Genomic DNA, 72,089 nt, shown 5'->3' with positions numbered 1-72,089 from the left:
ATCATCTTCATAAATCAAATCATATGGTACTTTCCTAGGTTAGCATAATATCTAGATAATTAAGATATTGACATCAATGATAATATAACACCTGATATGACTCTTTTGCATACATTCATAGCCTCATCACTTAAAAAATGCTTCATTGTCTATTATAATATCAATTGGGGCTAACAATACCCCCCATTTGCATTGATGACAACACATAACATAAGATTTTACGTTACAAAATATTACATAAGATTATCAATTGTATGCATTGACAATAATACAACATTGTAATTCTTGTTCTTCAAACTTGTTATCCACTTTTTTGACTTAATTATTAAAACTTCTCTTGCTCCTAAAAATTGCCTTGAACTTAAACTTGAGGTAATAGTTTCAATGTTCAAAAGGTTCAAGTTGACTTCTCCTGATGTTAGAATTCTTGGGTTATATATAGTCAATTGTCAAACCTAAAATTTGAACTTGAACATTTAATCATTTGGTTCAAAGGTCCACCCTTTCCATTTACCTAAGCATGATATGGTCTATTATATTTGTAATACCCCTGAATTGACACACTGGTATTCTGAACCAATTTTGGTTTATTAGTCTTACTTAAGTCCTATTGTACGAGGAATTTATGATTTTGATCATCTCTACTTGACCTAAGTGTCAAATGTAGAAATCATTAATCTATATTAATCACTTACTTTATTTAATTTCTAAATATTTATTGAATTAGCTAAATTAATCTATTACTTAAATTAATTTAATTATAAGTCCTAAGTACTTTAATTAAATTAAATCTACCCCTTTAGCTAATATAGCTAAATGAGGAATTAAAATACATTGATTTAATTAAATATATATCATAAGTGTTAAAGCTAATTATTTATTTAATTAGGGTATTCTATTATGATGACATGTTTTAATGGATCAATATCCTTTCCTATTTCATCTCACATGAAAAAGGTATTAACAATATTGATTAATTCAATTATGCTACTCTCAATTGTTGAAACTAATTATTTAATTAATTAAAAAATAAGTATGAGCACATATTTGAATGGATCAATGTTATCTCCTATTTCCTCTCATTCAAACTAGATTAAAAATGGAGGACTCAATCTCATCTTCAATCGGGACCATCCATGTGGTTTGATCTTGACCATTGATTGGTTCCAAGGTTCTATAAAAGAAACCTTTAATCTCTCATTTTGGAGGATGTACATGAAAAGTATTGAACTAAATCTAATTTGATTACTCAAGTGCCTTGTATTCTAATTTCTCTTTCTTTCATATGCTCGTCATCTAGAATAAAATGGATTCATTTATTTATTACTTTCCATTGTTCTTAGATTAATTTCAATTTCATTTAGATTAATCTAATACCTTTACATTTGAAAAACATAAAAAACATAGACTAGATTGCATTTTCATTCTTTCAAATCCTTCATACTAGTTTGGTCTAGTTACTGATCTCTAAATCCTAAGAGTAAATAGTAAAACCCCATCTAGTTAAAAAGCAACAGATTGCCTTGTGCGAACATACTGAATGGACAATCATATGTTCATTTTGGGATGTTTCTAACATGTAATGATCATGTTGAAGTGTGTTTTGATTTAGAGGCCCATAATTAGCACTCACATTTATGGCACCTATTGTGGGGCTCAAAAAACTTAATTTTTCTAGCATCATTTTCTTCATTTTAAGATTTTTGTGTTTTCTACTCGCACAAAATAGTGAAATACACATGGTAAGAAGTTTTCTCACATAAGAAAACTAGAAGTTCACATCACACTTTTCATTTCCTTGTGCAAAATTTCATATGATCACATGAAGAAAGTAATTTATCATTTGACATGAGGTGAATCCTTGCATGAAACCCTACAAAATCACATGCAAAACTTGACACTAGTAAAGGAAAAATTATATTTTTGAACTTTGTTTTTCATAATGTCATTGATATAACACTTATTTTTGAAACATCTATTTTTTTGATCTTTGATTTTTGAAGTAGCTTAATAGTGGTTAATAGATTGATTGTTGAAGATACCTTATCATGAACATAAAAAAAGTGCTAACAGTTTGATTACAAAATGTTTTTTCAAAGATATGTTTGTCAAAGAAAAAATTCAAACCTACTAAAAAATGTGTCTATTTTAATGCTTTCTTATTCACATAGTTTAACTAGGCTTGTGAACTTTTTAGGGCTCTAGATAAAGGAATAGGGAAGTATTCTCTTTGCTACTTAGAAGTAATGCCCAAGAGTAAAATAAAAAACCTAGATACATTTGGAAAATGGTTCCCAATGGAGGAAAGAAAAGTAGTGGTTCTCTCAAGAATTTTTTTTATGTAGAAATGATGCTCTTTTCCTTTTAGGAAAATCGAAATCTTGGAAAGAGATAAGTTGGGATTGATCAGCTAGCTCAATTGTAAACATATTCTATGTGTTTGGGTTAGGTGACAAGGTTAAAGGAGTATGCTCTTTTCCCTTTGGGAAAATTAGAAACTTGGAACCTTGATTTCGAGCTATAGTCTAAGTCAACCTTTAGAGGTCCTGCCAGAGTGATCCAACCATTGGGACTAATCCAATTGAGGAGGCACCTAATGCTAGTGATTCCAACTCAATCTAATATAGAATATTTGTAGAGTGAAAGACTCCAAAGTCATGTTAATTTCTTCTTCTTGTTTCTGATATTGCATATCAAGAAGAGGATTTGTCTATTGAACTTGGTGGTGCCACCCCTAGTCTTGCTAATCAAGTGTGTGCACTTTTAGATGTCAGTGTGGGTTGTTGGCCTTAACTTCATTCATGAAGCCACTAGGGGTTAATATAAATAGAATCCTATTAAAAACTTTCTAATTAGTTACTACCTTGTTCATCTCTAAAAGGGGGCATAATCTTTGTCCAAGGAGGGGGAAGAATCTCTCTTGTAGATCCTCACCATAGGCATGTACCTAGACACTAGAAGGTGGTATACACTCTTAACCCCTACCATAAGGGTTCTCATTGAGTGTATATGTTATTGAGTCCTTGGAATACATAAAAATCATGGGTATCCTCTAGTGAGGTGACATAGTTGTGTGAGGTGAACACATGCACACAAGTTGTGAGACAAAGATTTTGTTGCCTCTACCATTTCTAGTTATAGGAATAAAAAATTATATTTTTTGAGGCTACAAATTATCCAAATCATCTAAACAACAAAAGGGTCAAGACTCCCCCTCCCTCCAAGTTGCTTTGTCCTCAATTAGATTGTTTATGACTACTATTGCATCCCTTGTCTAATAAAACAATTGTCTACTTGCAAACCAACATGATATCTAAAGTCTAAAAATGATGTCCATGTCTAACCAAAAATTACAAACATTGTCAAGACTTTGTTCAAAAACTACCAAAATCATTAGAATCTCTTCAAGTACAATCCAAACCTATCTTTTTTGGGCCTTTTCTCACTTGTATTTTTGCTAAATTTTGTGCAAAAAAACACCTTTAGGACTGTTAGTTACTTGTTCCTCATGCAGTCCTCTATACTTCATCACATGGGAAGCTTAGAATGATTGCATGAGCATTTACCCAAGTACTACAACTTGGTTCAAAATTTTTCAAAAAACTTGTCATAATTGCTGGTCTGTCACTTCCTCACATGGTTCTATCTAAACCTTTATGTGAGAAAACACATTGCAAATTCCTATTTTGAAATCTCTCATAGTTTTCTATACTTCCTCATGTATTTCTATCTAATTCCTCATGTGAGATTTGGTCATTAAATTATTAAATTTGGTCTATCAAAGATGTTCCCTTGCCTAGTTATCTATAGTTACTCACAGTGGAGTCATTTCCTCATGCAAGTCTATCTAAAAATGTACAAAAATAGTGAGCTATTCTGAGATCCCTTATCAAAACTCGATCCAAATCTAATATCTATCTAAAAAAATTTAGTCATTCCTCTATCTACAATAGTTAAAAGCTCATATATCTTGCTTAGTTGATCAGTTGATCTACACATGAACCAATCTCCTTACTTGGTTGTCCCATTTTATATATATATTTTTTCCTATCTTATATCATGATACTCAAAACTCTTACCTATTCAAGTAATTTCTCTAACTAATCACACCTAGATATACAACATGTTTACTTACTTTGAGACAATTTTCTAATGTGATTCTTGTTTAAACTTTCTCTTAAGTCATTATCTATGACTGTTGCAACTAGGAGTGGAAATGTGTTTCCTCCCCATAGACAAGGACAAGGTAGAGATAGAGGTAGAAATAATGATAGAGGATGGTCCCATTTTTACATATAGTATGAATTTAGTAAAGGGTCCTCACGATCTCTTTCACCTACTAGTCCACCTAGTACTCAAAGAATATTTTCCATAAACTTGCAAAAAACTAGAAATATATTATATCAATACCATCTAGATATTGACAAGACACATATGTCTTTAATGGAATAGCTATACTTTTTTTCAAAACACTAATATAGCTGAAACATATTGAAACATTATACACTCCTAGAATGGCTGATCAAGATCAAGAAATAGGAGAAAACAATAGGTGATGGGACACAACCCAAGAACAAAATGGACACAACAGAAAGGGAAAATTATATTAACTGAGAAAATAAGCTAGTACAATAGTACAGAGAAAATAAACTTCAAAACATGCCCTAAGGGCTTACAATAGCATAAATCTAGAGATAATTTCTCCTTACAGTACCTCCTCTCAAACCCCACTTTGAACTGCCTTTTACAATGCCAGAAATCTCCTTAAATAGACCTCGAAGGGTTAAGGACTAGGAGTACATTCTAAAAAGTTCTAGTAGGCATCCACCAACCAAATAGAAGGTTCTAGAAGCTGCGGTAGAAGTTGGCACAAATCTAGAAGAATCTAGAAACGGTAATCAAACTTTCGGGAGGCATAACTTTTGAACTGTAGCTCTGATTGTCAAATTTTTTACATTTTCAGAAAGCTCTCAAAGCGCTCTATAGCCCTATGGACAAGCTTCACTCATCCCCCATTTTTTGGCCCTTTTCAAGGTCATTTAATGCTTACAATAGCATAAATCTAGAGATAATTTCTCCTTATAGTACCTCCTCTCAAACCCCACTCCGAACTGCCTTTTACAATGCTAGAAATCTCCTTAAATAGACCCTGAAGGGTTAAGGACTAGGAGTAAATTATAGAAAGTTCTAGTAGGCATCCACCAAACAAATAGAAGGTTTTGGAAGCTGTGGTAGAAGTTGGCACAAATCTAGAAGAATCTAGAAACGGTAACCGAACTTTCGGGAGGCATAACTTTTGAACCGTAGCTCCGATTGATGAACTGTTTACATTTTTGGAAAGCTCTCGAAGCACTCTACAGCCCTATGGACCAAATTCACTTGTCCCTCATTTTTGGGCCCTTTTCAAGGTCATTTAATGCCCCTAACTGGACTTTGAAGCATTCTTAGGAGGTCTCCAAAACTCGAAAAACTGCAATAACTTTCAAACCATGGGGCCTTTTGACCTGATTCTTTTTTTGGAATGCTCTAAATCATAATTACATTCATCTGGCCAGTTCACACCTTCTAGGTCACCAAAATGATGGCCAAATTGCATGCTCCTATTTTTTCAAGATTTTTTAGCACACTGATAGTTGAACTGTGAGAGTTGGAACCTTTATTTGACCCAAATGGGTATCCAAAAATGAAAAGACATGAAACAGAAACCAAGTCTAAGTACATTTTTTTTTTGGGTGACACAGGATTGTCCTTATATCTCTGGATGCTCCTGCATTAGACACCCAAGGTAGATTGGAAAGTGACCCTGTCACTTTATGGATGGTAGAGGAAATCCCAAATGGGAAACCTCAACTGCTGAAATCCAAGTTGAGTCCTCTATCGGTCGTCCTTTCCATTTGACCGAATACTCTTCATACTGCCTATTTTTGGTACTCCTACCCACACGATGATCTAGAATGTCTTCTATCTCCTCCTTCTTAGAAGTAGGAATTGGACATGGCTCTAACACTAACTCATCATCTACACCATCATCATGATACTCTGTTAAATCTGCAATGTTGAAAATGGGAGAAATGTGAATACCATCTGGAAGCTCCACTTCATATGCATTTCCTGAGTCATGTTTCTTCAAAATTTTGCAGGGGCCAAATTTCTTCATTTTCAGCTTGTTGTAACTACTGGTTGGAAATCTTTCTTTTTGTAAGTGCACCATGACTAGATCCCCTACTTGGAATTCCTTATGTCTTCTCCTTTGATCAGCCCTAGCTTTATACTCTTGATTCATCTTGGTTATGTTTGCCTGAACCTCCTCATGTAGACACTTGATATGTTTAGCAAATTCCTCAGCTTCAACACTCGTCCTCTCCCCTTGTTCTATCTTCCTCAGCTCTGGTGCAGTCCTTGGGCTACTCCCATATACAATTTGGAATGGTGATTTTCTAGTACTCCTATTTATAGAGTTATTATAAGAAAACTATGCCTGTGGTAGAATCAAATCCCATCCCTTGGGCTTATCCCCAACTAAACATCTCAGAAAATTGCCCAAACTTCTATTTACCACTTCTATTTGGCCGTCTATTTGTGGGTGATGCGTGAAACTAAATTTCAAGTCTGTTCTCAACTTTTTCCACAATGTCCTCCAGAAATACCCCACAAATTTAGTATCTTTGTCAGAAACTATACTCCTTGGAAGACCATTTAGTCTTACCACCTCTTTGAAAAACAAGTCTTCAATATGGACTGCATCATGACTTTTGTGGCATGGAATGAAATGTGCCATTTCGGAGAACCTATCAACCACCACGAATACTAAGTCATTACCCCTTTGTGTCCTTGGCAATCCAAGAACAAAATCCATACTTATGTCCTCCCATGGCCTTGATGGAACAGGAAATGGCTGATATATGCCAGTATTGTGACTAAACCCCTTGGCAACTTGACAAACCTGGCAACTCTGTACAAACTTCTTCACATCCTGTGAAATTTGAGGGCAAAAATAATGTTCTCTAAGAATGGAAATGGTCTTATCTCAACCAAAATGTCCTACCATCCCTCCACTATGTTTCTCCTTAATTAGATTGATGGTGATCCTATTTATAGCTCAAGAATTTGTACACATCCTCAACTCTCCATCCTTCTTTGGTGTGAGTACTGTAGGTACTGCACATGGACTCAGGCTCTCTCGAATCAAGCCCTTCCTCAACAACTCCTGAACCTATCTATTTAGCTCCTTTGTTTCAGTAGGAGTCATCCTGTGGGCAGCCTTGTTAAGAAAACTAGCTCCTGGAATCAGATCTATCTGATGACTGATTTGCCTTACTGGTGGCAATCCATCTGGAACATTATCAGAGATAATATCTCCAAATTCCCCTGGTAAATTTGAAACTTCAAATGGTATTTCACTACTACCTTCTTTATCTTTCATAGGAATCAAAGCATAGCACATATGCTGATGTTTCATGCCATCTAAAAACTTCCTTCCATCAACAAGACAAATCCTAGCACTGCTACATACCTTTTCATCTTCCTTTTTCATGGGCTTCAATTTATGGCGAACTCCATCCTTTGTGAGAGAGTATGTGTTTGCATGTCCATCATGCACTGCATGTCTATCAAACTGCCATGGTCTACCCAACAATAGATGGCAAACATCCATCGAAATAACATCACAGAGAACTTCATCATGGTAACTCCCAATTTTGAATTTTACTAAACATTGTTCACTTACTAGGACCTTATGATCATCTTTTACCCAAGCAATCCGATAGGGCTGTGGATGTTTCTCCCTCTTGAGCTTCAGCTTAGAGACCATCTCTTCTGATACCAAGTTATCAGTGCTACCACCATCAATGATCACGTCACAACATTTATCCTCACACTTGCATCTGCTACGGAACAAACTCCTCCATTGTCCTGGTTCAATCTCACCACTTAGTAGGACTCTTTCATTTACCAAGGTCTCTCCTCTTTTTGCATCCTCTGATTGTGATGATTGTGCATCCTCATCCACATGAGCAACCCTAGCTTGGCCCTCATCTCTCCTATCTGTCCTTCCTTGTCATTGAGGGCATTCAAAGGCACGATGACCTTCTTCATTGCAATGGAAATAGGTACCACGAAAGCCTCCTCTTCCTTGTCCATGTCCTCTACCTCTTCCTCTTTGATTTCAAAAGTCTTGATCATGGGAGCGATTGAAACCCTCATTCCTCTGGTTCTTGCTAGTACCCACATCTTCATTTTTCTTTTGGGTTTCATTGTGGCCTCTAGATGATCTACCGCTTCCCCTTCCTCCTTGACCGCACCCTCTTTGTTTTCCTTCAAACCTTTTATTCAACTTCTCTTCAACTCATAGGGAAAACTGGTATGCCTCTTCAACGCTGGTCATTCTTACCAGACTTAATTCCTCCTAGATGCTAGGTCGCAACCCACTGATATAACAAGCAACCTTCTCCTTATTTGCTTCTGCATGCCCCACTCTAATCAAGAGTCAGTAAAACTCCTCTGTATATTCTTGGACTGATCTTCTTGCTTGCTTTAACCCATGCATCTTCTTAAACAGATCAAGCTCGTAGTCCATAGGAATGAATTGCTTCTTCAATTTGTCCACCATGCGATCCCATCTTGTGATCTTCTCCTTTCCTCTTCTATTTCTTTCCAATTGAACCTCTTGCCACCAAATTTTGGCATGGCCTTTGCAAACTTAACCCTATCTGGGTCCCTGATATCCTCATACTCAAAGTATTCTTCCAGTTCATTGATCCAATCGATCAACTCATCTGGTTTCAGATTTCTTGAAAATACACCCACTTCAATTTTAGGTCTTTTCCCAAACTTAGTAATGGCCCTAAAAAGCCTTTCCTCTACAGGATTCAAAACTTCCCCGTCAAGTTCCCCTTCTGGTCCCATTTCTTCTTCTTCATTGTCATCCTCATTGTCGTCACCTGTGGCAACATTTGCTCCTCTATGGAGCTCCTCTTGCAATGCCTGTACCTGCCTTTGGAGGGCTCTAACCTCCTTAGGATTAATAGCTCTAGCCCTTCCACCACACTCTCTTCGTGGAGACTCAAACCCACAACCACACAGTCCTGGTGCAAACTACCTCACAGTTGGCATTCTATCTACACACTCAGGAAAACCAGCTCTGATACCACTGATGAAGGGCCAAACCACCCGTACCAACTCACAACCAAAAATGCAACAATATGGAGATAGAGAGATGAAAAAAATGCTTCATTAAGCATCCATTAATACTTGAAATTCATTAGAAGAGATTACATTTGAAGAGCTTACAATTCAAGAACTTCTATTTCTCGAACTTGATTACAAATGATAATAAGCCTTGCTTAAATAGGCACTTCTAACCCAAGACATTAAAAACACAACCAATGTGGGATAAAAGGTAAATACAACTACCTTTAAATAAATATTAAATTCCCACCCAAATACAACTAAGCACCCAACAAATATTAAATACATGATTTATCCAAAACTTTCTAGAATTTCCACGTACACACCTCAATTAATGGAATAACAACTATTTTTATTATTTTTCTATTTATGCCACCTATGCACCTTGAAAATAGAAATTCCTCTTTTCTCCTTTTTCCCTTATTTTATTTTGAAATTATTTTTCCTTCTATTTTTGTCACTTTCTCTCTCCTCCACAATTTTTTTTTTTTTTTTTTTTTATGAATAAATAATTTTCCCATGCAAGATGCTCCTGCATCAATAGGAGACAATACCAACAAGACTACCAAAGAAATAAAATTATGAAATAACCTTACACCTACATGAATGAGTAGGGCGAGAATGAAGAGATACCCCTAGAAGACATGGAGAAATTTTGTAAGGATAAAAATATTTCAAAAACGATGGAAATCTTGCTCCATGATGAGAAAGAAAAATATTTCCACAAACTCGCTCAAGAGGGAACAAAACTACCTCAATATTTTAATGTTGAAACAATTGTCACACAAGAAGAGGAAACTAAAACCTCCAAGTTACAAAAACAACTTCAGGCCATGCAAGAGAAATTGGCACAAATGATAAGAGACAAAGATAAAATTGTTAAACAATACTTGTTAGACACTATTTGTCCATTTCCTTTCGACAAGGATTTTTATATGCCTCCTTTTCCTAGAGGAGTTAAGTTACTCAAATACAAAAAATACTTTAGAACATCTGATCTCCAAGATCAATTGAGAAAGTTTGGTGCTTTGTCTATGGAATTCATGCACAATCAAACATATCTCATATATTTGTTCCCACGAAGTCTAGGTGGTGAAGCCAGGAAATAGTTTTCAAGATTACCTATTGGTATTAAAACATTTGATGAGATCACTAATATGTTTATTCAGAAGTACTCACATAATATATAACATGTAGTCAACATATGAGATTTTTGTAATCTTAAACAAAATATTGGAGAACTGTTCCTAACATTTCTCCAAAGATGGTGATGATGGTATACCAAATACTCAAAAAAAATCCCTAAAATAGAAAAACTTGATATCTTCATGGATAAACTTTTACCTAATTTTGGGTATAGAATAGAACTTCAAGATCCACACACCTTTGGGGATATTCTTGCACAAGATAATTGAATAGAGGAGTTCATGGGCAAGAAGGGTGAAATAACCCTTCAAAAAGACATCAAGAAAGGTTCTACCTCTAGCAAAGATAAATCCAAGTATATTAACAAGAAATGAGAGCTAGTACATGATGGAGTGGTAGATAATAGCACTCACAAACCATCTAAGACAACTTTCAATTTCACAGACAATATCAATGCATCTAGAACTACTAACAAATCTACTCTAGATAACAAGACATTTGGAAACAAAAAAAAAGAACTTGTCTTGGGTTACTCAACCTAAATGTGAATACATACTTCTTGGTGAACCTCTAGATGTGGTCTATAAGACCTTGCTTCAAAATTAGATCATTACTCCACTAGATAATTCTTGTCCTTATGATCCATAACCATGACCCACATGGTCAAACAAGAATGCATATTGTAAATACCATCATAACAAGGCTCACAAGGAAAATAATTATACCAATCTATGTCATGAAGTTTAGGACCTAATTGATAATGGTGAGATAGTTGTGGGTGGACATAACAAGAATTCAGACCATAAATCTTTTAAGGAACAATTTCTACATTATGACAAGGGAGAAAGCTCTAAACAAAAAACTAATAACAAGGTCAACTATACATATACCAATTATGATAATGTGATCAACATGGTTGAACCCTTTGGACATTGATAATGGTGATGTTATCAAATTAAAGGAAAACATGATAATATGAAACCTAAGACTCCATTTGTTAAGAGGTGCTACATCTTTTACATTTGATCAAGAAAAATCACAATCTTGTGCCAATGTTGTTATGCATTCTCATACCAAGATAGTACTCAAAGGTCCTATGCCTTCTACTCCAAAGGTAGATCAACACAAAGACAAACCTATTGCTGGTCCATCTAGCAAAAATACAAAAAAATGCAACATCCTCCACAATTATGAACTATATCATCCTTGACTAATTGTGGCAAACAAAAACACAAATAACAATCTTTGAATTACTTGAAATCTTTCCTACTCATAGGAAAATTCCCAAAGATCTCTCAATGAGGCAAGTGTACCTCAAGATCTTGATCTTGAGAGTTTTAAATCTATGGTGGGTCACTTGATGTCACCTTATTATTTTTCCATTTCAAAAATGGACAATAATTCATTGAGTCATCCCCATAATCAACCATTGCATATTAAATTCACGATACATCAAAAACATGTTTGTTGCATACTCATAGATGTTATACTTGGTCTAAATATATGTTCTACTACTTTTATCAAATAATTGGGTTATTATGAAGAACCTATTGATCCTTATTTCAAAACAACCATTAAGGCATATGATAAAGTCAAACATAAATATATAAGTCTTGTTGTGTTGCCTATTTGAGTTGGTCTAGCAAAAAGGGATGTTACTTGTCATGTCCTTGAAATTCCATTAGCATACAACATATTGTTAGGTAGGCCATGGATTCATGAAATGCAAGCAGTGCCTTCAACATACCATCAATACATCAAGTTTCCATTCCAAAGATCTAAAGTTACTATACCTACTAATACTAGTTACACTTGTAACATGTTCTAGTCTTTTAATAACTTTGTCCTTACTAATAGATAGTCCAAAGATAATCATATCAACAAGACAAAAGAAATGGAGAAGACACTCTAGTTAACATTATAACACCCCAAAATTGGTTCATTGCCATGATCACCAATTCCAGTCTATTATGATCAATCTTAGGACCTATTCTAATAGGCAATTCTTATTCTGCTACTCGCTACTTGACTTAATTGTCAGATGTAGAAAACCCTAATCTACATTCATCATACTCATAATCTAATCCTTATAGTACACACTCATATTAGCCACATTGAAACCTATTGATTAATATTTAATTTAATTATTAAGTATTTAGACTTTAATTAAATTAAAGTATACCTTAAGGCTAATGTACTAAGGAATTAAATTTATTTAATTTGATAAATATGCTTATTTTGATTAATTAAATAAAGTTATTTAATTAAATAGGAAGTCACCCCTAATTAATTAAATGAAATTATTTAATTAAATGAAAAAGGCATTTATGAGCTCATATCTCACTTATTAAATTAAATAATCTCTTCAAAATTCTCTCTTCAGTTCTAAATGGAAACTCTGAGTGAACTCTCTCTCAAATTGGAAACAATCTACTTAACTTGCTCTCACACTTATGACAAGTTTAGTTAACTACTCATCACACTCAGATCAGAAATAGTTCACTTCACCTGCACAAGGAAGTTTCCATCTTAATTGAATCTTTGCTTCAATCTTGACCATCGATCCAAGTTGATCTCACCCATTAATGGATTCCAAGAATTCTATTTAAGGAACTTCTAATTCCTCATTATAGAGGTTGAATTTTTACGCTATCGAATCTCTGCTGAACTACTCACTCAGTTTGTTCAAGCTTTCATTGCATTCTAGCTTTCTTTAATATCATCTAGATTAATACTATCCATACATGTAGATTAAATGTTATTTTCTAATTTATAGATTAAACTGCATATTCATATAGATTAAACTACATTTCATCTTAATTGCATTTAAATCCTTCATTCTTATAGGGTCTAGTTGCCTACACCTCAAATCTAAGGACATTAATTAGGAAAAATCCTTCTAGATAGAAGGTGACAGGTCACTCTATTTGACCTCTTGGATAAACAACTCAATGTTTATTCTAGGATGATTCTATAGGCAAAGAGTATGTCGAAGTGTTTGTGAGGTTCAAAGGCCCACAATTCATAGGTACAAACATAAACCAAAATGGGAAAATATCACATTGAATAATTTTTTTCTTTGACATCTCTTCCTAAATCTCCTCATTATTATGGGAGACCATCTAAAGTGAAGAGACCTTTTGTGATATCATCTTAGAATAAATCAATGGTGCCTTTATGAAGACCATTGTACCTCTAGTGGACAAAGATGAAAACAAAGCTATAGCTACATGGTTACACAAATAAGTTCTAGCTGATCTCAAAGACCAATCTCATGAGATAACTCCTGAACATGGACTAGGTCTCAAACTAATCAAACACCTTGGCTACAAAGGAAATGGTCCTATTGGATGTAACAACAATGGTCTAGTTGATCCGATCAAAGAAACATCTACAAGGCCTTGTGACAAAATAGGCCTAGGCTTCAAGAAGGTTCCCTTTCATCTAGGGATTGATAAATTCATACTAGAGTTTAAAAGTTCATTTGAACATGAGTCACAAACTAAGTCAGGTAATCAATTAGTTTTCTCTAATTATGAGGATACTTTTCCTTATCCAATTCCTTTAGATCTTGCTAAGTTCTTCACAAAACTAGATGACTTTCTACCATGTGTTAGTATTGTTGATGATGACATTGACTCTTCTAAAAACACTACTAATATTCCTTGTATTCAATAGGAACAAGGTGAGTCTAGTCATTCTATAGTTGTCAAAAAACTTTGTAAAAATCAAGATAATAATGAAAGTGGAGAATGGGTTCCCATAACTATTGGGGAATTCTACAATCTAACTCCATGTAGCATAGATTATCAAGAGTACGAATTTGATTCTATCTAAGAGGCAACTTCAAACAAGTATGTAGATCAAGTTCATACATATGAAAATAAGCTTGAAATAAGTGAACAATCTAGGGTTTCCTTAGATGATTCTCATCCTACTAGTGTTGACGAGTCTTCAATTAATGTTGGTAGAACTTAAAGGAATTCAAATATATCTTTGAACAAAATCACTTTAGGTCTCAAATAAATTGTCCAAGAATTTTATGACTATACCATGAACACCATCAAATCCACCACTTCTCTCTCACTCACTTATCCTAAGTTAATAGACTCAAATTCCAATACTACATCTAGTGAAGTCCCTATATTATAGAATGATTATTGCCTGCTATCTACATGTTGTTGAACTAGTAATCCTCCACCTATAAATAGAGTATCAATATGACTAAAGTTGATATCAAATATCTCATTTTTAAAAATCTCTACAATAGAGTTGTCTCTCAATATCTTTCTAGTTCAAGAAGACAATGAGAACAAGGAACAATCTATTTACTATCTCAGTCACACATTGATTTCTTATGAAATGAACTATATCTCTATTGAAAAAGCTTTCTTGGAAGTCATTTTTGCTTCCCAAAAGTTGAGACACTACATGCTTTCTCACACTATATGCTTGGTTACAAAAATCATCCATTGAAGTATTTACTTATCAAAGCAACCCTGACAGGAAGATTAGCTAAATGGGTCATGATATTGAGTGAGTTTGATATTGTATATGTCAAATGAAAGGCTATCAAAGGATAGACAATTATTGATCGATTAGCAGAAGAACCAATGCAAAGTCTTCTACCACTAAATATTGGATTTCCTAATGAATATATTTTAATGCTAACACATCAAATGTGGGTGATGTTCTTTGACAATTCCTTTAGACAACAAGGATCTAGTGATGGACTCTTATTTATAACACCACATAAATATTCATTACCTAAGGTGTACAAGATTCTATTTCCTTGTACAAATAATATTGTAGTTCATATAAAGCCTTAATTAATGGCATAAAGATTGCAATTGAATGGAGAGTAGATAAATTGAATATCTTTGGTCATTCACAACTAGTAACCAATCAAGTCAATGATTTTTATTAGACAAAGGATGAGAAGTTGACACCTTACAAAAGAATGGTTGACAATTTTAAAAAATAATTTTCACATGCCACTTTTCAACAAGTTCCTTGAGTAGGTAACAAGGTGACCAATGAAATGACTACTCTCGCTTCCCTATTACATATTCTTGAAAATGATTTTTGACCCAAATTCCTGGTGGAGATGTTACCCTACTTTGCTTATAATTCACCTAAATCCTAGATGATTTGTTCTATCAGAGGACATGATTAATCCTACTATCATCATATCTATTCTTATCTACATGACCAAATAGTTTCAAACAATCTAATCTAGAACAAAAAAATGTCACCTGATCCATAGTGCATCATGGTATGTCATCATTATTGATGACTTGTTTAGGAGAGGTCTTGATGCTACACTTCTTAGGTGTCTAGAACCTGATGAGTTGAAATGTATATTAATCAATGTACATGAAGGAATTTGTGGATCTCACTCTAATGGCTTGACACTAGCTCATATAAACTTATTATAGTTGGGTACTATTGCCCAAATATAGAGAAAGAGGCAACTAAATATGCAAAATCATGCAAAAAGTGCCAACCCCATGGATATCTGATGCATCCATTAACTAGGGAGCTAATTCCATTTATCATGCTTTGACCATTTCAAGAATGGGCCTTTGATCTAGTAGATCTAATTCATCTATCTTCTTCAAATGGACACAAGTTCATTATCATAGCTACAACTTACTTCACAAAATGGGTGGAAGCAATACCTCTTTTTGAGGCTAATGGAAAAATTGTAGCTCTATTTATTCTTAATTACATCATATGTAGGTATGGTGTACCATCCTCCATCATTACTAATAATGGGAGATAGTTTTAAAATAAGGATCTCAAAGAGTTGTGCTCAAAGTTTTAAATCAAGAAGTATTGGTCTTTTATTTATTACTCCCAAGGTAATGGACAAGTGGAAGCATCCAAAAAGGCTATCCTTAAGATCTTACATCATACAGTTAACAAATATAGAAGAGACTAACACCTTTAGATCAATCTAGCTTTATGGGCTTATAGAACAAGCATCAAAAATCCAACGAGAACAACACCCTTTGCTTTGGCATATGGAGGAGATGTTGTGATTCCTATTGAGGTCAAGATTCCTACTTTGAGAATCTCTTTGCAAGGCCTCATTAATGATGATGAGTATAGAATATCTCAGCTTCAAGAGCTATAATTTATAGATGAATGTCAGCAAGTGGCATATGATCATCTCCAAGCTTATCAAAAGTGAATGCCTAAAAGCTTTGACAAGAAAGTCAAACCACGTGACTTCCAAGTGGGTAACCTCATCCAGAGAGAAAACCCTAAGAATCAACAACAATAGATACATAAAAGGAAGTTTGAACCTAATTGAATTTCTCCATACATAGTTATTGCAATGTTTGGATCTAGTGCTTATCAACTTTCAACAATTAAAGGAGAATCGCTTAAAGAGTCGATCAACACCTTTCATCTAAAGCAATTCTACAACTAACATACTTTCACATCTCTTTGTACATACTTAAATGTCATGAAAAAATCTATTATCTTAGTGAAAACCTAGAAATAGGAACATTGGTAATACCAAAAAAGATTTGAAAATATAAAAAATTCAATAAAATTATGAAATAGTCAAAAACTCAAAAAAAGTTAAAAAGTCAAAAATTTAAAAAGACAAGAAAAGTGCCATTGATGAAAACATGGCAAACATATAATCTTTGCCAAGAACATGAAAACCTAATAGATAGGCACCTCTTATTTCAAATGATACATCTTGTGACACATATTTTGGCTCTTGTATAGTTGCTTTCTTGCTTTAGTTTGCATCTTTTGCTCTCATAGAAGATCTCTTTCATGCTAGTCACTAGTTGTTCTAACTGGGTCTGTCTATTGTTGCTTACTTTATTATTGAGATTTCTCTCAAAGAAGATTTCTTTTGCATCAGTCACCAGTTGTTCTAGTTGTGTCTGTCTATTGTCACTTTGTCTCCTTTTGAGATTATTCTCAATGATGATTTCTCTCTAACATCAATAACTAGTTGTCCTAACTGAGTCTATCTACTATCATCCTCAAACTAAAAAGATTTCTTACACATGTTTTGAACATCAACAATTGACATCAATCCTATAACACTAACACTAAAATGGAAATATTGACACTATTTGAGTTACGTTGAGCCCTTGTTTGTTTTTCTTTTACTTTATCATTTCCCTTTGAACAACTCAAGGATGTCTCTTTTGACTAGAGAAGTGAGGAATAGGGGGAATGATATTTTCTTTGCATTATGCTTGTTGGTTTGGTTCCAATGATCTAAAGCATACATATAAAAGGAGTGTTCATTATAAGAGCCTCCATCTCATATTGGATGGTCGTGTGTACATTGACTCATTTTATATGTATACTTTAGTGAGGTTGGATCTTCTCCTTGATAGTTTGAGTAAATTCTCTATGCTATAGTATAATACTAATACTCATCTTGCTAAGTGAATATATGGGTCACTATGAGTATGATTTGTGTATTTCTGTCTCAGGTTACAAATACAAGGTCATTGTGGATAAAATATTTATTAAATACTTAGCATAAGAAGGATCTCTCATGTATCTGGTGTATTTTCATGCAAGAAATATTTTGGTCATCCTAACGTTTATGCTCTGATGCTTATGTTCACTTGCTACATTAAAAGGGACAAATGTTCTAGTCATTCTAGCTTCTTGTTCCTTATGCTTACATTTAATCCTGACAAAACTAAGACACATGCCATAATCATATTCTTATGATTGTAATGCCAGTGTGAGTTATATGACATTAATGGGTCTAACTAAACACTCGGTGATGATAACTTTATGAGTTCAATAACCAGACCTAGGAATAGATCTAACATAGGGTTGCATTTGATACTCCACTTGCATAAGAGTACATTTTGATTACTTTTTTATTTATATCTTTCGACATGAGAAATCATTGGTTTCTTTAAAGTATCATGTTTTTTCTAAACTGCACAAGCATTTTGATCTTTAAATAGTAAAGAGTAAATTGAAAACTCATTAAAAAATATGCAAAAAATATCAAAATGCATAAAACTTAAAATTTCAATGAGGTTAATTAACTACTCACCAGATGTCCATAGTTTGTTGACTGGCTATGTTGCCTAGAAAACTCAAATCGATGATTGTGCATTGGGACCACCATTTTTCCTCAGAGCTCTTTTCTTCACAAAAGACAAATGCACAAATGATTTGAAAATGACTTGTTGGGCCCTTATATAGGTTTTGATCTAATTTCTCAAAGTGCTTTGATTGGTGTAAAAATTACCCCCATAGCTAGTTTGGCTGCTCTAAACCAAATTTTGGGATCAAATTTAAAATTTGGCCCACTAAAACAACTAAACATCACATTTTAAAATTTTGGGACTGATGCGATTGAATGCTTATGTAGTTCCTCTTACTAATACTTTGTGAATCTGAGAATATCTTCAATTCACACATTACTTCAACTTTTTAAAAAATTAGAAAAGTCAACTCTAGTCAAATCTAACCACTTTTGGTCAACCATGGTCAGCTAGACCTTTAAATTAATTTGAATCACCTTAGTTTTAATGTGTCATCTTCCAACTTTTCTCCCAAGGGGGGCAAGATCATGAATTGAATCTTTTAAATATGTCTTCAAATTAGAATGTATTGTCCTATTTTCTAGGGGAATATCTCCACTCGAGGCATATTTGTTCCCCTTATTTGGCATCATATGTTACCTAAGTGATCAATCTTATAGCAATCCTTGTCATAGTTTGATGGAAAGGTATTTGAGTTTTCTACTTAGATTCTTGAGGATTAAGCCTCATTTTAGGGATAATTCTAGGACTCATCATTAGGTCTTGTTAGCCTTTTTATGGACTAGTATTTAGGTGATCTATCTAGACTTTGGAGGATTAAGCTTCATTCTAGAGATAATTCTAAACTCTTTCTTTCAATCACTATTTAATGGAAAAGTATTGTGGTAATCTAACCTTGACTTTTGAGGATTATGATTCATTATAGGGATAATCCTATGAATCATGATTAATCTTGTCATCTTCTAACAGATAGGTATCAAGGCATTCTAACTCTGGCTCCTAAGAATCGAATCTCATTTTGAGAACAATTTTGTGAATTTTGTCAATTGTTCATTCATATTGGTATCTAGGTGTTCTATCTGGATTCCCTAAGGCCAAGCTTTGTTCTAGAGATAGCCTTAAATATCTCATCAATTGGTCTCTTTGTCATCAATCTTGGAATTGATCTTAGATCTTGACCTATATTTTTAGACTTCTAATTTCTATGAATCAACGTGTTGTTCGCACATTCATTCAAAGAGGGGAAAATGTAATACACCTAAATTGGCACATTGGTATTTTGAACCAATTTTAGTTTATGAGTTTTACTTGAGTCTTATTGTACTAAGTGTTTTGGATTTTGATCATCTCTACTTGACCTAAGTGTCAAATGTAGAAAATCATTAATCTGAATTAATCACTTACTTTATTTAATTTCTAAATATTAATTAAATTAGCTAAACTAATCTATTGATTTAATTAATTTAATTATTAGTCCTAAGTACTTCAATTAAATTAAATCTACCACTTTAGCTAATACACATAAAGAAGGGATTAAAATGTATTTATTTAATTTTATATATATATATATATATATATATATATATATATATATATATATATATATATATATATATATATATATATATATATATATATATATATATATATATATATATATATATATATATATATATATATATATATATATATATATATGTCATAAGTGTTGAAACTAATGATTTATTTAATTAAGATATTCTATTATGATGACATGTTTGAGTGGATCAATATCCTTTCCTATTTCATCTCACATGAAAAAGAAATTAATAATATTGATTCATTCAAATATGCTCCTCATAAGTGTTGAAACTAATTATTTAATTAATTAGAAAAATAATCTATGAGCACATATTTAAATGGATTAATGCTATTCCCTATTTCATCTCATTCAGCCTCATTAAAAATGGAAGGCTAAATCTCATCTTCAATTAGAACCGTCCATGCAGTTTGATCTTGACCATTGATTAGGTCCAAGTTTGTATAAAAGAAACCTTCAATCTCTCATTTTGGAGGATGCACATGAAAAGTATCAAATTAATGCTAATTTAATTACTCAATTACTATGCATTCAAATTTATCTCACTTTCATATGTTCACCATTTAGACTAAAATGCATTCATTTAGTTATTACTTTCCATTGTTCTTAGATTAATTTTCATTTTCATTTAGATTAATATAATATTTTTGCATTTGAAAAACATCAAAAACACATATTAGATTGAATTCGTATTGTTTCAAATCCTATGTACTAGTTTGGTTTGATTAGTGATCTATCAATCCTTAGAGTGAATAGTAAAACCTTGTTTAGTTAGAAGGCAACATATCACTTTTTGCAGACATATCAAATGGACAATCCTATGTTCATTTTGGGATTTTTCTGACATGTAATGATCATGTTGAAGTTTGTGTTGATTTAGAGGCCCATAAACTTCAATGCTCTATTACAAATTGAACCTTGAACATTTTGTTGTTGTTAACAATTGGCTAATGAAGATATGTAATTGTTGTCATTTATGGAAAGACATGATGTACATGCTTATAGAAAGCCTCAAAAATAAAGATACATGGATTTTGGTACCCATAAAATTATCTAAGTATGAAATTGGTTTGTATAACAGTGCATTATTTTGTATGATTAGAAAAGTGAGATGGAGATAGTATACTTGTTTATGATGATGTATATAACCTCAAACACTAGTATGGATGTTAAAGAAAATAGATATTCACATTCTACCAGTGAAACATAACAATAGAATTAAAGGAAAGGAGTTATTTTATTTCCAAAATAATTACTTGACCAATTATGGACGACATCCTAGATGTTTACTCTAAGTTGAAAAAGTATATTTTGGTCTTAGTTGACCTAGCAGCAATTTGTGAAAGGTATGGTATTTATGCAAAAGGACATCTTGCAAATTCAATTATATCATGATGTATTGTGTTAAGCAATTGTATTGTAATAAATGATGTGTGAACTTTTGTGATGTGATATATGTGGAGTTGATTTTGTGATCCAAGATCTAGCTAAGGTCAGAGATCAGTCAAGAAAGAAGTTATAGAGCCTATATACCTAAAGAATAATTACTTCATCAACGTTTCAGATCACAATACATGATCCATCCAAAATGTTGATGAAATAAACAAACACAATCAAATCCAGAAAACTTAGTACTTTACAAATGGATTGTGGAAATCTGTTACTGTTAACTAATTACTTGTTTGGGCAGTGAGCTCTTCTTGTAATTGGAGGTGCATGTTTGGGTAGTGGGCTCATATTACATCTACTATACTACAACTCCTAACATGGTTGGAATCTCCTGACAAGGATTCAATGTCTCCTAATAGGGACTCTCTATACTAAATTTTCTCATTGACTCCTAATAGAGTCTATCCTATAACAAGGAACATATATATTAGTATATTATCTAGTGGGTATCATCCCCACCAGGGTTTTTCCTTAGCTAAGATTTCCCTAGTTAACAAAATATGATTTTATGAGTTATCTTTATGCACAATTAGTGTTACTATTCAACATTACTCATTTACTTTCTTATATATGGTTCAAAGTAATAAATAATGTTTAGTTGGCAACTAAAGTTTGTAAACTACTAATCCACCCCCCCTCTTTGCAATTCCTATTTCTAAAAATTGGTATTAGAGCACAATTACTCAAAAGAGGCATAACAACTTGAGTAAGATCCCTATGGATATGGAACAGTTCATGAAGAACCTTGAAGAGGCACTTGAACAAATTGATCTCCTTATTGAAGAAAGAGATAAGTTGAAGGATGGATATGAAGACTCCAAAGTATATATTGGACAATTGAAGGACAAATTGAACATCTCAAATCCAAGCTTGAATCTACTAAATCTGAAACTAGTGATGATGATTATTCAAAATTAAAAATAGAGTACAAGATATTTAACAATGAATTGAAGACTACCAATCTAAAGTTGACTTTGAAGAATGATCCTTGAAAATTTGAATATGATTTGAAGACTGAGATACAAATCTTAGAGTGAGTTTGGCGAGGAAGACATCTGAATTTGAAACATTGAAAGAAGATCATGAAAAACTTCATAAGTACAACACTATTGTGAAAGGTGAACTAACTCAATGCAAGAAACAACTTGAAGAACTTTATTCTAGAAGAGAAAATCTTGATGATTCAATGTCAACACAAAGAACTACCTATGATAAGATTGGTCTTGGTTATCTATTTGACATATCTACAAAGAAACCTAAAAATAGATCAGATCTAAAAGAGAAAGATAAATCTGATGATAAGATTGAATCCAGTCAATCTTTTGATAAAACTAAAAAAGTTGGACAAGACAAGGAAGTTGAGATATTGGATGAACCAAAGCAAGTGGATTCTCTTAAAGGAACCAAGTATGAATTTAGAGGTAAGTGTTTTTCATGTAATGAAATAGGTCATTTGAAAATAGATTGTACATATTTATCATTTAATCATGTTACAAATTTTTATTGTCATAATTGTCATGGTATAGGTCATTAAGCAATTGATTTTAGGAAACATAAATATGATAATGATAGAAGGAATAGTAGAATGTCTAGAGATGCTTGTTAGAATTCTTTAGAATAACCGAGAGGGGGTGAATTAGTTATCCAAGGTCCAATGATGTCCAATTCAAACTTTCTAATTAAATAGGAATAAATCATAAGTGTTGTCCTTCTTCTTTCTTATCATGCATGCAATTAAACATTAAACAACCATAAAAAGTAAACATGCATCACACCATAACACTACGGATTTTGATGACCTAGAAACCCTCTAGGAATAAGAAGGTAAAACTGGGGTGGGGATGATACCCATCGAATAATTGCGCAATTGATTTCAACCACTGTTAAAGGCCTGCCCTGTTAAAGGCTACAACACATTGTTAAATGTGACCCTATTAAAGGATTTTTACACCCTGTTAGGAGTGTGCCTTGTTAGAGGACTTAAGAACATTCAACTTGGAATATCACCCTGTTAAAGGATTTACATAGAGCTATTAGGCTCACCCAATTCCATGAGATTTATAGTCACCTTCTCAAAAGAATCTTTCATCCCTCTCTAAGGATCTCCTATCCTCCTCCTAAGGATCTCTTATCCTTCTCCTAAAGATCTCTTTATCCTTCTCCTATGGATCTCTTTGTCCTTCTCTTGGGGATCTCTTTATCCTTTTTCCTGAGGCTTATCCACCTAGCTATTAAGCTAACCTAGTAATGTAGGATTTCAATATCTAATACAATGGTAAGAGAGTATTAGAAGGGTTTTGACTTGATAAAGATTGCAACCTAAACTGTGAAGATTTCATATCACTCTTTAGTTCCTTTCTTTGCTTGGATTTTCTCCCTTACAGTGCTGAAAACTTGTTCACCCTTCAAGATCTGTATCCTTGAGTTCTTCCACTCATTATGCCAATGCATTCTATGGTCACTTGATCAACTCAGAGTCTTGATGCTCTGTTCTTACTCCTCTTGGATTCTTCGCATGATCACACCTATGACCAACTCCCTCTCATGCATTCTCATTTGATCTCTAACCTGTAACTCCTTATAAAGAAGTTTTGTTCTCGATTTCCTACTCAAATCTTTTGAGAAAATGATATTGTTTTCCCTCCCAATTGTTTCTTCTAGAAACTTCATGATAAATCTATTAGCATTCACCTTGAATTGGTTTACATGATTTACATAAAATTCTGTGACATCTACTCATCATCCTTATCATCCAACTATTTCACAAAATTTGATGTAACAAACTTATCGCTACTGATCTAGAAAATCTTTTACTTAACAAATAATGCAGCAACTCGACATTATTGATTTACTGATGCTCAACTCTTTATGTGTTACTCAGCTTCTATTATTATTTTACTGGTGCTCGACACCTGTAGTATTTTTGCTTTCCTTGGCACTTGAATATTACTTGGCACACACTAAGTTGAACTTTCTCGGCTTCAACTAAGATTCTGCTTGGCACTAACTAGCTTGCTCGGCTCTCTCCAATGAACTTAGTTAATCCTTACATATTTGATGTGTCTCAGTGTGTCCATCCTCTATGTCTTAGAGTATGTTATCAATACACTATTTAATCAATGGATTATCTAATCCTTATACTTCATTACAACATCATAACTTCAGCCTTTCTCTAGGTGCTCTAGTTACATCTTATTGATTGCCACCTCCTTGTCAATCAACCAATTGATAGTATTTGGATCACTTAAGCAATTATCATTCTTGCAAGTAGCAAGTTTGACATAAATGAAAAAACAATGATTGAAACATTCTTTACCAGTTCCATTTCTCTTCATTTATGATCTTTTCAATCATTTCCAATAATCTCCCTCTTTGGCATTGATGGCAAACCAAACTGATCAAATGATTAAGCTGATCAACTTAGTTACCACCAAAATTACATACATTTTTTGCTTGGTATATTTTGCTGATACAAACTGAATCCTTTGTTCTACTTCTCCCTCTGGACTGTTGTAATCCTTACTCTTCTAAATCTCCCTCTTTCATATACATCTCTCATATATATCTCTCCCTCTTAGTTTGTATTGATCAGTTTCTCATATATCTCCCTCTTTGACATAAATGCCAAAGATGTAGCATCTTCAACATGCTAAATATAAGCTTTGCATCTTATTTTTTCTCCCTCTGTCACCATGCTTGTGACTGATCTAAATTTTCTACTCCTGTTGTCATCCTCTGCATCATTCTTTTGATATTTCAATGATCTACTCCTATTGATGCGATGTAGTTTGTCTGTTGCTTTAGATTGCTTGAGTTAGGGCCATTACCCCTAAATTGCCTCTAAGATATTCATAAGGATCCTTGAGAAATGGTTTGGTGAAGATATCGGTAGTTTTTTCCTTTGCAAGAATGTACTCCATCTTCACTTGTTTGTCTTCCACCAATTCTCTGACATAGTGATACTTGATTGCAATATGCTTGGTTTTTGCATGCATTAATGGATTCTTGGATATGTTTATAGCACTTGTATTATCACAATATAGTATCACAGGTTTGGTTACCTCTTCTTTCATTCCTTTCAATAGATCTTTTTAAGCCACACAATGTTTGTGCAATTGACTACTGTTGCCACATATTCTGCTTCTATAGTGGACTAAGATGTGCATGTTTGTTTCTTGCTGGTCCACATAACTAACCTTTTACCTAATAATAATGCTCCTCCACTTGTGCTTTTCCTGTCATCAATGTTGCCTCCCCAATCTGCGTCTGTGTATGCATTGAGCTCAAACTTCTCATTCTTTTTGTAATATAGGCCAAAATCATCAGTTTTTTTGAGATACCTCATTATCCTTTTTACTACCATGAGATGATTTTCTCTAGGATTAGCAGAGAATCTAGCCACTATTCCAATTGCTAGTGTTATGTCTGGTATGCTATGTACAACATATTGTAGTTTTCCAATAATGGATCTGTACATTGTTTGATTGACTTTAGCTAATTCATCATTTTTAAATAGCTTATGTCCTATTTCCATTGGTGTGCTAATAGGTTTGGAGTCTTCTAATCCAAATTTCTTGAGTATCTCCTTGATGTATTTTGATTGTGTCACAAATGTGCCATGTTTTAGTTGATGTACTTGCAATCCTACAAAGAACTTGATTTCTCCAAACATAGACATCTCAAACTCATGTTTCATTTTGTCAGCAAAAATTTTGCAAAGTACTTCCTTTCCTCCAAAAACTATATCATCCACAAATATTTTAGATATAAGAATATCCTTACCTTCTTCTGATTTGATGTACATGTTGCTGTTGTCATTAGTTTTTCAAATCCTATTTGCACTAGATACTTGTGAAGTCTCTCATACCAAGCTCTAGGGGCTTGCTTCAATCCATATAGAGCCTTATGTAATTTGAATACCTTATTTTCTTTCTTTCCATCAAAAAAACCTTTTGGTTGCTCTATGTAGACTTCCTCTTCAAGTATACCATTCAGAAATGTGGAATTTACATCCATCTGATAGACTTTAAATCCTTTGAAGGTTGCATATGCCAGTAAAGTCCTTACTCCTTCCATTCTGGCAACTGGAGCAAAAGTTTCTACAGAGTCTAATCCTTCTTGTGCATACCCTTTACAAACTAGTCTTGCCTTGTTCCTTGTGATTTCACCATTCTCATCTAACTTGCTTCTAAACACCCACTTGGTTCCAATTACATTCTTGTTAGCTGGTATAGAGACTAAGGTCCATGTCTTATTCTTCTCAATTTGTTCTATTTCTTCTTTCATAGCATTGCACTAGTCATCATCTGTTATGGCTTCACTTACTATTCTTGGTTCCATTTTGCTGAGTAGACATGTTTCACTTCTAAGTCTATTCCCTATTATTGGTCCTGCCTCTTTATTTCCAATAATTTGATCTACAAGATGATTTCTTCTTACATACTTTGCCAATGCTGGTTCTTTCCTTGTTTGCATGTTGTCTCTTTCAGAATCTAAATCTTCATGTATATTTTCATTAGGTATTTCTTCATTTTCTTCTTGTTGGCTATTCTCAGAATCTAAATGAACATTCTTTGTATTTTGTAGCTCAACTTCTGAATGTGTTTGCTGTTCGGCATTCACTGTTTGTGATTTGGCAGATATTGGATTTTGTTGTTGATTGTCATTCTAAGTTGCAACTTCACCATTATTAGGTATACCTTCATAAAAGTATACAAAGGTCTTGTATTCTTCTGCTTTCTTGGTGTTCTCACCACTTTGAACTTCTGCAAGCTCATCAAATTTCACATTTGTGCTTTCTACTACTTTGTTAGTGTTAACATTCAAGCACTTATAAGCTTTTCTTCTAGTAGAATAACCAAGAAATGTACCTTCCTCACTCTTTGCATCAAACTTTCCATTTCTAGACTCTTCATATAAATAGCATTTGCATCCAAATATTTTGAAATATTTTACATTAAGAGAATGCTAGTACCATAATTCAAAAGGTGTTGCATTTATACCTTTCTTGACTTGAACTCTGTTGAGTGTGTAGACTATAGTACTTAAAGTTTCTCTCCAGTATTTGAGTGCAACATTTTGCTCCATCATCAAGGTCCTACCACAGTCAATAAATGATCCATTCCTTCTCTCTGTTATACCATTATGAGGTGGAGTCCTAGGTGTTGATGTTTGCCTTTTGATTCCTCTTTCATTGCAGAACTCTTCAAATTCTCTTGATGTGAATTCACCTCCTCTATCAGATCTGAGACATTTTAAGCTCTTCCTAGCCTCTTTCTCCACTCTGGCCAAGTACCATTTGAACATTTGAAATGCATTTGACTTTAGTTTTAGGAACATGACTGTCATCAATCTTGAATAGTCATCTACAAATAACATTATGTATCTATCACCTTTGTAGTTTTGTACTTCAATAGGAGCACACAAGTCAGTATGAACTAACTCTAATACTTCATTAGAAGTATAAGCCTTGCTTTTGAAAATTGACTTGCTCATCTTCCCTAGTTGGCATTGTTTACACATGGTGTTATCAGGTTTCTTCAACTTTGGTAGACCTCTAAATTTCTTCATCTTGCCGATGCTTATCAAATTGTCAAAATTTACATGACATAGCCTCTTGTGCCATTTCCATACATCATTAGTTTGAACAATGAAACAAGAAGAATCTTCCATGTCTAGGTAAAACAAATTACTCCTAGTCTAATCACCTTTTCCTATTAGACTTCCTTGAGAATCATAGATTTTGGCAATTCCATTTTCAAATTCAACCTTGTATCCTATGTTGCTTAACTATGAGACACTTAACAAGTTATAATTTAGTCCTTCAACATAGTATGCATTATCACATGTTATCCTTTCAGTAAGCTTGATACTACCTTTCCCTTTGATCTGACATGGTGCATTGTTACCAAATCTAACACTATTTCCTTCATATTGAGTAAAGGTAATGAACTTAATTTTGTCTCCAATCATGTGATGAGAGCATCCGCTATCTATGATCCATCTATCATTCTTGTTCATGTAGGTTGCCAAGGCAGTTGCTTCATCTTCATCTGATTCATCTTTCATAGCCACATAGACTACTTCATCATCATTCTCGTCAGAGTCTTCTTCAACAATGTAGCATCTTTTGCCTTTACCTCTGAAGTCCTTGTTGTCCTCTTTCTTGTTCTTGAAACTACCTCCATCCTTGTAATTTTTCTTTTGTGTGCATCTGGCTGCAATGTGACCAACTTCATTACAATTGAAACAAATGATTGGTAGCTTACCTTTGAATTTTTCTCTTCCTCTATCAAATCTTCTTGCTAGTAATGCCTCCAATTGGTCTACATCATCTTCATCAGTGCTATTGTCACTAGATACATACTTTCCTTTTCTACTCTTTTTCCTTGTCTACATCTCCTCATTGTCTTTTAATGTCATCTTGGCTTTGAATGCAAATTCAAAGTTTTCTAGCTTGTAGTTGTCAAATTTGGATAGCTCAAAGGTAGTGAGTCTTCCAATTATTCCTTCAAATGACAATGCGTTGCTTGGTACACACCTTAGCTCTTGGATGGCTAATACTCTTATAGCATAGATAGGAAGCAAATTTCTCAAGTATTTGCTACATACTATTTATTTTGCTAACTATCCTCCTAGACTTCTTATGGCACTAACTACTTCCTTCACTCTTGCACCATATTGAGCAACATTCTCTCCTTCTTCCATTTTCATATCATCAAATTTTTCTCTTAGGCTCTCTTGACATTATCATCTCCTCCATAGATTCTTGATAATGTTTCCCACATATGATGTGAAGTATCACATCCTTTGATGTCATTATACTCAACATAGCTTAGTGCTAAAGCAATATCTAACATCGCTTGATTTTGCTCCTTCTTCTTGCTCATGTCATCTGCAGTGAGGGGTCATGTAGGGTCTACATGATCAACTATGATTGAGGTTTGTGCATAGTCACCTATTGATCCAAGGTGTAGCTTCATCAGACTTTACCATGTAACAAAGTTGTCTTTGTTTAGCTTAGGAACTTCTCTCTTGGACATCTTGATCTCCTGCTACTAGTACCTTGAAACAAATTAGCAGTGAGCTCTAATACCAATTGTTAGAATTCTTTAGAATAACTAAGAGGGGGTGGGGGCAAGGGGGTGAATTAGTTATCCAAGGTCCAATGATGTCCAATTCAAACTTTCTAATTATATAGGAATGAATCAGAAGTGTTGTCCTTCTTTCTTATCATGCATGCAATTAAACATTAAACAACCATGAAAAGTAAACATGAATCACACCGTAACACTAAGGATTTTGATGACCTAGAAACCCTTTAGGAATTAGAAGGTAAAATTGGGGTGGGGATGATACCCATTGAATAACTATGCAATTGATTTCAACCACTTCTGATGGTCTGCCCTATTAAAGGCTACAACACATTGTTAAATGTGACCTTGTTAAAGGATTTCTACACCCTGTTAGGAGTGTGCCTTGTTAGAGAACTTAAGAACATTCAACTTGGAATGTCACCCTATTAAAGGATTTACATAGAGCTGTCAGGCTCACCCAAGTCCATGTGATTTACAGTCACCTTCTCAAAAGAATCTTTCATCCCTCTCTAAGGATCTCCTATCCTCCTCCTAAGGATCTCCTAACCTTCTCCTAAGGATCTCTTTATCCTTCTCTTGAGGATATCTTTATCCTTTTCCTAAGGCTTATCCACCTAGCTGTTAAGCTAACCTAGCAATGTAGGATTTCAATATCTAATACAATGGTAAGAGAGTATTAGAAAGGTTTTGACCTGATAAAGATTGCAATCCCAACTATGCAAATTTCAGATCACTCTTCATTTCTTTTCTTTGCTTGGCTTTCCTCCCTTGCAGTGCTAATAGCTTGTTCACCCTTCAAGATCTATCTCCTTGAGTTCTTCCACTCATTATGCCAATGCATTCTATGGTCACTTGATCAACTCAAAGTCTTGATACTCTATTCTTACTCCTCTTGGCTTTTTCACATGATTACACCTATGACCAACTCCCTCTCATGCATTCTCATTTGATCTCTGATCTATAACTCCTTATAAAGAAGTTCTGTTCTTGATTTCCTGCTCAAATCTTTTGAGAAAATGGTATTGTTTTCCCTCCAAATTTTTTCTTCTAGAAATTTCATGGTAAATCTATTAGTATTCACCTTGAATTGGTTTGCATGATTTACATAAAATTCTATGATATCTACTCATCATCCTTATCATCCAACTACTTCACAAAATTTTATGTAACAAACTTATCACTGCTGATCTGGCGAATCTTTGACTTAACAAATAATGAAACAAATCGGCATTATTGATTTACTAATGCTTGGCTCTTTCTATGTTACTCGGTTTCTATTGTTATTTTACTGGTGCTCGACACTTGTAGTATTTCTACTTTCCTCAACACTTTAATATTACTTGGCACACACTAAGTTGAACTTGCTCGACTTCAACTAAGAATCTGCTCGGCACTAACTAGCTTTCTTGGCTCTCTCCAATGAACTTAGTTAATTCTTACATCTTTGATGTGTCTTAGTGTGTCCATCCTCTATGTCTTAGAGTATGTTATCAATACATTATTTCATCAATGGCTTATCTAATCCTTATACTTCATTATAACATCATAACTTCAACCTTTCTCTAGGTGCTCTAGTTACATCTTATTGATTGCCACCTCCTTGTCAATCAACCAATTGATAGTATTTGGATCACTTAAGCAATTGTCATTCCTGCAAGTAGCAACTTTGACATCAATGACAAAACAATGATTGAAACATTCTTTACCAGTTCCATTTCTCTTCATTCATGATCTTTTCAATCATTTCCAACAATGCTAACCCTATAGATAGAAGAATATATAATGAAAGGAAACTGAGAGAAGGAAGACCTTATGAAGAAAGAAGATAGATTGTGTGTTATAAGTGTAACAACTTTGGACACATAGCTTGGAATTGTCATGCACCTGCTGATCAATAGAATCCCAGAAGCAAAACTCTAATATTTTAGTTTTGCAATAAATTTTGACATACCTCAAAGTATTTTAGAATGGACAAAAACTTCAGAGATAGAAGGAACAATGGAAGAAACTTTGGAAACAAAAGGAATGATTGAAGAAACATCAAGAATGATAGATGAAACCATGAAAGGAACTCCAAAACTAAGAAAGAAAATGAGGAAAAAATAAATGTAGTTAGTGAAATTTGAGAAGAACTCAATGAGGACTGCATAAAAGGATTAGACATCTCAAAAGAAAAGTTAGAAGATGATGAGACAAGAAGATCTAATTTAGTAATCAAGTTTGATTCAACTAAGTTAAATTAAGCTTGTTTAAAACACTAGAATTTGAAAATTCATTTAGAGATTGAACTATGGGTAGTGAAGTTAGTAACATGTGTACCAAGATAAGTTTACATGATGGCTAAGCTTGCTTGAAATTTGGAGATTATCAAAACTTGCTATGAAGGAATTAAGAGTTATTGTTATTATAGAGAAAATTAATTCTATAATAGAAGATAGAAAATATGTTTTTATAGAGAATTTCATGAAGCAAAGACTCTTGGAATATTTTCATGATGTGAGGAAGCTATGGGAAACCTTAGGTATCATTTTAAGATCGAACAAAGATTTTGAGAAGATATTTGATTTCAGAATGTAATTGACAATTTTTTTATGTTTGCAAAGTATGCAATCAATAAAAGTTTGAATTGAATAAAAAAAATGGTGTATAGACTTGATTAACACTTCATTGCAATTACATCAGAAGCATAGATCACTCAGAAGTGACTTGACAAGGTGATTTTGAAAAAAACCCTATTTTAGAAAGAGGTATTTTATCATTTCTTTAGAGAATTTATTTGATAAAGTTTATATTTGATAGAATCATGGATATGTCAATAGTTCATAATGTTGAGAATGAGGAGAGACTAAAATTGAAGGTTGTTTTTGTGAAACCCATAGAAGGAAACCCTAACTTAGTATTATCCATTACTCCAAATAATGTAGTGTATTTGGAAGATGGAGGAAGTTATCTTAACAATAAGTTTGAAACTATTGGGAGCAAGTATATGAAGAAAGATATGGAAATTTCCTTTAATCATGGCATGACTATAAAGCCCAAAATTTGAACATTTGAAATAACTAGACCTTTTTAAATATCACTTCTATCAAGAATTGGACATCAAAGAGTGGACTCAGATCATACTATGTAGAATTCATTATAGAAAATTGTGGATGGAAGATAATGTAGTTGACATTTTAGCTGACCTTATTCATGAGGTAACTAGTCTTAGCAAACATGGTAGTGTACCTATAGGTGAGAAAATTGTTAAGAAGACGGTTGAGACCTACACAAGAGAAGTATAAAATGGGAAGGCAATGGTGATCAACACCATTAAACAAGATGATGCAAGATTTCTAAGAAAAATAACTTCTTATTCTATTTGTGCAAGTTCTAAGATTGATGAATTGTTACCAAGATTCATCTATGTAGCCTATAAGATTTTTGTTGAGAAGGAACAAGTTAACCTAAGTGAAGTTCTAAGAATGCAACTTCTTGAAAACATGGAGAAAATCAAGAAGACCAAGAATGGTGTGTTTAGGTTCATTCATTGATCAATCATATATTCTTTCACGTACTTAAGGGATTTCCATACTTATCAGTTAAAAAGATTATGAGTAGTGAGAGGTGTACCATGGAGAAGATTATAGATGTATGTAGAAGAAATCCAACAAATAAAATCTTGGATAGTGAAAGTTTGAGCATGAAAACATTTCAAAATGGGATGAAACAAAGATTTAGAATTGCACCTGCAATTCTCAAAAGATTAAAAAATGATATATGTGTTATGTTTGATATAGATTTAACTCATATTCAAGTATTAGAACCTTAAAAAACAATCCTTGGTCCCTTATATTATGAGTTAAGTGATGATGTAGTAATTGAATATATTGATCTATTGTTAAACTCTAAGAAAGACCGAGATGAGAGTAGATTTGGGACATATGAAGAGATTACCCAATTAGCTCATCAAGAATTCTTAGAGAAAGCATCTCACAAGAATATTAAGACATTAATGAAGAAAGATCTAACTAAGACCAGTATGACAAAAAGTGAGTGACAAGCAATTAGGCAAATAATGAAACAAGGAATAATGTATGTGTAACCATTATCGTTTTCTATTGCAGAAACATCTTCAGAATAGAGCATTCCATATGTTCTAGTAATAGCTAAACAACCATGTGAGCCAAATAGAAAATAAAAAAGATTAAGTGGAAGCTATGACTACCAAGACTTAAAGAGTCAAGCAATAGGATACTTGACCAAGAAAAAGACAAAAGCCATTGTTTATAATTATTGAATCTAGTGAAGAAGAAGAAGAAGAAGAAGGAGAAGGAGAAGGAGAAGGAGAAGGAGAAGGAGAAGAAGAAGAAGAAGAAGAGGAAGAGGAAGAAAAATAGACAATAGGAAAAGCAAGGTAGCCTTGGAAGCCAAAGATTGAGAAGATAACTTAGCCATTGCAAATGAAGGGAACTTTTTTTAGATGAATTTTTTTTATGATTTATATAATGATATTGAGTATTGATATCTCTACTACGAGATATATAATTGCTAACAATATGAAACTTAAGAATATTAAATGCATAGTAAATTAGTAAGTCTATGATAGACTTATAGAGAAGAAGGCACTAGCTCAAGAAGAGGATATAGAACTTTAGAAGTTTATGATAAGAACCATATGCAAAACAAATGATGAGGAACAAGTCAAGAGATTGTTGAACAATCTGACACCCTTCTTGAGGAACAAGGTGAGACCATTTCTATTCATGATGGGTGAGAAGGATACAATAAGAAGTGAAATAGATATGTTCATCAGTTAGATGATGAAAAAATCAAAGGTAACACCTTCACCAACACCTAGGAATTTAGAAGTTTTAGTAAGTGGTGACACTATGCAGATTGACTAGATCAATGTTACTATTAACATTGATGACACTAACCTTTTTGAGAGTTTTGAACAACCTGAATCTCAAGCCAATGTTATTCAAGATCAATTAAAACTATTTGAAGAGGAAAATATTCTATTAGAAGCAGAAAAGAGAAAAATCAAAGAAGCCAAGAAGAAATGAAAAGGAAAGTTGAGGAAGAAAAGAAGAAGAAAATAGAAGAGGAAGAAAAGAAAAGGAAGAGAAAGAGAAAGAAGAGAGAAGAGTTAAAGAGGTAGCAGAGAAGAAGCAAAGGGAAGATGAAACCAAATCATCTAGTTTATCTACTCTACTTTCACTTGCCAACCTAAAAAGTGATGATGATGATCAAATTGACTTGGGCTCATCTCTGACAAAACTTATTGTGAAGAATAGAAAAGTGAAGAGCCTACAAAGAACCTTAATGGAGGCAACTGATAGATTACATAGTACTTTGGAAGTCAAGCATACAAAGGAAGATCTTAAAAGAGGGCACAAGTAGTGTTAAAATATTTTGATGAAGAATTTACAAATTTATTGAATGTTGCAGAGTCAAAAGCCTAAATTTCTCATGACGCTAATCAAGAATGTCAAGAATGATTTTCTAAGTCTTGATACTTGTATCAAGGAACTTTAGAAATTTCAAAAAGATGGAAAGGTATTGTACATTAAGTGTAACTTATCTCATAAGTTGACCAAGGATTTTGATAGTAAGATTGAAGGAAAGTTGAGTGAGCTAGAAGCTCTATCAAACTAGATATAACTACCTTTGAAAAAATTTGATGACTTTGGAGGACAAGTGGCCAGTGTTCATAGTGATATTAGGAAACTAGAACTTTAGAAAGAAAAAATTTTGAAGAGATCATTAGAATTGAGAGATTCTATTACTCTGAAGATATCTACTATTGAGAGACAGTTGCAAGAGTGTGTCAAAGCCAAGGACACCTATTCAAACTTCTTATACTCTAATCTCAATGCAATTGAGATTGTGTCATATGCCCTAAATACAATTCTCAATTCTATTGAAATAGCCAAGGACACATGAATAAAAGGTTTAAATAGTCTCAAGGAAAGTTTTGATGATTGCATGAAGATATTATCAATGCAAGACAAATGATTACAATATTTGATAGCAAATGGATAGTTTTTGATAGTTTTGACATTCTGACCTTTGTCATTGATCTCAAAGGGGGAAAAGATGCATAATAAAAATGTAACTAAGGTAAGGTATGAAATCATATTGAAAGGGGGAGCATATGTAAGATGGATAAGTTGTAAAAAATGATTAATGTATTAATATTGTAATGCTTTGAAAAGCTTTTGATATTTAGCCAATTTTCCCTATTTTGTTGCCATGCCAAAGAGGGAGATTGTTGAAAATTTTCTAATAAACATATTTAATTATTTTCATTTATGGAAACACATGATGTGCATGCTTGTAGAGAACCTCAGAAATAAAGATACTTAGCTTTTGGTACTCAGAAAATTGTCTAAGTATGAAATTAGTTTATAGCAGTGTATTGTTTTGTATGTAAATTGTTACTAACATCATTTTATGATTAATTAAGTTAGATGGAAATAGTATACATGTTTACAATGATGTGTATAACCTTGTACATTAGGACATAATATACAAAAAAGAGATATTCACATTCTACTAGTGAAATGAAACAACAAAATTAAAGGAAAGGAATTATTTTGTTTACAAAATAATCACTTGAAGAATTAGAGCCGATATCCTAGATGTTTACTTTAAGTTGGAAAACTATATTATGGTCTTAGCTGATATAGCAACAATTTGTGAAAAGACATGGTATTTATGGAAATGATACCTTGCAAATTCAATTGTGTCATGATTTTTTGTGTTGAGCAATTGTATTGTGATAAATGATCTGTGAACTTTTGTGAAGTGATATATGTGAAATTGGTTTTGTGATCCGAGATCTAGTTGAAGTAAAAGATCAGTCAAAAAAGAAGTTATAGCACTTATATATCTAAAGACAAATTAGTTTTTTGGGTAGTGAGTTCTTCTTGTAATTGGAAGTGCATGTTTGGGCAGTGGGCTCATCTTGCATCTACTATACTAGAACTCCTAATATGGTTTGAATCTCCTATCAGGGACTCTCTATACTAAATTTTCTCATTTATTTCTAATAGAGTACATCCTCTAACAAGGAACATATATATTACTATATTATCTAGTAGGTATCATCTCAACTGGGGTTTTCCCTTAGCTAGGGTTTCCCTGGTTAACAAAATATAGTGTTATGAGTTATCTTTGTGCATGGTTACTATTATTATTCAACATTACCTATTTAATTTCTTATGTATGGTTCAAAGTAATAAATAACATTTGGTTGGCGACTAAAGTTTGTAAACTACTAATTCACCCCCCTCTTAGTAATTCCTATTTCTAATAATTTCAAGTTCAAAGTTCCATGTAAAAGGGTTGTTTTTAATTTTTGACTCATTCTATGAGCATTGTGTCCCAATATATTCACTATAGGCTAACCTTGAGCCTTCAACCAATTATCCATGGTTCAAGTGTTCAAAGATCATATTATTAAAAGTGGGTTGCTAGAGACACATGGTCATACAAACACTCCTAACTTTTATAAAAATAAGGAAAAGACATGCATTTAATGGTCATTGGTAGGAATGATAGTGGAGTATGATTTGGTTCATGCAAGGATAAAGGTACTCATTAATTAGTAAAATGCACCCTGTCACATTGATACTTTTCATATAATTATAGAACATATTCTCTATGTTTTAACTTTGATAAAATTCATTTTTGGTTATTATGTCATGATTATTTGAAGTAAGATATTTGTTTCTTCTATACATAAAAGGATATAACAATTTAGTGTTCCTAGCAAGGAATCCTCATGCATTTTGTATGGCGATCCTCTTTTTATTCCTCTAAAAATTCTATTTTTCTTTCCTTTAGCAGTGAAGAAAGCTCATCTAGTTTCTTTTATTTCCTCTTTTTGATTGCATGCTTGAAAAGTTGTAGTTATTTTATGGCCACATCCCATCCCAAATTACCCAAAGTAAAGAAAGTATTACCCTTAACAAGTTTCTTTCCAAAATTAGGAGATACTAACCTTGTAGATGAGGAAATTTAGAGAGTAGTGTCAGGGTTTGTGAAAACTAAACCTATGTCCTTTGTGGAAAAAGTATCCCTTAGAAAATTAGTGTAGGTTGGAGGTTTCCTAAAGGTAATCTATTGTCTAGAACTAGTTTCTAAAATGCAGAGAAAACTACGATGCTATAGAATGGTGTATTAGAAAATATAATGGGGGGTCTTAGTATATGTAAACTAGGTTACAATAATGGGTTGCTTGAGACTCCCACCTCAATAAGTATATGAAGATTGGACTATCAACCTATCCTACTTTAAGTTTACTACCCCCACCAATGACATCAACAATGTCAATGCTAAGAATTGGCTAGCTAAACTAGAGAAATGTGGTTTGTGTCTACCTCAACCCCTAACATGTGAACATATGGTCCCCAAGATTAGAGATATTATCATTCTCATTATTGGGATAAAAGGAAATCAACATCTCTCTCTCTGGGAGAATTGGATGTACTTTTTCATTCAAACTATTATGGATAATGGTAAGTTTATCAACTAGGTAGAAATCATAGTAGATAAGATACATAAAGATTTTTCCCAAGTGTTAATAACTATTGGCTTTTATAAGTCTTCCTACTTATTCTACATCTTGTCATGTTGCAAATAATGGGAAGGTCTTCCCTATGAAGACTAGGCTAGTAATTTGGAAATCTATGACTATTACCCCTTGTTGTAGAAGAAGGATTCTAAAGATTTTAGGAGGGTTCAAGACACCTTCTTAGAAAAATTAGTTTTTGAACTATAGGGAAAATAAAACAAAAGATTATCAAGAAAAGTAGTTCAAATGATTGCCATCTATGGTAGCATCTTCATCCAATTCTTTAAATTTATATATGTGAAAGTTGGAGATTACAAGGGTGAACTCCTAAAGTTTCCTAGATATTGTTTGAATTCCTATTTGTAAATTGAAGTTTGCAGATAAGTGGTAGTGGTAGATTAAAAATGCAAGCCAAGGAGAGGCTTTAACTATACTTTCCCAATTGAACTCGGCCACTACCACTATAAGAACATCCAAGATGCTTTCAATCTAGAAGTTGAATTGAACATCATGAACTTGGCTACTTATATCACTTGACTAGAATTTGATAGAAAGGGTTTTATGCAAGCCTAGATTGAATTACATCCTCCTTCACTTGTGTGACACAAATAGAAGAATTTTGGGTAGATTGTGAAGATGATTATGAAGTGAGAAAGATATGGTGGTCTAGGTTCACTTTGAAGAAGATCCAAGAGTTCAAATAAAAAATGGATGTCATTAGTGTTGAAGAAGATGAAAATGAGGAAGTGGTTGATCTATCATTTTCTAAAAAATTCCTAGTCATTTTCATACCTAAATTGGATTGGAGCAAGCCAAAGTGGGATCACTTGAAAGCTAGAACCCTTCTTTTTGTTAATAGGAATTAAAAATAGCTCATTTAGAAGAAGAAATTTAAATTGGGTCCAGCTGAACAAAGTCCCCAAAAGGGCTCTACTAGTTCTAATTTAGCTCTTTCTTTTTCTCATATTGATCAAGTTGTCACATGCCACTCCAAAGTTATTATAGAATATGAACCTAAAGTTGAACCTCCTATTCGAAAATTAGTTCAGGTTCAACCTACACCTAGGATCACTCACTCATACATCTAGAGGAGAAATGCCCAAAATGGTTATTGTTGACCTAGGCAAGAAGCAAGGCAAAAGTAAACCTATAGTAGAGTCCACCACTAAAATCCCCAAAAAGGTCATGGTCCATAACACTAATTAAGAGGTTGATGGGGTAAAAACCATAACTTCATTGACTATTGGAACACACCCCCCCCCCCCCCCACCCATTTTTTCAAACTCCACCATCTAAAGGTAGTTCCTTTGCACCTAATTAGTTTGATTTATCAATTAGTAAGAAGATGAGCATAGTTCGAGTAACCATGTTAGTGGGACACATGGTATTAAATGTTTGGAAAAAAAATTTAGAATCAAGAAACCCAAAGTAGAAACTATGTTGGAATTAGATGAGAAAATAGGGTGTTGTGTAAAGCCCCACCTAGAGATCCTTCGAACAAGGATAAATAAAATCCAATACATTTTTAAAAAAGTAACAAGCATGGATTCAAACAACATCAATATGAAATTGATCAAAAGATCTCAATGAAAGAATTAACCAAGAAATCCACACAACCAATGATCTCCAAGCATCACTACTTAATAATGCATTCAATAACCAACTATGAAAGTTAAACTAACAAGAAACCCATAATATATGAAATGTCCAAAATGGGAAAGGGCACAACCCAAAAGGGTATCCAAGACACCCTTCAAAACTCATCTGACAAGTTTGAACATACTTGCTATTTTCCTAAGCAAGCTTTCATATATAAATCAGGTGATACTTTTCCTATATCATATGATACTGTACAATACTACCAAGTGATACTTTTCCAGTATTGTGTGATACTTCTTACAACTATCATACAATACTTTCTAGTATTGCATGGTATACTATATTATTGTTGTGTGATACTTTACTAGTGTTGCACAATAGAACTTACTATAAATGTGTGCTACTTTTCAATATCACATGATATTTCTCCCTATAGTTGTGTGCTACTTTTCTAGTAACACCTAATGCTAAAACAATGTCAAAAGTCTTGTAAGGAGAAAGCTTGATGATAAATTTAAAATGGAAATAGAGTTAGAACCTGCACACTAGGGAGTACCAAAATTGCATTATTTGAGGAGTAAACACTTGAAAACATAAGCAGATCAAATAGCTCTAACATCTAATTTGTGACATCAAATTTATAGAATCTAATGTAATCATATAGAAAGTAAAATCTTGATGAACATAGATGTGCATAAATCAACTATCTCAATAAAATGAAATAACATAAACCACATAGAAACATACTCTAGTAGAAAAATAGAACTATGTGATCATCCAGCTTTGAAACTAAACATCGAGGAAGGCCAATTGTGTAAGCTGGTCCCTATTAGTGGTAAAGGTAGCTAAGCCTCCCAAACACATGGAACTCATAGGCCCACTCCTATTATGCCAATAGAGGTAGTTATCTAACCTCAAACACACAAAAAATAGTCATCCATGACTAACACTCATGCCAAATAGTAAAGAAGAGTAACACCAAGATCATGAGAAAATGCTATACAATAGGTCTTAATCAAACATTCTATTGGTCTACTATGTAGGGATTTTAGTGGAGAGTAGATTGCTTTGCATTGAGGAGCCCAAAATAAACATTGTATGGAAACCATCCCTCAAGAGGCCATTGTACTCTATCCCCAAATGAATTGTGTAGACATTTGGCCCTTAGATAAACCAATGGGAACATACATTTAGGTGAGTGATACGAGTATGTAAAATTTTCTTATCTTAGTTAATTACCCATGAATTCATTTAGTTATCTCTTATTAGAAATTTCTTAATGTATAAATTTTTAAGAATACAACCTAGGGTTATGAGAGAAGCCCCTCCAATGGTCTACCCTACATACCCATGCTCATCATATGATGAGTCCATGTAGGTAATGTAGCTTCCCAACCCAACCTGATGAACATAACTCAATCAAGAGAAACTAGGAATTTGGGTCTCACAAGAACCCAATAATTATACGCTCATATGCTTGTGTGTGCCCACACCAACTACATGATTCTCATAAATAATAAGGGCTTGATGAGAAATAAATAAAATACCAAATAAATAATTACTCAATCGAGCACATAGCCAAGAGTACAGATTTGACATGAATCCCAATGCAAAAGGAAACATTTATGGTCAGATTGGTTTTCTTGTAGATAATCCAAGTCCATGACCAACGTCTATGTCAAGAAACACCCAAGAAAACTAGGAAACACACAAATCAAGGCAAAGTCAAAAACATCCAAGAACTAACATTGACAAAAAAAAAGAAATTAAAACCTTTTGCACAAGCAAGTATAAAAACCCCAGATATCCAATAAAATTTGGGTTTGGAGTCTATATACAAAAATAACCAATATTAAAGTCCAAAACCCTCACACCAAAAACCTTAAATATTCATACTTGCCCAACTAAGTAGAGCCAACATAAAGAAATGGAGGGGAACACTAGTTCTTTTCCTCCTAACATAACAATACAACAAACTGACTCAAAAACACAATGAAAATAGGAAAATGGGTGAGCCCTACCTAGTAGCCAAAAGGGAAAAATTTGGAACACTCTCAATAAGATAATTGCTCCATGAAAGCCACTAAAAGCATGACAAACTAAGCTCTCCCTGAGCTAGATCCAATGATATCGACCTTGCGAAGATCCCATGTTCATAGCTCCTGTAATGAATAAAACAACAATTTTTCCTTAGTGAGAAGTGAGGAATAATTCCTATATTGGGATTTATATTCACTTTAGAAGTGAAATATTTAAAATAGGGAAATAAAATTCTCACTAATATAAATCCCTCCTTAGCATAGACAAAATTAGGTAATTCCAACTAAATGGAATTCAACTATGACAAAGCTGCTGCTAATTAAAATAATAAAATCATAACCCAAAATACCCTTAAACATTAAATCACAATGTTTCCTTAATAATTTTCTTGACCAAATGTGGATATCTAAATGCACAAACATAATACAAGTGTCATTACAAATGCAAATGAATATGGATTTATTAAATAATCAAAGGGTTCAATTAACAATTAAACAAGATACGTCACCCATACAGGGAGACCATTTTCTAGGTAGAAATAGTTGAATCACTAACTCCATGTGCCACTACTAGGGATATAAATCATGTACACTAAACAACATGATTAAGTGCAATTACATATATTAATATAGATGAAGAAATAAATAAATTAAATTATGTAATTAACCATTTATTTAATTACATCAAAATAATTTATTTACATCACTCATTGTATCATAAAACATCTCAAAGAAAGAATGAAGAAAAGATACATACCATCAAATCATAGTATTCAAAATCTAGTAAGTCGATCATTTAATCATAAACAAAGTATTTGTCAAAATACAAAATAACTAGATATCATAATAAAGATTCATGTCACATCAACAAGAATCATCATGTAGATATAATCAAACTAAAAAACATAATATCTAACATCTATGATAATAGAAATCAAAATATAGTATCTGACTATTAGGACATTTTGAATTTCATCCAACATTAGTACCAAATTATCTCTCTAATTCCAAAATATAGCAAGGTATAGAATCCAAACATAGGAGGCACTACATCCTCCCCCACTAGGCATATGCTTATTTCTAGAAGGCTGTAAAATGATAAGGGTAAATATCTCTCAACCATGTAGCATCTTCCCAAGTAGTAGAAGTCTCATCATTTGGGTCCCATTGGACCCTTACCTACTCTAGATCTCAACCTTTGACGGTCATGTGAGGCCTCACCCGATCTACCCTAACATAGATGACATATTTGCATTATGATACTTCTAATTCAATATTTTGATACACTTTTGAGACTATAGGATTATGTCATTTTAATATCTTCATTTTGATTATTTGCACTTATGTATGCACATTAGGACCTAATTGATATATTTAATGACTCCATTTCATGTTCTAAATTATTTCAACTGCCTTAATATAAAATGAATTGTAGAAATGTTTGAAATGCCAAACTATAATGTTTAAATGGAAATTAGCATTAAAGGATAGATTGTGATATGTAATAGGACCTAATTCACTTTCCTAGTGACTTAAAAGTCATAGATTCAACATTTCATCACTATGATAGAAAATAGATTATAAGGTTATTTAGAATGCTATTCATTTCATGTTAAGTAAAGATCAATATTGATATGCAAGGATTGATATTTTAGTGTTTCAAATATTTTGCATGAAAATGATTAGAAAAGAGAAAGATAATTGGAAATGATGAAATATGCAAGCCTAATGTTGAATAATTGCACATATTTACATATTGCTTACATGATTTTCTTGGACTACAAATGCTCAAGTAAATTTAGTGTGCAAAAATTTAACCATTGGGTTTAATGGGGAACCAAGGCTCAAGCCCATGTGAACATGACATAGCCAAGGTTGAATTGGTGGAAAAGATTCAAATCTCATTTTAATGTGTTTTGTTTCATAAATGTGAACTATATGTGTGTGTAATAGTTCAATTCATATATAATTAGAGACATGTCACTATAAATGTAATTCGTTATTTTTATGTGTCACTTGACACTTGTTTTGTCCATGTGTTGATGACTTGTCATTTAGGGTTTTGGGAAAAAGTCACCTAACGTAAACCTAATCCAATGTAGTGCACAAGCTAACCCCTTATGGTAGAGTGTTAAGAGAAGTCTCCATCCAGGGAAACTCGAATTACAACTTCCTATTAACTTTCAAGGATCAAAAAGTGGTCCTAGGGGTTTACTTTGTTGAAAAATAAATGCTCTCATGATAATAATATGGGTTGGGGGTCTAAATCTAACCTTTAGTAGACCTAGATGACCTTGGGAACCCTCCCAACAAGTCACTTTATTAGAATTTAGAAATTGAAGAGTTCACATGTTTCTCCCTCTTGGTCAAGATTATAATTTTAGAAAGGGGCAAGAATGAAAGAAAATGGAGGCTTCATATTTGGGCCATTTTTAGCTATGTGAAAATTTGGAGGCTTTTTAGAGTGCTTGGGGGAAATTAGTGGGTTGTCTACCCAGTCTTTAACTTTAGAAACTCTTAGGGTTTGGAAGCTTGGGAGGGAGCTCTCCTATAACCATTCATCACCATTTTGCAAAAGGATTCAAGGTTGGTTTCTTCTTGCCCATGTAGTATTTTTCTTTAAACTTTCATAATGGTGTTCCATTCATGAGCATGAAGGATTGTGAGAGATATATTTTATGTAGATTGCATGGTGTTGTATTGTGATGTAGCTTTCTCATAAATGTTTGAATGGTGATTCATGTCGTGGGAAGATTGTGACATTGTTGTGTTGAGATGAAATCTGTTGTTGCATTTGATTTTCTATTATTTCCCCATGTTGTTATGTATGTAGTTTATGGGTGTGAGAACTTCACTCACCCTTTGGGTAGGGAAGAAAAGTCCAGGTTGAAGGGGTTAGTTGGGCTTGACAATGTATTTGAGAACCTTGGAGTATGGCCTCCATTGTATGCCATAATCATTCATATCTTGTTGGGGGTGATAAGGGAAGTATGGTTTAGAAAGGAAGGTTATGGATTATGGGCTCCAAGGAACCTACAACTAATGGTATTGTGTTTGGTGGATGATTGTGGAAGCCCCAAAAGGGCATGAAAATTGCTGATTTGTCAAAGCTTTGAAAGGGCATGAAAATTGTTTATTGTAGATATTGTTTGATATGGAAAGTCTCCATTTGGAAAGAACACATTCAACCTATTTACATGGTTCCACTGGTGAACCATTGTGAATTATCCTTGGGATGGAATTGTTCAAGTGTTATATTGTGATGTATATGCATTTACAGGGTTGTATGCGATACCCATTTTGAGCCTTGTTCTTCTGAGCTCAAGGGTGGTCTCTTTGGAGGCCTATGGTTGGGAGGTGAGTGCCCATGGTCCTTGTTGTTTTGTTGTGATGCATTTGCAGATTTTGTGCTCAAGGGAGCAATGGAAAAATCTTGGAAATATCATCTTTTGTGTGTTGCTTGAAGGAGAAAACTAGTCATTGTGCATGGTACATGCATTGGAGAATATCTCTCCATCTTATTCATGTTATTTCAATAAATGATTTTATAGTAGCAAGAAATGCATGTATGATTTTTTTATGTATTTGAAGAGATGAAATATTTCTCCATGTTATTTTATATTTCATTGTAAGAGTTGAACCCTTCCATTTTGTCATCTATGTATTGTATTGTAAAAGTGAGCTCTCCATTTTAGGTATATCACAGTGAAGAATGGTTTAATGGAAGAAAGAAAGTAATTGTGATATTCTCATAACCATCTACATTGTAATGTTTATTGTTATGCATCTAGTTGCATTGAAAAGGAAGGATCAACTTGTCATAATAGACACATGAAATGTAAAAGAGATTTATTGCTTGAGTAGTGTATATGTCTCATTCGCATATATTCCTTTGAGGCAATAATTGATACACGAAAAAAAATAATTTTTCAAAAGATTGATCATAAAGGAGTTATATTGCACATTAATCAATAAGAAATGTCATTTAAGTCCCATTCTTAATGGAAAAAATTCATCCATTAGTTTCATTTTTCTTTGATTTTGTCCCAATACATTTTATCTATTAAATATACTATTCTAATGAATTCAAGATAGATTCATTGATCTAGATAATTGCATTGAAATGTTAGAAGTAGTAGAAAAAGATTCAAACATTATAGTGAAAATAGAAGATAGTTCAAGGGGATAATATAGCATAAGTCTCATAAGAAAACAAGTTGTAGATGCACATTTTAGCTCTCTGGATTTTGTATGGGGATGGAGGAAAAAAGATCCTATGTCTATTATAGACCAACAAAATATTCAAATGGAATATTCCCTAAATCTCCATATAAAAAATACAATAAGGTGAGAGTACTAGTCATTGACTAAATTAAATAATAGCCTATAAATTAAGGATGAAGACTAGCCCATAAGAAATCCATGACAACTAGTAAATGAGTCACATAAAAAATATTATATGATAATAGTACGAGACTATAGATTGACCCACATAATAGGATAACTCCTTTTCTAAATAAAATAAAAAAATGTCATATTCCCATACCTCCTAAGCATGTGGACTCTCTCCTTTCATGCTAGGCATGATTGGTCGATGTCTTGGAGCATAGGACAGGTCACCACTGTAATGCCCTGCCCGGAGATCCTTGGAAACAAGGATGAAATACAAGCCAAGAATTTTTTTTTGCAAGTATGAATGCACAAGACAACATCATACAGGGATCACAACGATCACAATGGAAGACTTCACCACAATCCTGACAACCAACAAATCTCCAAATGCCACTACCAAACTGACACACACAAACAAAGCCAATAATGACAATGCACATGATGAGGTTATAGGAAACAACCACTCATCAACAAAACACCAAGCTGGGGTAAAATGCAGAAACCTGAAATTTGGCTAAGCTTGAAATCCTGAAGCCCTGAAAATTGGCTAAGTCTTGATTTCTAAAGCCCTGAAATTTCCTAGAATCCATAACTTATCTTCGAGAGGTCTGAAACCTATCTCAAAAGATTCATCACATATACTAAAATATATCTTAAGTATAAGTTTAAATATACGTAAACTTATACTTAAACGATATATCTTAAACCCCAAGAGACTAAAACAAAAACACGAAAATTGGATTTCAAGAGAAACCAACTGAATTCAAAATGCAACAACGTAGGGTCAAATAACGCCCAAAAGGGTATCCCAAACAACTCTCAGAAAGTTTGGATAACGAAGAAAAGTGCCCGCTGATGGCACACACAGGTTTTTCACAAAAATTGTGCGACACTTTTTACTAAGGGAGGGTGACACTTCTCCTTAAGGCGTACGACACTCTTCCAGTGTCGTACGACATTTCTCAAGAAGGCATGCGATACTTTACAGTGTCACACGACATAGTTTGCATGGGTGTGTGATACTTTTTAAAGTGTCGCACCATGCTGAACAAATGTCACCCATAGAAAAAAAAAGACACTTCCAAAACTCAGAAAGACGAATTACAGACCAAAGAACCTCCACACTAGAGAGTACCAGATCCACAAAGGCTCGAGGAATGAACAACACACAAAGAACATCTATCCATCTAAACCATAACAGCAAGGAACATACTGAAATAACCATCGCAGTAAACAGAAATACCAGAAGAAACTAAACAACCAAATTAAGTGCGCGGTTCCTCCCAACTGTCAATAGCATCATAAGACCATTGTGGGTCCTAGCCATCGACTAGATCATTGGTACTGTCATAATAGGGACATCAGTACTAAAAACATATAACAAAATAAGCATAAAGAAATCTAACATGCTAGTAGAAAAGCATAAGATAATCCTACAGTAGATAACATCACCTATCACATGCTAAACAACAATAAGCAATAGATATGCTAATACAACAATTCACAGCATCTAGTCATATGCTAAACATCATAATAAGGGAATGCATCAAATAAAATAACATCATCTAAACATGATATACAAGCATCCCAATAAAAGCATAAATCACAAGAAAGCATACTCTGGAACTCGAAGTACCAAGTGAAGGCATCCAGCAACGGTCGCACTAGGACAAAAGATCATCTCTGTACACTGATCCCTAGCAGTGGTGAAGGTAGCTATGCCTCCCAACCATGTGGTACCCATAAGTCCACACCCGCCGTGCTGATGGAGATAAAGATCCAACCACAAAAACACATAAAGCACAACATCCAAGGCTAACACTCACGCCAGACAGTATGATGGCTGCAACCAAGAACCTAAGACAATGTAAGGAGTATAGGCCCTGGTTAGACACTCAATAGGCTACTAAGTAGGGGCCGAAATCATGGAGAGTTGCTTGGCATCCAAAAGCCCAAGCTAGTATAGGCAGCTACTCTTCTCGACAGAAGGTGCACAACCTAGGGAAGCAACTCTTCACGACAGAAGGCACACAACCCAGGGTAGCTACTCTTCTCAACAGAAGGCACACAACCCACACATTTTATTATCTTGTATTTATCACCACCCAATGTTTTAATTTAATTATCACTTATATAAAACTTCTTCTACCAACTAGGGAATAGTCACCGGGTTGTAGGATAGAAGCCCCTCCATATGCTACCCTATCCTACCCATGGTCATCCTACGAAAAGTGCCCGTGGGCATGCATACTCCCATCCCAACTCCAATGATCATAACTTTTGGAAGTACCACAAAAGATTGAGCCTCACAAGTCACTCAAAAAATGTACGTAGACGTAGTCGTGTGTGGCGCACCACCACCACGAAGATCATAACACAAGGACATGAATGAGAACACAATGCAAAGAAAAAACCCAACTAAAAGTAACACAAGAAGGATGGATTCTACATGAATCCCAAAGCCAATACAATCATACATCATGAAATCACTCAATCGGCCTCAATCTGAGAGTATGGATTCTACACAAATCCCAATGATGTAACGAGACCAAAAGTCATGAACTTACTCAATTGGCCTCAATCCGAGAGTATGGATTCTACATGAATCCTAGCGTCCATGAAACAAGACAAAGGTCTAAAAGAAACAAAAACAACAGGTATAAAATCACTCAACCGAACACAACGTCGGGAGTACGGATGCAACATGCATCCCAATGCAACATAAAAGTGCAATAGTGGTCTAACTGATATCCAAATAGATCATCAAGGTCCACAATCCACATTGTGCCAAGAAAACTTGAGAAAATAGGGTAGCACACAAAACGAGGTAAAAACCCCAAATTTTGGAAAACTTCAAAATTAAAACCCATTTGGCCTTTGGGTTCAAAAACCCAAAAAATCCAAAAATAAATGGAATCGAACACCGTATGCAAAAATGGCCAGCATAACGGTGCAAAATCCTAAACCCTCATTACAAAAAATAAGGAAATGTTCATACTTGCCCAACCAGGTAGAACTAGCATACAAAAATGGAGGGGAACACTAGTTCTCAGCCTCCAACCAAATGGCTACCAAAAAAAAAAGTAGAAACAGAGCCAAAACAATAAAACGGGAAAACCCTACCTCACAGCCAAAAGGGCAAAACAAAAAACTGAACCAGAAAATAAAATGCCTGCAGAAGTGGCTGAAAATCGTGGCAATCCAAGGTTTACCTGAGCTTGATCCAACGAGCCCAACCTTACGATGATCCCATGCCCGTAGCTCCCACAAAGAACAAAATAGTAAATCCTCATGATGAGGATTTTGGGTTTTACTCTCCAACTTTCCAATTTGAAAGTGAGAAGTGAGGAATTAAATTCCTCTTTGGATACTTATTCACTTTTCGAGTGAATAATCAAATAGGGCAAATAACTAGCCAACCTAGTTAAACCCCAAATCGACCCAAACGAAAATAGGATATTCCTATAAATAGGAATTCATCTATGGCAAAGCTACCAAAAATTAAAATAAATCAATTAAAAAGCTCGAAAACCCAAAAACACATAAATCTCCTTAATAACTTTCGCGACAATGTGAACCTCTAAATGCACAGACACGCTTACTGGTCTAATCACATAATGCAAATGATTTCAAATTTAATAATCACCGAAAGGTTTAATTTAAACTCTTTAATTAAGGATACGTTGACCATACTAGGACGACATTGGTAAAATATGAAAGGATGAATCACTAACTCCATGTGCCATTGCTAGGGATATAAATCCTGCACACTAAACAACACGATCAAGTGCAATTGCATATAATAACATAGTCGAAGCAATAAATGCATTAAATCACCTAATTTAACCATTTATTTAATTATATTAAAATAATCTATTTACATCACTCACGTTTGCATAAAGCATAACAACGCAAGAATGGAATAAATAACCATAGCATTAAATCCATCATATAACAAAATTAGAGGTATGTCCATATACCAGATAACCAGATATCATCATAAAACACACTGTCATCTCAAAAAGGCATCGTCATGCAATATGATCAGCTGAACAACATAGTAGTCTAATATCTATGATACTGAAATCAAAGTGAACATTTGACCCTCAGGTCCTCTCAAATGTAAAACATCACATAAGAATAGATATCTCTCAGATCAAAAATATAACAAAGTAAATGTCTGCCACACATAACCAAATAATCCCACATGAACAATCCATTTCTAATTACTTAAGCATTTACTAATGATTGTTTACTCTGCATTAAAAAGGCATTTAAAACATATAAACAACCATAGTCATAAACATGACTAACCACTGCTACATGAACATAGTCCAATGTAGCATGGTAAAAGAACATAGTGCAATCTCTGCACACATCTCAAGGTAATCACGAAACAACCTCATGATACCACATCGATCCTGGTAACCACTGGCACAAACTTCAGTGAACCAAAATCACATCATAATCTCATAGATCAGTCAAAAGCATAATCAAAGCAACTGATACAAAAACATAAATCCAAACACCTCGACAGTGTAGACCACTCAGGGTCACAATCCTGATCCCATCTCAACAAAAGATCAGCAAGGTTGCATCCATCAGGATGACTTACAGAAGTCAAATGGGAGAGGCACTACAACCACCCACCAAGGACAAGGACTTGGAATTCCTAGGTGGTCGGCCAAGTTGGATGGATTTTTTTTTTAAAGTATAAGGGCACGTGGTACTTGGGAGAATAGGATAGAGTACATTGGGAGTAGTTTTTTGTTAAAAGAAGAAGAAGAGGATTATGAATAGTTCAAAAGGAGTCTTAATAAATATGGCATATTTCATGGGTGAAAAGTGCAAGAATAATGTGGGCTTAAGGGAAGGTGTGTGTGTGTGTATTTAGTTTAGAGTTTAAGGCATAAAGGTAAAGTTAAGTTTTTTGTTCATTAGTCACCTAAAAATAAGTAAAGGAAAATTATGTTTGTTAGGATTTTTTTTAAAGAAATGTTGTTTAGTAGTTTTGGAAATATTTTGTGGATACATAATATGGGTGCTTTTAGTATTGGAAAGTTAGGATATAAGATAGAACTTAGGTGATATTAAATGGGTTAGTAGTTAAGTAAGTAACTAGCATATAGAAATGAATGTACATATATCAATTGGTAAGTATATAAATTTAGTAGAAATGATAGTTAATTAGAAAATTAGGTAAATTTGAATTGCAATGATATATGGTTATATTTGGTTGTTAAAGTAGTATGAATAGAATTAAACATAGATTAGTTAGAAAAGAGTGAGTGTAAAGTGATTAAAATTTAGGTTAGTTTATTATTTATTTTATTTTTATTATTATTTTGTGATGGTTTAGAATTTTAGTTTAAGGTAAATAGTTTTTTCAAATAGGTTAGTAATTTAATAAATGAATAAAAATTAGTCAATGACAACAAATTGATAGACTACTAGTGATAATAAATAGATTTAAGAAAAAAAATAGTTGGTTAGTAATAGATTTTAAATTTATAATTAGAGAACAATATTATTGTTAATTTCTTTAGATTTAGTGGGTTAGTTGGTATTATAATAGTTTGTGTAGTTGGCATAACTATGGGTTAGTAATTTTTTGTATTAACACAATTATAATGTGGTGTCGTGATATGTAGTGCTTCTCCCATTTGACTTTTGTAAGTCATCCTGATGGATGCAACCTTGTTGATCTTTTGTTGTGATGGATCATGATTGTGACCCTAAGTGGTCTACACCGTTGAGGTGTTTGGATTTATGTTTCTTTATCAGTTGCTTTGTTTATGCTTTTTACTGATCTTTGAGATTATGATGTGATTTTTGGTTCACTGAGGTTTGTGCCAGTGGTTACCAGGATCGATGTGGTATCATGAGCTTGTTCTATGATTACCCTGAGATGTGTGCAGAGATTGCACTGTGTTCTTTTACCATGCTACACTGGACTAGGTTCCTGTAGCAGTGGTTAGTCATGTTTATGACTGTGTTCGCTTATGTGTTTTAAGTGCCTTATTAAACGCATTAATGATTAGAATGGATTATTTGGTTATGTGCTACGGACATTTACCTTGTTATATTTCTAATTAGAGAGATATTTGTTACTCATGTTATGTTTACATTTGAGAGGACCCGAGGGTCAGATGCTACACTTTGATTCCAGTATCATAGATATTAGACTACTATGCTGTTCAGTTAATCATATTGCATGATGGTGCCATTTTGAGATGACAATGTGTTTTATGATGATATCTGGTTATCTGGTATTTGGACATACCTCTGATTATGTTATGTGATGGATTTAATGCTATGGTTATTTACTTCATTCCTACGTTGTTATGCTTTATGCGAACGTGAGTGATGTAAATAGATTATTTTAATATAATTAATTAAATGGTTAAATTAGGTGATTTAATACATTTATTGCTTCGGCTATGTTATTATATGCAATTGCACTTGATCGTGTTGTTTAGTGTGCAGGGTTTATATCCCTGGCAGTGGCACATGGAGTTAGTGATTCAGCCATTCATATTTTACCAATGTCATCCTTGTATGGTTGATGTATCATTAATTAAATGTTTAATTTAAACCTTTTGGTGATTATTAAATCTGAACTCATTTGCATTATGTGATTAGACCAGTAAGCATGTCTGTGCATTTAGAGGTTCGCATTGTCACGAAAGTTGTTTACGGTGATTTTTTATTTTTTGGGTTTTCGGGCTTTTAATTGATTTATTTTAATTTTTGGCAGCTTTGCCATAGATGAATTCCTATTTATAGGAATAGCCTATTTTCATTTGGGTCGATTCGGGGTTTAAGTAGATTGGCTGGTAAAATGCCCTAATCGATTATTCACTCAAAAAGTGAATAAATATCCAAAGAGGAATTTAATTCCTCACTTCTCACTTTCAAATTGGAAAGTTGGAGAGTAAAACCCAAAATCCTCTTCATGAGGATTTACTGTTTTGTTTGTTGTGGGAGCTACGGGCATAGGATCGTCGTGAGGTTGGGCTCGTTAGATCCAGCTCGGGGAAACCTTGGATTGCCGCAATTTTCATTTACTTCTGTGAGATATTTATTTTATAGTTTAGATTTCCGTTTTGCCCTTTTGGCTGTGAGGTAGGGCTTTCCCGTTTTATTGTTTCTGCTCCGTTTCAGCTTCTGTTTTTGGTAGCCGTTTGTTTGGAGGCTGAGAACTAGTGTTCCCCTCTATTTCTGTACATTAGTTCTACCCGGTTGGGCGGGTATGAACATTTCTCTATTTTTTGGGATGAGGGTTTGGGATTTTACGCCATTATACTGGCCGTTTTTACATACAATGTTCGATTCCATTTATTTTTGGATTTTTGGGGTTTTTGAACCTAAAGGCCAAATGGGTTTTAATTTTGAAGTTATCCAAATTTTTGGAGTTTTTACCTCATTTTGCGTGCCGCCCTATTTTCTCGGGTTTTCTTGGCACAATGTGGGTCGTGGACCTTGATGATCTGTTTGGATATCAGTCAGACCACTTTTGTACCTTTTTATTACATTGGGATTCGTGTTGCATCCGTACTCCTGACGTTGTGTTCGGTTGAGTGATTTTATACTTGTTATGGTTTCTTTTGGGACCTTTGCTTTTGTTCTGTGAACGCTAGGATTCGTGTAGAATCCATACTCTCGGATTGAGGTTGGTTGAGTGAGTTCATGATGTTTGGTCTTGTTACATCATTGGGATTCGTGTAGAATCCATACTCTCGGATTGAGGCCGATTGAGTGATTTCATGATGTATGATTTTATTGGCTTTGGAATTCATGTAGAATCCGTCCTTCCCGTGTTGCTTTTAGTTGGTTGTTTTATTTGCATTATGTTCTCATTCCTATCCTTGTGTTATGATCTTCGTGATGGTGGTGTGCCACACACGAGTACGTGCGCGTACATTTGTTGGGTGACTTGCGAGGCTGGATCTTTCATGGATTTGCCAGAAGTTATGATCATTGGGTTGGGATGGGAGTATGCATGCCCACGGGCACTTGTCGTAGGATGAGAATGGGTAGGGTAGGGTAGCATATGGAGGTTGCTTCTATCTCGCAGCCCGACGATCATGACGCCATGGGTATGGCTGAGAGGAGCTTGAATAAGTGATAATTAAAAAAAATGTGTGACTGGTAATAAAACTTAATAAAATGGTACTTTTGTGTATTGGCCTTCCTTTGAGGGAGTTGAGCTACACGGTGTATTGGCCTTTCGTTGAGGGAGTTGAGCTACACAGATTTGAGCTTGGGCTTTTCGATGCCAAGCGACTCTCCATGATGTCAGCCCCTACTTAGTAGCCTTTTGAGTGTCTGACCAGGACCTGTACTCCTTGCATTGTCTTAGGTTCTTGGTTGCAGCCATCATATTGTCTGGCGTGAGTGTTAGCCATGGATGTTGTGTTTTATGTGTGTTTGTGGTTGGATCATTATCTCCATCAGCACGACGGGTGTGGACCTATCGGTGCCACGTGGTTGGGAGGTGTAGCTACCTTCACCACTGCTAGGGACTGGTGTACAGAGATGATCTCTTATCCTAGTGCGACCATTGCTGGATGTTTTCACTTGGTACTTCGAGTTTCGGAGTATGCTTTCTTGTGATTTATGTTTTTTTTGGGATGCTTGTATATCATGTTTAGATGATGTTAGTTTATTTGACGCATTCCCTTATTATGATGTTTGGCATATGATTAGATGATGTTATTTGATTTAGTAGTATATCTGTTGCTTACTGTCATTTTGCATGTGATAGGTGATGTTATCTACTGTAGGATTATCTTATGCTTTACTACTAGCATGTTAGATTTCCTTATGCTTATATTGTTGCATGTTTTAGTAGTGACATCCCTATTACGACAGTACTGACGATCTGGTCGGTGGCTTGGGATGTTACGCGTGGGGGATGGCTAGGACCCACGATGGTCTTATGATGCTATTGACGGTTGGGAGGAACCGCGTACTTAGTTTGGTTGTCTTGTTCTTGAGATGCATTTCTGTGCATTATGATGTTGCTTTTGTTCTTTGCAATGCTTATTTCCAGTGTGTTCTTTGCTGCTGTAGTTTAGATGGTTTGGTGTTCTTCATTCTATGTTGTTCTTGCACTCGAGTGTTCATTCCTCGAGCCTTCATGGAACTGGTACTCCTTGGTGTGGAGGTTCTTTTGTCGATTTTTCTCCATTTTTGAGTTCTGGAAGTGTTTTTACTTTCTATGGGCGACATTTGTTTAGCATTGTGCGACACTGATAAAGTATCACACGCCCATAGAAAGAATGTCATACGCTACTATAAAGTGTCGCACACATTATTGAAAAAATGTCGTACGACACTAGAAGAGTGTCGCACGACTTTATGAGAAATGTCACGCGATATTTTTCTAGTATCACACACCTTCTTGAGAAGTGTCGCACTCAGTAAGGGAGAAGTGTCTCCCTCCCTTAGTAAAAAGTGTCGCACGATTTTTGTGAAAAACCTGTGCGTGCCATCAGTGGGCACTTTTCTTCATGATTTGATCTTTTTGAGAGTTGATCTGGATACCCTTTTGGGCATTCTTCGAGCCTATGTCATTGCATTTTGTTTTGAGGAGGTTTCTTTTGAAATTAAATTTTTGGGTTTTGGGTCTTAGAGATAAGTTATGGATTCTAGGAAATTTCAGGGCTTCAGAAATCTAGACTTAGCCAATTTTCAGGGCTTTAGGATTTTAGGCTTAGCCAAATTTTGGGATTCTACATTTTGCCCCAGCTTGGTGTTTTTTTGATGAGTGGTCATTTCTTGTGCCCTCATCTTGTTGTGGTGGTTGTTGGCTTTTGTTTGGGTGCATCAATTGGGTAGTGGCGTTTAGAGATTCGTTGGTTGCCGAGATTGTGTTGAAGTCTTCCGTTTCGATTGTTGTGATCCCTGTATGATGTTGTCATGTGCATTCATACTTGTAAAAAAAAAAAATCTTGGCTTGATTTGAATCCTTGTTTCCAAGGATCTCCGGGCGGGGCATTACATGATATATGTCTTATTAAATACATATTAGCTCTATACAATTTAGTCATTCTATAATTAATGATAAAGCATAGGATGTATCAAACATTGTCTTTGGAATGAACTAGAAAGATATTATTAAATAACATTACTATATAATCCTAGTGATCTATCATTAGTAGTGATAGGGTTCATGATATTAAAGTCTTTAGTCGATTATGGTAATTAGATTGAGAAGTTTAGTTAGTATAATGTCAATTTATTTTTCTGTTATATATAGATATATCTTAGTCGTTGATTTGCAAATGGGTGTTTATTAGTTATAACTTGTGGTATGTTAGTTAACTAGACATCATTCAACATACTACATTAACTAGGAAAATGTGGTTCTAGAATGAATTTGATATGAAAAAATTAGTTAAACAAATGAGATAAGATCTTAGTATCATAAGTAGATACAACATCTTGAAAGTTAGAAGTGTTAGTAACTAGATCAAGTACATCATAATTATTAGGCATCTTGAACTTGCTGACAATGTATAGTCTTATGTGAGTTCCAAAGGTTATCTAAATATTTATAAAATAAAATAATAAATAAAATAATTAATTAAAAAAATTGTAGTTGTGTATTGCCTGGCAAGTTTTTGGGCATGACAGGTTAGCCTCTGATGTTGAACGATATGAATGGGCTCCAAAGAAAGTTTCCCATCCTCCACCTATAAAGAAGCCCAGTCATGTATATGGGTCACATCGAGAATATATTGTATCAAAATAGAAGTATGGAAAACATCATGGATCCACAATAAGCTAGGTAGAAATGCTAGTAAATAAGCAATAGGACTGATCTTCTCAAGGATCTCAAATGGTCTAACAAAACATGGTGCCAATTTAGAGCCTTTCCCATAATGAATGGGGCTCTTCCTCAAACACACTCTCAAAAATTCCTTGTCACCAAGTGAAATGTGATGATCTAACCTATGGGCATCTACATATTTCTTCTACCTATTTTGAGAAGTAACCAAATGCTCACTAATATGAACAACATACTATTCAATATCCTAAAGCATCTCTAGACCTTAAATTACTCAGTCCTCCAAATTATCCCTACTCCAAGGGGTATGACAAGGTCTATTGTACAAGGCCTGAAAAGGTGATGTGCCAAGAAGACTATGGTACCCATCATTATAAGAAAATTCAACAAGGTATAGATAGTCCTCCCACTTCACCTACCTATCCATCACATACATTTGAAACATGTCTTGTAGAACCTAGTTCACTCTCTCTATCTAACCCTTGATCTCTGCGTGGTATTCCAAACTAAAATTGAACTACGTGCCCAAAGAATGTTGGAGAGGAATCTACAATGATGGAGTAAACACTAGATTTCTATTTGATACAATCCAAGAAGGGATTCCATGCAATTGAACAATGTCCTCCAAGAAAACATGCACTATAGAAAAAGCTATATAGGATTCTCTCATAGGTGAAAAATATGCTACCTTGGATAGCTTTTCCACTCTCACCATGATACAATCATTTCATCGTGATGACATAATTGATCCTATGATAAAATATATAGAAATAGTATCCTACTTCCACTCTAGAATGGTATGTGGCTACAAAAGGCCTACCAGATGTTGATGCTCTTCCTTCACTCTCTGGCATTGAAGATATTGTGCAAAAAAGTTAGAAACATTGCACCTTATCCCTGCCCAAATGTATAACTATCTAAGGTTGACATGTATCTTCTTGACACTAGGATGTGCAAAATATGGTTTTTGATATGCTTTTGATAAAATCAAGGTATGGAGATCACCCAACATCGACACACAAATATGTCCTAATTATTGCAATAGTCCATTGGACTCTAGGGAATAACTTAAAAATCTCCCCTCAAGGGTATTTCCATACTCAATATCTAAACTCACCTCCTCATATCATGTGTCACTAGGTAAGAACTCCAAGATACAACCCCTTAAATCCACTCCCAATGACAAAATTGATATATCATGTCATCTCCTACTAAAGGCATCCACAATGAAATTCTCTTTCCCTTTGATGTAGTGAACATCAAAATCATATTCACACAAGAACTCCATCCACTGATGTTGTCATGCATCTATATTTGGCTAATTAAAGATATACTACAAGCTACAATGATTGCTATGTAGCTCAAACACGTGTCCCAAAAGAAAATGTCTCCAATGCACATGCACATGCACAACTACCACATGTTCCAAATAGTGAGTGGGGTATTTAAAATCATGGTCCTTGAATTTTCTAGACTCATATGCAATTGCACGACCATCCTACATCAATATTACACCCACACCCTACAACAATGCATCTGTGAAAACCATAAAGTCCCCTATAGGATTAGGCACAAAAAGGATTATCACACTATTCAATCACTCCTTTAGAGCCTCAAACATTGACTAAAACTAATTTTACTAAACATACTTCTTCCCTTTCTACTAAAGAGAAGTTATAGGATGAGCCACTTGTGAGAAGTTCTTCATGAGTCAATGATAGTAACTTGCCAAACCCATGAAACTAAAAACCTTAGAAAAATTAGTGGGTGTTGGCTAATCCATGATAGCTTGGAATTTCTCTAGATCCACTATAATACCATCACCTCTAATGATATGCCCCAACTACTTCACTTCAAACTTGAAGAATCGATTCCCAAGTTTCCATACAACTAATGGTCTTATAAGCACTACAACACTTAACATAAATTGACATCGTACTCTTAAATAGTCACATAATAGATCAATATATTATCTAAGAAAATAAGAATACATTGATTGAGGTACATAAAAAATAATCCATTCATCAAACTCATAAACACAGATGGTGCATTGGTTAACCCAAAGGGTACAAGTGTAAACTAATAATGCCCATGGCATCTAAAAAAATCAATTCAATGGATGTCAACCTCATGAATCTGAATCTAATCATATATTGACTTAAGATCAATCTTCAAGAACACATTTTCTCCCTTCATTTTGTTGGAATTTACAAGTGGAAAGATTTACTTCTAGGAGGGGGGGAGGGGTGGGCGGTGAATCAAAAGTAAAAAACTTTAAGCTATAAATTTTTTAATTGAAATCAATACATGCATCTAATGTATCTAATTAACATTAAATTAAAGGCATGCATGAAAATAGATAACACAATATTTGATCACTTAGAAACCCACCAAAATGAGAAGGTAAAACTGGGGTGGGGATGACACCCACAACTTATCATTGCAACAATATGTAACTTGTCAAGGTTACAAAGTTTGATCATCATCAATGGTCTTCCCTGCTAGAGGCCTACCCTATTAAAGGCTTCAAACACCCTATTAATGGTGTACCTATCTAAAGGATTTTAAAAAAACTCACTTGGAATGTCACCCTATTAAAGGATTTACAATATGGCTATTAAACCAACCTATCTTCATAGGATTTTCATTCTCCTAATACAATGGCTAGAAAGTATAGTAGAATGTATTGACGTGGTGACTTACAATCTTCAATTGCTAATTTCAGATATTTGTTCTATCTAATCTAATCTGATCCTCTTTGATATGATGTGATTTTTTAATGAAGTGTTGATGCTCTATTCTAATGTTAACTAATACTACAATGTTGTCCTTCTTCTAAGTCTTTTCACCCCTTTCACTTCCTTCAAACTTTGCTAGTATTCACTCTTTGCATGAATTTTCTTCTCACATACTTTCTCATGCATTCTTGCACACTTTGAATTACGGAGTCTTGAACTCCTTAAAAAGGTTTCATGACTTAAGGTTAGGTATGAATGTATGATTGAGATTCATCCATTTTTTCCATTCAAATATTTCCATTTTTTTGATTGGTTACATGTTGATTACGGGAATGAAATAGATTTGATCTTATCATTTAATCCTTTGAGATTCATCTTATGTCTGCTCAAAAATGGTTTACATCTGAGTTTGTGAGGGCACAAACTTGTATGTTGATTCTGTGTTACTCGACACTTACTAAGTACTGATGCTCAACACATATAGAAATTCCATCTTGCTTGGCTCCTATAGTAGTTATTTTCTACTTAGCACATATGGTAGTTCTATTCTACTTGGAACATGTAGTAGTTATGTTCTTCTTGATACATGTAGTAGTTTTGTCTTGCTCGACACTTATAGTTTACTCGACACATATACTAGCTCAGAATTTATTAGTCACTCAGCATCTAAATGACTCAAAACCTATTGAATTTTTGGCTCAACACATACTATGACTCGACATCTATATTATACATGACATCAACTAAGAAAATTTCTTAAGTGTGTTGACACTCAATTGTCAAAACCAATCTAAGATCAATAATCTACCCCTTTGACATGAGTGTCAAAAACACTTAACTATACATGATGAATCTATTCTCTTTGTATATAATATACATATATATATAATTTCAAAAATTGTTCAAAATTTTATGAAGATACCTCAAAATTTGTAAACTCCCCTTGGGTTGATGTTCCTTTTTTGTCTCCAAAACTTCTCATGCTAGATTTGTCTCATGCGGATTTTGATACTCTTTATCTCTGCCTTGCCTTGTCATTCTTTCTCTATTTGCCCTGTACTGACTCCCCTTTTCACACATCTTTCGTTGCATTTATTGTATTCTTTTGGCATTTTTCTCAAAATTTATCTCCTTATCTCCACCTAAGTTTTATCTCCCCCTTTTTATTATAATCTCCCCTTTTTTTGGTACTTATGTCAAAGGGTCCTATACATTAACTTAATACTTAGCCAAAAAGGATTTATTTACCTCCATTATTACCTTAAGAGTAGCATCCCAATTCTCTAGTGCAATTTCTAGTAATTTTATTTGGATGGCTATCTTTGCTGCAAAGTGAACTAGGTCTTCCAATGTAGAAAGATTGGGGTCTTTTTTAAAAATGTTCTTAGCATAGGGTAGTTCTTTGTGCAAAACTTCCATGTGTGAGTTGATGGTAGATTGAATATGTAGCAATTTGGCCTTTATATTGGCCTCATCTTCTGTTAACACAACTAATTCCTTTTGAGTGTGAAGCGTAGTTTGAAAATGCTTCTCACTCTAAGCTAGATCCTTGGGTAGTTTCATGCTTGGTATTTTTAGGTTCCTCTCCAAGCTCATTATTTGTTGGCTAGTCTCTTGTGTGAAAATTGATGTGTCACACAATTTTGAGTACAATGAGAATATGTTCTCAAGTACTACTTCTATCTTTCCAATCTATTTGGCTAGCTCCACCTAAGACAGTGCTATCTCACTTGATATTCATTCATTCACCTTTATTTGGAACTTCTTTTTTGACCATTCTAAAAATTTGGCATTAGTATCAAGGTGCTCATTCTGTACCTAGTCCACTATACTAGATAGTTGCTCCATGATTGGCTTGGTTTCATCAGGTACCTGCAAGCTAAATGCATCTAAAAAGATGTTTTTTATTTCAATCAAATCTTGTCTTTGTTTATACTCATTTTTGAGTATCTGCTATTTCTTTTTCTTCTCTAGTGCCTCTTGCACTTCATTTATCTGATCTACGTTCATGGTTGCATAGTCATACTTAGGAATGACTAGCTCTTCATCTAGAGTAGGGTCTCCATAGTGAAATACCCTTGCAACCTTTGTAGGGCTCAAGCCTAGTGTGGATATTTGCAATGGTATAGAAATAGTGATCGGCCTCTAAGGCACTGTTGGAGTCCCTATTGTAGGAAAATTTATTAGTTTTTGTATTGCCTCTTACCCCTTCTCCTTTGGGGTTTCCTCCTTTGTTCTTCCTTGATCAATTATTATGATCTATGGGGGTGCACCTTGTGCTTGTGATGTAGAGATAGAGGTATCCATCTATCTTGTGTGATCCCTTGCTTGCTCCTTGGCAATTGTAGTGACTGCAATTATGGAGTCAACCTTAGCTAATACATCTTATGTAGCTTTCTCTTGGGGTTGTCCACTTGTAGCTATTGGGATATGTGAATGTGGTTCTTGTGGATTCACCTTATCCCTTGTGATGTTAGCTATTTCCTTTTGTAATTCTTCCACACTCAGCTAGACTAGATTTGTACACAATTGAGTTTGTAGGGTAGTCTGGTGAAGAATCTTTTTAAGGTCCTCTATAGTTAGTGGATTTAGGTTCTGATCAAAAGTGTTAGGAACATCTTGTACAATTACTATATCTACAAGTGTGAGAGTTACATGTGGGGGGCTCAAGGGTGGTAGTTGTGTGTCTTGCACACTCTGTTCTTGTTGCTACTCCTCAGTAGTTGCCACTTTTTTTGTCCTTGGCTATGTCTCCTCCATTGTGTCATCTACCTTATCCTTCTCACCTTCTTCTTCCTTATCATTGTCATCTTCTTCTTCATTGTTTCTTCCCTCCAAGTGATCTACCTCTCCTTCTTTCAAAAATTTCAAGCCATAAATTAATTTCCACATTTGAGCGGACTTCTTCACAACATCCTCAATTTTATTTTGCAAAATATTAAAGGCCCTATACTTGGGTGAAAATTTTCTCCAATGCTTCTTATCTGCCTTACTAATTTTCCCTTTTGTGAGTTCAGGCATTACTCAAGCCAATGTTAACTCTTTTATTTGTTTTTCCATATTGAGGAAATAATGCCACTTATTTTCCACAATGGAATATAACTCCTTAGGCATTGTATTGTCAAGTTCAAGTGGAGTGTTCTTGAACTTTTCCATCATAGTGTAAATTGATTCTTCCACTATGTTTTGTTCTTCTCTACTTAACTTATTAAAGTCAATGACTTTTAAGCCTAATAAGTCTACATTATCTCTAATGTTATCACAAATATTTTCTAAATTAGACTTAGTGGTGTGACTTACCACTCTGAATTGATCATTGTCATTAGACTCTATTCTTTCTTCATCTAATTTAGGAGGTGCTACATACTTTCTTCTCAGCTTCTTCTTGGTTGGACCTTCCTATTTAGTAGCCTTATTCTTTTACTACTTCTTGGTTTTCTTTGTAGCTCTTGTATTTTCCCTTGTAGTAGGCTTTTTTGGGCTAGGCTTGGTTGTCTTCTTGCCTTTGGGCTAAGCTGTAGGCTATTTTTGAGCTTTTCTCTTCTTTGGAATAGGCTTAGGTGCTTCCTTGGCTTCCTCTTCCTCCTTGGCACCTTCTTCCTCTTTTGCATCTTCTCTCATGCCTTGGGTCAATGCAAGTGGCTCCTAGCCCTATTCTTCTTCTTCTTCATCTTTATCTTCTTCTTCCTCTACTTCTAATGTGCCTTCACCAAATTTAGCCTTAATATTTTTCACCAATTTTTCCTTTTTCTTTAGGGTATATTTAGTTTTCAATTCCATGTCCACTTTGGACCTAACAAAATCATAAGTGCCAAAGGGTTGGGAACTTTTATGTACTTCCTCTACAAGCAGAGTAGTTATTTCTATAGAAGCCTCATCAATTTTGATTTTGTATTGATGTTGTTTGAGCCATCTCACTCTTGGTACTATAGCTTGAATGTATGTATAATCAATGTCTAGTAAGAAGAAAATGTCATTGATGTGCTGCTCAACTAATGAAATGGGTATCCTAAGCCTCTATTTCATAGACTTCTTAAAATCTTCAAAGCAACTGGTCATTATAGTCTCAAAATTTGCCCCCATCTACTCTATGTATTCATTGACCTATACTGCTACTGACCGATCTATTTTATAGCTTACCTTTCCAAAAGAGGGGAATTCATTTTGAACATAGAAGAATGTGCATATCAAAATTGCTCCAAATTTGCATTGATCTCCCTTGGACCTTCTTATGGCTCCCAAATTCTCCATAATCTATTGTAATTGTAGTTCAACCAGATCATAAGTGCGATCCCTCTTAACAATTTTATATCCCACATCAACTGCAATACAAGGTACACTGTTAAGTTGACTTTACTGGTAGAATTTATGAGATATGACTCTAACAACAAATTCTACAAGAGGATCTTTAATTGTGTCTATTTAATCCCTCTCTTGTTCCACTTTGCCCCAATATTCTTCTCTATTTCTTCTTTAGAATCACTCCTTAGGGCCTTTGGCCATTCTAGGGTAGGATACCTAGTTACCCTATGTATAATTCTTTTTGAAATTTTGATTGGTCCACCCTCCAACCATAGACATCCATCATGGATTCATCTTAGCACAATTCTTACCCATTTCATTTTAAATACTATAAGGAAATCTAGGGCATGGGTTAAGCCCTTCCTCTCAACAATTTAAACTCTTCCTTCAAAACCCCATTCTCACAAAGCTTATTGTATGCTTCCCTAATCTCCATATCCCTAATAGCACCAATCTTATAGTTATAACATTTGCACCATCACAACTTTAGGTGGAATTATGGATAAAGCTCTAACAGGGTCATTTTTGTATGCAACATCATTAATTGGTCTAAAGTCTTGTTATTTAACTTCATTACTAACCAGTTGAACCTCAAAAAACTCCTTGTCATGGGGTTTCCTAGAACTAGATTCCATATTTGAAAACTAGCATTTCAACACAAAGATTTCGTAACTGTGTAGCTTGGCACTAGTGTAAATACCTTAAATCATTGAAATGATGTTGAATCTTGGTTGGAATCTTTCCAAATGCTTCAATTTCTACTTGGAAACCATTTATGCACTCTTCTTGCTCTTTCTCTATGCTTGCAATGATGAAAAATGATCAAAAAATCAAACAAATACCCTTCAATACCTAACATTAAGTGCTTAGTGCTTATACAGCTATCCATTCAGCTCCTTAAGCAATTTTGTTTCATTTAGCTTCCACTAATTTTTGAACACTTTGCATCAATAGGAATTTTATTTCACTCAACAGTTACTACTAACTTAGCTCCTACTAACTTTGGCAAACAACTTGGCAAATACTTGGACTTTACTTAGCATCTGAGGACAAAATTTCTTACTCGACAACACTTGTGAATTTTTTTTACTTTGAATCTCTATTCATGTTGATATATCCTTTTTAGTACCGATTTGTCTTGAAACTAATGTATGATAAAGCATTAAATATTAGTCCCACATACCTTCTTTTTCTTGGATGAAGTGTAACCACTTGACCTTTTAGGTGAAGTGATCCCTCCATTGGATGTGCTACTTCCATCTTTCCTTTTCCATGTTCTATTCATCTCTCCTCTGACATGCTCAATATCCACCTTACCTTTTGCTTTGTTGAACTCAGAGTTGGGTGCCTTTGACCTTGTTGGGTAATTCTTTCTGATGTGACCAATCTTCAAACAACTGAAGCATGTAGTTTGGCTCAACCATTTGTTGTATCTTCCACTAGAATGTGTTGTTATGTAATTTTTAGGGATGTGTCCATATTCTTGATAGTAGTGATAGCTGTACCTAGTGTTGTAGTCCCAATTATAGGAATTTTCATGGCTTTTTCCTTTGTTTGATGACCATGTGGGCTTGGATCTACATTCAAAATCTTTTTGTCCATACTTCATGCAATTGTAGAAGTGACCTTCAAATCTTGGTGTCCTAATGGTTCTAGTCCTACAGTCATGTGCCTGATGACCTTGCTTGTTGCACTTGTGATAGTGACCCATGTTTTTAGGTTTGTCATGCTAATAAAAATTCTTGCTCCTGCACACATTAGAGGTATGACACTTTATACCACAAAAATGACAAGTGGGTTTTGTATTCTTACCTTTATTATTTCTTTCCTCTGTAGTCTTGGATGACTCTCCTTTTTTAGTGCTAGTGTATCCTAGTCCTGAGGTGTCATAACTGGATCTTGGTGATTTTAGTAGTTGTTCAAAGTACTTGATTGCTTCATTAGGTTTTTTGAAGCTTTATGCAATTTCTTTCTCTCTTCTCAAGTCATTTTGCAATTGTTCATTATGCATCTTTAGTGTGGAGATCTCAATGTCCTTGATATTCAGTGCATGATGGGCATTCATCATTTGGCTTAGGGTGTCTAGCTACATGTTGGAAATTCTTGCAAGTTTTTTTGACTTTTTCTCCAATTATTTGACTAGGTTTCTCTTGTCATCTTCTATCATAGCTTTTTATTTAATAGCTTTATTCTTCTATTTAGTTAGTTCACAAAGCATTATGGCTTGAGATTCTTGGTCAGTCTTGAGAGTTCTGATTTCTTGTACTTGAGCTCTATTCTTCTCCATCAGGTCTACAATTGCTACATCAAACTCCTTGGAATCTCCATTGTCAAACACTTTTGAGGTGTCAATATCCTTGTACTATGTATCATTCTCAGCTATGGAAATTTGTCTTCTTCTTTTTAGGGATTTCCTCAATTCTTCTCTAGCTTTTTCCAAAGGATGTAAAATGAGATTTATTTCAATCTCCTAATTCTCTATGACCTTCCCAAGCTTGTATACCTCCATTTCTAGATATTTTCTTCAAGTTGTGATGCTTCTCCTCATAAGAACTTAGCTCTGATGCCAATTGTTGGAATTTACAAGTGGGAAGATTTACTTCTGAGAGGGGGGGGGGGGGGGGGTGAATAAGAAGTAACAAACTTTAAGCTATAATTTTTTTAACTAAAATCAATACATGCATGTAACATATCTAGTTAACATGAAAGTAAAGGCATGCATGAAAATAGATATCATGATATTTGATCACCTAGAAACCAACCAAAATGAGAAGGTAAAACTAGGGTGGGGATGACACGAACAATTTATCACTACAACAATATGTAACTTGTCAAGGTTACAAAGTTTGACCATCATCAATGGTCTTCTCTGCAAGAGGCCTACCCTGTTAAAGGCTTCAAACACCCTATTAATGGTGTACCTATCTAAAGGATTTTACAAACACTCACTTGGAATGTCACCTTGTTAAAAGATTTACAATCATGTCCTTCTTCTAAGTCTTTTCACCCTTGTCACTTCCTTCAAAATTTTCTATTTTTCACTCCTTTCATGCATTTTCTTCTTGCATACTCTCTCATGCATTCTCACACACTTTGAATTATGGGGTCTCAACCTCCTTAAAAAAGTTTCACTAGTTAGGGTTAGGTATGAATCTATGATTGAGATTCAACCATTTTTCTCACTCAAATATTTCTATTTTTCTGATTGGTTGCATGTTGATTGCATAGGGAATGAAATAGATTCAATCTTATCATTTAATCCTTTGAGATTCATCTTATTTCAGCTCAAAAATGTTTTACATCTAAGCTTGTGACAACACAAACTTGTATGTTGATTCTGTGTTACTCAATACTTACTAATTATTGATGCTTGACACATATAGAACTTATATCTTGATCATCTCCTATAGTAGTTCTGTTGTGCTTGACACATATGGTAGTTAGGTTCTACTCAACACATGTGATAGTTATATTCTACTTGGCACATGTGGTAGTTCTATCTTGCTTGGCACCTACTATTTACTTAGCACATATACTGGCTTGACATTTGTTAGTCACTCGACATCTGAATGACTCGACACTTGTTGAATTTTTGGTTCGACACATATTGTGACTTGGCATCTATATTATACTCAGAATCAAATAAGAAAATTTCTTAAGTGCTTTGACACTCAATTGTCAAAAATAATATGAAACCAACACATTTTATCAACCAAGTCATCAATCCTCAGCAAGGGGTATTGGTTCTTCATTGTCACCTTATTTAGTTGCTAGTAATCAATGCATAAATTCAATGACCCATTTTTTTTCTTCAAAAAGATGATTGGTACACCCCATGGGGATACACTACAAAAAATATGGCCTTTGTTCAATAATTCCTCCAACTAAAACCCAAGCTCAATCAACTCCTAAGTAGTCATGCAATAAGGAAATCGTGAAATGGGCTCTGCTCCTAGAATGAGATCAATATTGTATTCTGGTGGTATACCTAGTATCTCATTAGAGAATATGTCTACATACTCATGAGGGAGTGGGTGATCATCTAACAACACCTCATATCTCTTAGCCTCCTCAAGGTTACTAATAGTGACCATAAATACCTGACATCCATGTCACACACTCTTCTTTAGCTACTTAGTTGAGATTATCTAAAGTGAGATTGGACTCTAGACCACTACAAGCTCCACCTGTGCACCTATATCATCCATACACTATATCACCTTACTTTAATAATCTATATTTTCCTTATGGGTGGCTAACTAATTCACCCAATATGATATCATAAGACCCTAAGGGTAAGATAAGAAGATCAACTATGGTGGTGAAGGTGACCATGTCCAATACACAATTATTGACTATAGTATCCATAGTCACCTTGGAACCTTTAGCTAACTCAACCTACCACCCATCAACCTATTTTGTAGCCACTAGCCCACATCATTGAATAAGGGATGGTGAAACAAAAGATTCTAAAGTATCTGAATCAATTAATTATTACTATAGAAGAAGTACCATGTAATGTACTTGTAGCCTCCACTATAGTACCCTAGTGTTCTGCTTGACAAGTTTTGTCCACTACAAAAACTTGTGGGATCTTCCTACATCACCTATAGTAGGTTCAAACATTTCCACACCTTTTCTAGGTCCTAAAGATGTCTTTATAGGAAAATCCACTAATTTATGATTGACTTGGCTACATGAAAAACATGCTCATCCAAAACTAGAACCAGAACCACATCCACCATGGGAAGCACTAGAATATGGTGCACTCTCTATACTAGAGTCCTACCAATTAGCCTGAGATGGATGACTCTACTACGACTTCTAACCTTGACTCTAGTGATAATCCTTTCTTCTTGTGGTACCTAAACTCTTTCCACCCTTTTTCTAATAATGTTTGTGTTGTCGATCCTAATGATTGTGACCACCTTACGAGGGTGATGATTGGGCTTGCCCTACCTTGTGATATTTTTCTAAGGGTCTAGTACATTTTCATGTGGATCATGTTCTATTGCTCTAAGAGCTTGATCTAAAACTCAAACCCTTGCCACATTTCTCTTAGTAATTCTTTCCTTCTCAGTTGCAAGTACAAGTGTCCTAGGCTGGTGAAGATGGACATCCCTAATGATAGAGTCCTTAAGACCCCTAAAAAATGTTGTGTGAGGAGTAGCTCATCATAATGCTAGCTAGAGTACTATCTCTTCCTAAAGAACAACCTCTCATACTGATCCACTGGAATTTTCTCCTATTTCAGCTCATGGAACTCATCAGCATGAACCTCTCAATACTATAGAGATAGAAATTTCTCCCTCAACCTCTCCTCAAAGATCTCCCAAGTGAGATCCTTTATATTGATCTATAGCTTCTCGCTCTCCATATCCTACCATATAGATCCATGGTCTCTCAGAAGTATAATGAAACAATGTGCCTTAACCTTTCTCTCATATGGATGTAAGGAAAAGCATCACCCCATATCTAGTAACCATGTCTCAGCCTTGAGACCTCCTCCTAGGCCATCAAATAGTGGGCATTCAAACCTTTGAAGGTCTCTCATTATATCCATTTAGATGGAGTCTCTATCATCCTGACCAGGGCCTCTCTTATGGTAACCTTGACCACTAGGTGGTGTACAAGAATGCTCATGTTCATGCCTATGCTCTTCTTCACCTCCATGCTCTAACATGTGGAAGTCTCCATGGTGAGATCCCTCTTCCCTACCATGGTCATGTCAATTTTTTTGGAAGCATGAATGCTTGAATGCTTCCTATGGGGAGTATTGTAGATATGTTACTATAATGATATGTTACATTCATGATTGAGTTTCTCATTGATGTCAATATAGTAGTTTTCTGTGGTATCTAACAGAAGAATAGCAAAAAGATCAAGTTGGTATGGATGGTTAGTTGAGTATTATAGCTATTTCAAGCTATGGGAGATACTTCTAAGTATCTAGTATATTTAGCTAATGTCAAAAGAAGAAATGATAAGTCTGGAAGAAGTTATGTAAGTTTTGGTGATCTTTGTTTTGAAATAGAGTTTATAGAGGCATATTTTGGTAAAATTATTATATCTCTTAGCAGATTTGATATTATGAGAATTGTGGTTAAGGAAATGTAGAAGACATATTGGTGATAACGTGGCTAAGTTTTCTCATCATAATATTGCATATACAGAAAGCTATTCAAGTTGCAAGGTAGAAGATTAATATTATCACTAAGTGTAATGTGTTCTTAATGTGGTTCTATAATAATTAATTGAGAAGGTCTATTAGTTGACTTAGGGAATTTTTTTATGGACTTGATATAAAGGAAGGACATTTTTCTTTATCATGACATGGATGTGTATGGATGTAGAAGATATTTTCAAGTAGTAGTAAGAGTGAAATGTGAAGTAATTGTAAGCAACAGAGCAGAGCAGAGTAGAAGTGAAGGAAATTTCATTTCCAAAGTTTTGTTGGGTGATCAGAGGTTTGATATTTGGATCCAAGGTTTGTGACCTACTTTACAAGGTCTAATAGTGATTGGTTTGGTGGATAGAACAAAGGAAAGAAGAACATGATAGTAAATTACTTATTTGAGTAGTGTGTTCTTCTTGTAGTTGAGATTGCATGTTTGGGTAGTGGGCTTATCTTGCATTAATTATACTACAACTCCTAACAGGGATTCAAAGTTTCCTAATAAGGACTCTATGTACTAAATATTTTAATAGACTCCTAATAGGGTCCATCCTCTAACAAGGAATATTTATATTAGTACATCATCTTGTGGGCATCATTCCCACCAGGATTTTCCCTTTGATTAATGGTTTCCCTAGTCAACATATCTGGTGTAATTATCTATGTGCATCTTATTATGATTTTTTTTTACTTTGGTTGAATGGTTAAGTTTATTTAAAGAAGATAAATTTTTTAATTATCAAATAACTGGTTCACCCCCCCTCTAAGTTATCTTGGTGCACTATTGTTTCTAACAAGTTTTTCTCACCTCAAGGTCCTAACTAAGCTATAAGATCTAGTAGAAAAGGCACCAATACCTCTACTCCACCTAGATTGTTATTACCTTGTCCTCTCCCATCATCCTAGCATTCCTTCTTATGGTGTTCTTCTTCATCATTATTTTGTTAGTTATTCCTCTTACCACTAGGTCTACGTGTAGGAGGATTCTCTAAGGGAGAAACAAGATAATAATTAGAGTTGTACACAACAAACATAAGCATCATAGCATAAGCCAAAATAACATACTATTATATGTAACCACAATAATATCATAGTGGGAGTATAAGGAAAAGATCCCAATGTTGCAACATGGGCTGTGATACCAAATGTAATGCCCCACCTAGAGATCATTGGAACGAGGATAAATAAAAGCCAATACATTTTTTCTTGAAGTAACAAGCATGGATTTAAAAAACATTGACATAAAACTGATCAAAAGATCATAATAAAATACTTAACCAAGAAATAAACACAATCAATGATCTCCAAGCATCACTACTTAATAATGCATTCAATAACAAACTATGAAAATTTAACAAACAAGAAACCAATAATCTTTGAACTCTTTAGACTTGGGAAGGGGCACAACTCAATAGAGTATCCAATACACCCTTTGTAACTCATCCAACAAGTCTAAACATACCTGCTATTTTCTTGAGCCAATTTTTACATGGAAATTAGGTGATACTTTTCTAGTATTGTATGATACTGTATAATACTACCAGGTGATACTTTTCTAGTATCATGAGATACTTCTTACAACTACCATGCAGTACTTTCTATTATTGAACAATATATTGTATTATTACCATTTGATACTTTTCTAAGGTCACATGATAGAACTTACTACTAATGTGTGATACTTTCTAGTATTGCATGATATTTCTCCCAATAGCCATGTGATACTTTTCCAATATCGCCCAATTCTGAACCAATGTCACCTAGTCTTGCAAGGGAAAATCTTGATGATCAATTTAAAAAGGAAATAGAGTTAGAACCTCCAAACTAAGGAGTACCAAAACCATAATAGTCAAGGAGTAAATAGTTGGAACAATAAGGAGATCAAATATTTATAACATCAAATCCATACCATCTAATGTAATTATGTGGACAGAAACATCATAGTGAACATACATGTGCATAAATCAAATATCTCA

The sequence above is a fragment of the Cupressus sempervirens genome, chromosome 2, assembly GCF_028749045.1.
Source record: "Cupressus sempervirens isolate cs-2001-9-10 chromosome 2, ASM2874904v1, whole genome shotgun sequence".
Lineage (NCBI taxonomy): Eukaryota > Viridiplantae > Streptophyta > Pinopsida > Cupressales > Cupressaceae > Cupressus > Cupressus sempervirens.
Note: the sequence above shows the minus strand (reverse complement) of the source record.